Source organism: Columba livia, chromosome 5 (genome assembly GCF_036013475.1).
Source record: "Columba livia isolate bColLiv1 breed racing homer chromosome 5, bColLiv1.pat.W.v2, whole genome shotgun sequence".
Lineage (NCBI taxonomy): Eukaryota > Metazoa > Chordata > Aves > Columbiformes > Columbidae > Columba > Columba livia.
The window spans coordinates 30,756,228-30,828,316 of record NC_088606.1 but is presented as its reverse complement, the minus strand read 5'-3'; the positions used below and the strand labels follow the sequence as shown (position 1 = coordinate 30,828,316).

Below are 72,089 nucleotides of genomic sequence, written 5' to 3'. Positions count from 1 at the left end.
CAGTCTGCTATTTGGAATGTAGTTTTTTGTTTGACCCAGAGTTCCCACTTAAACATCACTGTTACTATCAATAATATCAAATTGTCCTTTACTGAGTTCCCACATAAAAACATACTGCTGAAAGTTTCTTTCTAAGATCCTTGAAAATCTATAGCTACTAGACCTGCCATCTCCCTTGTTGGAAAACCAGCAATATGTTTGGTGTATGGCCTTTTCCCAAACTGCACACTGCTGAAGTTTTCTTAACTGATGCAAAAACAAAAGACAGTTTTTCCCAGTACCTGCCTGATTGTAAGCAATTAAGTCTTTGCTGTTATATATGGGATGGAAAGTCCAAAGGAAACATCTGAAATGTAAATAGCAAGGAAATAAACATACGAAACAATGTTTCCAGGATAAATATACTTCAACTTAGCTTCAAAACCAATGATAACCTTGCATTTATAGGTTTCTTTCTCAAGTGTTCTTTCTTGGCAAGCAGCCAAATCATTTACATGGATCTAATGGATCTGAGAAGTAGTATTTTAATTATGTTACTGTCTAGAAGACCAGGCAGTTGTTGCTATGAACCAATGTGTTCCATTTGGCTATAAAGAGCTAAAAGTAGTTCTCTGTGCACATCTCACATTGCAGTTTTTCCCCAAGAAGATCTGATGATACAGAAGTCTAAAACTGTGACATCCAAAGTGTATACATTGATCATGAAAGTTCAAAGTATGTTCAGAAAGTTAAAAAAAAACAGTGAAAGATTGTAAAAAATCATGTTAGCTATTTTACTCCTGCTAATAACAGTTCCGTTTAGAAAGGAATCTGATTTGGTTTTGGCTTGTTTGGGGTTTTTTTGTGGTTTTTTGTTTTTTTTTTTTGTTTGTTTTTTTTTTTTGGTTGATTGATTTTTTTTTCATTTCCTTTTCCTAAGGGAAAATATATTAAAAACTACATATAAAACAAAAAATGTCATTTTCCAATTCAAACTAAGAACATTTCAAGAAAAATGGAAAAGTTTTGATTTTTTTCTGTGATAAAATTGAATCACAAACTTATTGTTCTGGCAACACATTTTTGCAATCAATACAAATTATTATTTAGCTATTTTTACTTCTATGAAAGAATTTGTGACTTCAGCTAGAGTATTAATAAAGATGGCATCTGTTTATGAATACCACAAGATAATCTTATGTTACTTGGTGCTACACACTCTGAAAATAAACACACTGAAAAAAAACACATTCTGAAATAAACAGTTTATTTCCTTCATTTTTTTAAGTACAAATACAAATAGAAAGCAGTAGTAGTCTTCTGTCTACTGGCAGAACAATTTCAAGGCTTTGCCTGTTACCTGATAACATGTATAGAATTCTCAAGCTGCGTAACAATTTCTATTATTACTTTTTAAAGTAGTTGTTGTATTAAATTTCAATCTCACTTTTCTCAGGACTGATATTTTTACAATATTAATTAATAAATTAAAAATTGTTCCAGGTAGCTCTTGTCTCTGTTGCTCTGAAGCAGGAATCACTTCTCTTTCATTATTATTTTTAAAGTTTTCTCATCCCCCAGCACATTCTCTGAACATATCTCTAGATATGGTAACTGAGAGTAGCCACAGACAATTCCACAACTATCCAATGAGAGCAGATACAGGGCTTGTCTACATATGAGAGTGAAAAGATTAAGCTGCTTTGAAGTAAAGCTATTTGTTCCTCATGAGTGCTTCCAGACTTCAATGCAATTTAGTTTGTATGTATTGACTTCACACCTTGACAGTCTGCATGCAGACCTGATCTCAGACAGGAATAACCATAAAATGTTAAACTACCAGTTCTGAGAACAGTGGTACTTTATGAAGCCCTTCTCCCAATGGATTTGTGTCTCAGCAGTGCTCCTGTGTGGATTTTTTTGTACTTGATAACAAAAGAATTTACCCCATTGCATTCACATCCTCACAAAGACATTTCTAAGTATCTTCTTCTATTTAGCCACTTATTCTCACAAAATATATAGAAACTCACTATTTTTTCAGGTACTTGATGTATTTGTCTGAAACTGTACATAAGGCTAAAATCTTTATTAAAGTTAAGAAGTAGACACAAGCCTACACATGTATATACAGAGATAATACGAGCTGTTAGTTTACTCCCTTAACAAAACAGGCTGAAAATGAGAGGAACATTTCAAAACCCTATAATGGACTAACAAAAGAGCCATTTCTCTTTGCTGCTAGACTCCTTGCACAACCAGCCTCTTTTCTTAATTCATTTACACCTCTTCAAAATAGACACAATATTTCCTTTATCCTACTCTTGGGATGATGCAAATATCTATTTCAAAACATAACCACACATGCAAACAAGATAAATAACGCATTGGTGAGGGGTGGAAATAATACATGCGCAGAAATGGATCTGAAACAAGTAATTGTATCTGGAGATTCATAGCTCATTAATATGTGGGCAAGCATTTGATTTTTTATGTCCTCAGCCTCCAAATAGGAAGAAATGGTAAAGATCAGACATGGATTTTACTTGAAATTAGCTATGCATCTATTTCTATGCAAAGTAAAAGTCTAGTAATCCTGGAAATTATCTGAAACATTGAGAAATAGGATGCAGCAGATAAAGACATTTTCTTTTTTTGTGCTGCATAGGCATTTAGGCTCGATAGAGAGGTTTCACTACAGACAGTTTTCTGTCATATCATATCTGGACAAGATCTAAGAACTGAACTTAATCATTATGGAAGAGAGGGAAATGTTGTAAATGTAGGCTTTAAAGACCACTTAGAAATAAAAAGTTGAATTCATTATTGTGTCCTAATCCCTCATCACTTTCAGGCAAGTAAATGTCTTTCAGTTTTTGCTACCAGAAAATTTCTCTATAAGATCTGACACAATGCAAGATGGGTTATGCAAAGAATGTGTGGGAACAGTAGCTATTATCAGCTTTAGAAACTGTAACTCTTATGGATTAAACAAAGTATAACTAACCACATTAAACTGAGGTTCCCACTTCTTACAAAATGGCAGGAATTTGGTAAATTTTAGTGTTCTTACAGTACTTATTTAGACATACAAGGAGAGGGCACTATCCTGGGGAGCAAGGACCTCCCAGAGATGCAGAGTGTATGTTTTATGTGCTGATTCACAAATGTGTACTAGGTTTGAGCCAGGTTACAAATACTTGATTCAGCAGTAATTGGAGATCAGAAACTAAAATTCTGCTAGAAGCAAATTTTCTCAAGACTGACTGTTTCCAGGCTGGGTAATATGGCATTTTGAAAGGACTGAAATTTTTCCTTTTTTTTCCACAAGTTCTGAAAAGAGGGTGACAATGCACTATACATTCTGACAACACAACACTGTAGGCTGCATCTAAATGGCAAGACATTATGACTCTGCCCTGCTCCCTGAAATACTGTCCCCCCAGGCATAAAGACAGAGGTTCATTGGTATATAGTATCACAATTTAGACATAGTCTCATTTCATCCCACTTGTCACCAAATTCTTTCAAAGCAACTTCACAACAGCACTAATCTAAGTCTTTTAAACAAAACAAAACAAAAAAAAAAATTGAAAAGGGATGGGCTTATTGGAATATGACCATCTGAAATCATCTGAAACAGTGTTTCTTAACTGTTTGGATTTCCTTTCCAGATAGCTAAGAATTTAAGTGTACCCAATACCATCTGAAAGCCACTAAACTGTATCTTGTCCTTATGGTTAAGTAAAAATGATTCTGAGAAAAACCGCTTGTATTTCTATTGATCTATTACTCTAGTTAAAAGAATACGGTTAATAACGGGATTGAAATGTTCTGTTACTTACACAGTGATAGAGCATGCTTTGTTGTCCTCTGTGGGCTTTGATTGTTAAAGAAATGACTGCAATTAATTTTCACCCAGAAGGGAAATGTTGTCAGTGCTGTGCTGCAAGCCCAACTTTTACAGGCTCTGTGGGTATCATTTGCATATTAGACAAAGTTAGCAATAGAGGGCATGCTCTTAGCTCTATTGCTTCTTCTGTGTCAAGTGTTATTGACATAATGTCTATAAAAAAATTTAAAATTCCTGAAGAATTAAATAGTGACAGTATAGGAGACTACCTTGAACTCCCTGCCCTCTCCTCCCCGTATTTCCTGATACTCCATGGCAATTAAGTTCAGAGCTAAGTTACTGGTGCCATATTACCAACACTGAAAAAGAGGGTCAAGGCAAACTGCTGTTTTGACTCTCACAGCTGGGAGCAACTCTTTTAATAGGCATGTACATCTGCTGCGCATAGAATGAAAATATCTTTGGCTGGTTGCATTCATGCCCATCTGTTGGGATGGCGTGCTGCCTGCTCACAGGTTGGTCATATCATTGCCACATGGCATAAATGCCATAATAGGGACAGCTTATTTGGCCAGCCTGCTTCTCAGAAAAAGTGAAGAAATCTTCTGCAGGACATGATCACAAATGCTAGCAGTACCGCTTTGATAACAAGGGCTATTCAATCTTGGTTGCTGCTCAATACATTTTCATACTGTAGCACCTAACCAATGGACATTTCCACACATTATTTGCACTCTCTTTTTAGCACAAAATACTTGTAAAAACAGTTAAATATTGTGTATGGGCATTCCATATTATTAACCTTTAACTACTACCAGAGATATTAAGCTGAACTTTCCAATTTGAAGCTCATTTACCGCCTTCTCAGACTCTGAAGAGCTATCTTACTTGACATTTACCAAAATAACACTTTCTCTTTCTGAACAGCAGAAACAGCTATTTTGCTACATTTCTCAAAACAGCAATATTCCTCTTTGATCTCTTATTATTGAGAAATGCTGGCTTTTTCTGACTGTAAATACAAATTATCTTATTTTGTTGACTTCATTTGAACCAGTATTTAGATGAATTAAAAGATCCTTTCCGAACAAACTTATGGCTCCTCTCATGGCATGACTTTTAAATTAAGTAGAAGTAACATCAAATTTCCCATTTTCAGGAAGTTCTGTAAAAAATAGAATTATTTCATGTACTAGTAAGCTAACTTATGTGTCTGGAGCACATATCATACTTAATGTTTAAGTTCCTTCTGATACTTCCTGAAAAAACTCATGTGCTTATGTACAAGCATATGGCTTCTACTGAGGATGAGGTATATATTAGTAGTAGTTGAAAATGGCAAAAATGAATGATTTACAATTATAAGAATCTTTTTATTAAGTTTCGATACAAAATAATGTGAATAAGGTCAAAATCATAACTTAGACTTGAAAAATATATTGTTTTAAAAAGCTTATAAAGATGGACTTTCTCAGGACCATGATGTTGTTATTCATCATAACAAATATAAGAAAATATATCTAGGACTTTCTAGGAAATTCTTCAGTGACCTTTGGAATAATTTTTATCAGAATTATGTGCATTTTTATATTACTTCTTTATCAACAATTGTTTGTTTTATGAAGCCTCATTTATTAAAATTCAAAAAAATAAAATAAAGGGCAAACTATTTATAGTCAGTACCAGAAAGCATAAATCTGCATTATTAGAGCCCTAAATATATGAATAACCAATCACACAGGATCACAAATGGTGTAGAGGGAGTTAGGTGAATAGACCAAAAGGGAAAAATTCTGCTTGAATTTAGAGGAAAACAGGAGGTTAAAAGGACCTTATACAGAGCTTTGTGATATCAGGAGTTTGGGGGCAGGGGCCAAGTTCTGGCTACCTCCACTGTCTCACTGGCTGATGAGTGGTTCATACTCCTATGTCACATATTATTGTTATGCTGTGAAGCATCTCCACAAAGGTTGTTCTCTGAAGCATCTCTGGCAGGTCGAGGGAGATGATTCTCCTGTTCTGCTGCTATAAGATCGCACCTGAAGTAACGCATCCAGGTCTAGGGCCCCCAGTGCAAGACAGACATGGACCTGTTAGAAGGGGCCTAGAGGGAGGACCATGAAAAATGATCAGAGGGATAGAACACCTCTCCTGTGAACAAAGGCTGAGAGTTGGAGTTTTTCAGCCTGGAAAAGAGAAGGTTCTGGGGAGACCTTATTGCAGCCTTTCAATACTTAAATGGAGCTTGTAAGAAAGATGGAGACTTTTTACCAAGGCCTGTAGTGACAGAACAAGGGGCAATGGTTTTAAACTGACTGAGAGTAGGGTTAGACTTGATGTAAGGAAGAAATTTGTCATGATGATGGTACTGAGACACTGGGACAGGTTGCCTAGAGAAACTGTGGATGTCCCATCATTGAAAGCATTCAAGGTCAGCCTGGATGGGGATTTCCTCTGATGTAGTGAAAGATTTTCTTGTCTCTATGTCTCCTATAACAGGGAGTGTTGGACTAAATGACCTTTAAAGGTCCCTTAAAAGATAAACCATTCCATGATTCTGTGATGATTCTATCATTCTATGAATCTATGAATATTGGGTCTGTGTCCTCTGATTGTAAGTTTCATTTTAATAATCACTGTATAAGCAAGTACTTTAAAATATCTTAAATATAATTTTATAATTCAGATTTATTTTTTTTTAAACTCATATATCACTTACTAGGAAGCAAAACCTGTAGGCTGAACAGGGCAAACTTCGCTAAAATAACTCAAATATTTACCTTTGCAAACCCATACATTTGCACTGGCAGTATGTGCAGTGTTATCTATTCAGTTTCTGCTGAAAATGAACGTCGTTATCAAATGTATTTCTATAAAATGAGAATACTATGACTATTGTGGTAAATGTTCTGAAGATAATTGAAGTTTGTTTGGGGCTTGTTTTTTCACACTAACTGCTTTCTTTCTGTTTAAAAAAAAAAATCAATAGAAATTTTAACGTCAGCCACTTTCTCAAGAAAGACACTGAAAGTTGAATCAGAATCCAGAACAGTGTTATGTTAACAGTGTTATTACACTGTGTTTTAGATATCAAATCAAATAATCTGTTGGGTCAAAATCTATACATCTCATTCCCAAACAATGTAGAAGCTAGTAGCACATCATAGGAAACATCAGCCTGGGTAAAGAGGGACTACTCCAACAGACAAGTGGTAGTATAGGAGACTGCAGAAAAAAAATACTATGAAACCACAGTATCTTTTCAAGTACTTTTATAATAGAAGCTTTCCTTGATTACAGCCAGCAACACATGACAAAAAAGAAATTCTCAAACTTTTATGTAGAAACTGTAATTGAAAATTATGATAAGATCATTTTTAGACACTTTTCCCCTAGGTAAACCTTCATTTTTTTTAATTTCTCTGCTGTTCATTTTTTTTTTTTAATAATTAGTGTTTTTATAAATATCATGACCTATTTGCAAATACACTCATCTCTACCAGTGGGCAGAGAAGAAGCAATTAGGAACTTTTCCTAATTGCAGGAAATTTTAATATGGCAAGAAATGTAACTTCTAAGATGAGTATGATGAGTTAAATAGAAATTTATTCTAAACCACACAATTAGCAGGATTCTGTAGTTTAATATTTCATTGTAAGAAACATTAAATTGTTAAGATTTGATTTTAAGGACAAATATTTATCAGTTTCATTAATAGTAAATAAGTTTATAGGGGATCACATGAAGGGACTTCACAGTTTTTTCAGAGCGAACTAGGACAGATAAAACATAAACCCTTCCAGTAATTAAAAACTAAATCGGTTACAAAATATCTCATGCCACTGTATATGAAAACTGAGCAAAATATGTTTACATAATACTGAAATAAGTGATAGAATTGTAACAACAGTAAATTAATTGAAAAAGCTTATTTCTGAGTTGTTCCATCTGTCTAATAAGAAAGATACTTCTTCAAGGATCTGTGTTATTCTGTGTTATGCAAGAGGTAGTAATAACAGATTGGAAGTAACATGCGCAAAGTTAGTGAAGAAACTTTGATATTACAAATAGATATCTCTGAGGTAGTACTGGAAAAATCTTGCTTGAAAATCAAGACAAGGTCAAAACATGCCATCTGTTGAAAATTAAAATGCACCAAACAAGTGAACTTTACTAATGCTTTCATTCATGACCATTTTTACAGTGAAAGTAACATAGTTATGCAGGTTTTCAAAAATACCTGTATAATTTTAATTCCACTAAAATCCTACAGAATCTGTGTTCCTAATGTTCATAAACCACAGAACCAAAATTTTGCTATAACGTTGCCTAAGAACATATAATTTTTATTCTGTCTCCACCTACATATAAGAGAAAGGCTACCAGTATTCATACATAGAATATATGACAAGTATAGAATGTGACAAAATGCTCACCTACGAATTTTCATAGGTAGGACAGTATGACTATCCAAGTGGGTTTTATACTCACAGTTTTCACTTGTACTGAAAAAACAAACAAACAAACTAGGGATGGTTCATCTCTCTATGACATCCATTTCTTTCCCAGTAATGAAATAATCTCCTCAAAGAGTCAAAATCTCACAGGTTTTTCTGGAGGGGGAAAAACATATTTCTAGCCATGGGCAGGGAATCAATAAGAAACAGAAAAGTAACACAGCAATTTTAGCCCATTATTGTGGTAAAATGGAGTACTTAATTTCTGAAAGTCAATGAAAAGACATTTTTCTGTAAGAAACAAAACTAAGGGCAGAATGATGACAAAGCAAGGGTGTCACTTCTAGCCAACAAGCTAAGTTGAGCAGAAGGAACATAATTATTTTGCATTGTATCCATTGTCTTTAAAATTCTATAGTAACACTTTGAAAGCGTGTATTAGAATTGGTTAAACGAGAAAACGAGACAGAAAGTCATGCAGAACAGCTGTTGTTACAATATTGCAGGATTTTACTTCAAAAATTTTTCTTCATTTTTTTGTATTGAATATCTCCATTAAAACTTAATCAAAATGCCTTGCTACAGTTGAAAAATTATTTGTCTTATTACTGTGAGATATTCCAACATTTACCTTATCCATTGAAATATTGTATTAATTCATTTTAGAAGTTTATAATTTCTGGAGATATTGAAATACAGTTTGTGCTGATAATTTCAACCAGTTATCACATAAATGCTGAAGCGAAATGTAATGATACTGCACAAGAACTAAAACCCCAAGACTAGCTCAGGTCATGATGTCTTCCTGAATGGGATAATTACTACTAATCGATATGAGTAGAAGTAACATGATTTAGACAAAGTCAGAGTCAGTATTAAAAACTAATGAAATTTTGTCTATGCTGGAAACATTTTTCACCTCTTAGAATTCTTCTTTCCTGGTCACCCTGGATAATGGAAGTGCAACACCGATCTACAGCAATGTCTCTCTGGCTTGGGGTATTACAAGGTTGTACATGTTCACTAGTCAACCATCAGGAAGATTTTATTTCCACCACAAGAGACTTTGTTAAAATCAGAGTTACTATTCTCACTTCCATCCCAGACACCTTTATTCCACTTGCTGGGTAAGATATATTCCTCCAGCAAGGCAGCCTCTGGTGATTTCACTGAGTCATGCTCACTCAGGTCTATGCCAAATTATCTCTGAAAACCCATTTCAGAAAATATACTGAAAATAAAGCAAGATCGAACTCAGAGAAACATGAGCTAGCACTTCCAGTGAAACTCAGGATTAAAAACAATTTCGTTGGTAAGAAAACAGTATTGATAAAAGGATGTTTAAAGTGTGACCAGGGAAAACAAATGAAGCTACAGAATGAAACACCAGATCTGAAATGGTGAGTGAAAGTTACCTATGGATATCAGAGCTCATGGATGGCAAGGTTTATTTCAGCCTGGATTAGTACTCCAGTCTGGACCACCATGACACATCACTAACATGCACAAATTAGCTGAAGAAGAAAAGACAAAAGCAAATACTGTTTGGTAATGGAAGAAACCGACTTCTGAAGAGAGCTTAAAGGAGATAAATTCATATAATTTTCTTAAGTGATTACTAAGGAATAAAGGTAAAATACAGTAACTATATATTGTAGGTGGATATAAGCACAGAGGAAAGAAAGGAAATATTTCAGGTGGCACAATAGACTGTAACTACCTGAAGAAGTAATAGCTGACATTAAGAAAAGGATAATTTTGGATGTATATTAGAAAATACTTTCTGATCCATTAGACTCTAATGTATTCTTCTGAGGAAAGTACTGAAAACTTAGTTATTTAAGAGATTTAACAATGAGACTGGAAGAAGTAGCAGACAATTTGCTGAGAGGAACAGTAGAGCACCTGGAAGAAAATTGAAAAAAGATTCTATTGGGTCATCTAATTCACCTTAGTTTCTATAAAAATTAATGTTTGCTCTTTTCCCTTGGTTTAAGTTTTGCTCATCCAGTCATGAAACCTCTTAAATCTCTGGTTCAAAAAATGTCTTCCATTCAGGCAGCAGTGCCTCAAAGCTATCCACGCTCATTAGCCGAGGTCATTTTGCATGAAGCACCTTAAACTCAGTGTGCCATTTTGTATATTTATCAAATTACTAATCAATATGCTATACCACATTTACTACTGGGCCTTGAGCTACACACAGAATGCTGCATGAATTCAAATTGTGCAAGCTGCTGTCTGCATAAATGAAATTAAAGTGTGATCATTATTCACAATACAAAAGAAATGAAGAAGTGGCCTAAATGCAGTACACACCACAAATTTGTATTTTAAGTAAATCTTAACTGTGTTGTTGGTTTCTTGTTTTTCTTTAACAAACCTTGTATTAAACTAGCTTCTATTTCATTTTCCTTCTCCAGTATATTACCTTCACTGTATTGGTAAAGTAATTTATTCCATCCTCTGTGGAGAGCCTGGATCTCATTTGCTAGCATATTTATCTTTCCTGCCACTGCACTGTCATTCATCTGCAATCTCCACAGAATACCAGACCTGTGCAGAATTTCAATTAGGATTGATTCAACTAAATCCAGGCCACAGAACTGAGGCTGACAGGGTGACTTCCTAAGAATTTAATATGCTGAATCTAAAATAATTTAAAAAAAAAAAAAAAGAACCAGAAAATGGCTCAAGTTTAATGCCATAATTCATTAAGTCCTCTACACAGTCAGTTTAATCTGGCTCACAATAGATTTTTTTCAGACTCTGTATTGTGTGGGTAAACTGCTTTACAATAGTTTCAATAACCACAGGAAAGAAATTACCATAAAAATCTCCACTCTTCCTTTGAGGTATAATCAACTTAACTCAGACAGCTTGTAATGAACAGAAAAATTATTCCCACAGAGGCTGAACTACCTTAAGCTTCCTATTCTGTATATATATATATACATCCAAAAATCAGTACTGTATAGGTATACAGATAAAATAATTCCTTTATTGGGTACTCGATTTGACAGACTTCCAGTGGTTTTCAGTGTAATCATTGACAGAATTCATCTGCTTGTCAGTTAAATGTCCTAAAATAATTTCTTAAATAGTTTGTAGTTAATAGAAAGGACTTGTGTATTTAAATGCAGCTACACTACAGAAGAACAATAATCTGAGAGATCTTTTTACCTTTGGTAAGTATGTACTATTCAAGTCCTAGTTTTATTTTAGCTGCTGTACATAATATGTGACTTGCTTTGATTACACAACAGATGTAAATAGATACTCAGTTTTACACTAAAGTATTACAGTAGGAATTTAATTAGGATTTTGCTGTTACTAAAGAATTCTCTTGAATACATTTTCCCTAAAGATCAAATTTTGACCACCAAAAAATATTTGCTATAAACTCTTATCTGATTTAACGTAAAAGGTGAGATAAGATCATGCATATAAAACATTTACCAAACATAAAACCAAGCACAAGGGTAAAAGAACACAAATGGAGTGAGAAAATATTGGCACACACACAAATTAATGTTAAATAAAACACAAGTCAGCTAGAACTGGATGAAATAATTAAGAGACATTGATTTGTTTGTGCACACAGATACCACATCAATTAGAGTGGCATAAGCAAAGAAATTAATTAATATTTGGGGTTTTTTCTTATTATTTTAATTTATCATGACTAAATAAGAAAATATTTCACATATGAAAAATATTTTGTGATCCTTAATCAGTCATAGCAAGAAATTCCTTACTGTATCATGATTATTCTGAAGAAGAGGCACAAATATAACCAATTAAAAATTAATATCTATATAGTGTCCAGAACAAACCTACTCTAAGGCAGATTCGTTTCTGAAATTTGGCCACAAGTTCTATACATAACCGCAGTAAAGAGGAAACTGTGTTAATACCTAGTTTATGACATTAGTACAATATATCTGTGTCTTCAGCCTATAAGCATAGTGTGCTACAGTGGGAGTACACAAGAAATCATGTTCCAAATGAGTTCTTCGATCATCACTTTTTTTTTCCATGATCCTTCTGAGGTACCAGTTTATGACTGTAATCTATTAGAATTTTCCTTCGGTACCACATTGTTTAGAAATACTACAATAAACGCATTCCAAAGCATAAATATTTTTCTTTGTTCTTTCTTCAGGGAGTGAATGAAGTAACACACGTGTGTTACTACACTGAAAATGGGTGTCATTGAGATATGACAGAGAATCGTACAGTATGAGAATTTAATAAGAAGAATCAAATTAAATTGAAGAGGAAAAAGGGGAATTTCACCATCATCCTTCCATCATTTGTCTAGATTTGATCTTGTGTTTCACTGACCATAAAACAGACTTTTCAATCTCTGAGCATTTATCTGAATAATATTCCTTAATTCCTCAGTTCATAAACTGAAACTAACATCAAGTTGTCCTATTCAGAGATTTATTCCAGTTTGTAAATATAGTATTATATTTAACAAATGTTTCCTATCAAGACGTCTCTGTATCATGACACTCTTTATGATATTACAAACCAATTATATTATATGATATTACCCACCATAAAAGGGAAAAGCCAATACAAATTCATCTAGGGAAACTATTTCCCTAGGAGAGTTACTATGTGTTGTAGTCAGAAGGAATAATAAACCAAAATATTGAACAGAAACTACAGCTTGTGGAAATTTTAGCAGCTCATCTACTGAGTCATTTTTCCTGTCTTGTGACATACTACCAGATATAAGAAGATTATGTTTATTTTCCCACTTGTGGTCAGCTCAGAATCAACCTGACCCAAAGTCCCATTACTGAAAGTCACCCTAGGTAGTGTCTCATACACTGCCTAATCATTTGTCTCCATGGAAGACCCAGACAACTACATTAGAAATAACCTGTTGTTCCTCAGATCCTACACTTACCCACCTTTAAAAACAAGTCATTTACTTGACATACTCTTGTTCTTAGATATCAACAGTTCCAGAATGCATATGGAAAAATACTTATAGTTCCAAAATTGCTTCATGTAATTTTTAAGTACTGTAGGTGGACTTCTATGAAACACTTATGATGGGAGTGTTTATCTTTTACTTTGATTTGACTTACCTACATTTTATTTAACCTACTCTTTTTCTGCTATACTTCCTATACCTTTCTAAAGTATCATTTTAAGAACAATGACCATGGATATTTTACAAATACTTAAGAAAAGGAACTGCATATATTTGTCTTCACTGTGTCATCCCCTATTTTCTTTTTGATGACTAGTGTATTTTGTTCTTTCAATTTATTTGTACAATTTTTCTTACTACTTTTTACTCCTCGAAATTACTTCTTGTAACTTATCCTCTCTGATCGGTCTATTACGCTTGTTCTACTACCTCATATTCAGATCTTTTTCATTCTTGTGTAATTTCTCTTTGTTTTTTCTAAGTCCTGAAGTGATCTGATATAGTCACATTGATCTTTTACTGCATTTTCTATTTGTACTTCTCACCAGGCAAGTTCACTGTTATGCTATTAATAAGGTTACTTACTTTGACTGACACCTCTACTGTACTATTTTACCCCTAGATCATGTTCCCAAGAGATGTTGTTTCATTTTCAGTGATTTTATTGAGGTTTTTTTTGTTTATAAATTCAGTGACATCGTTTTATTTAAAATATTCAGAAATTGCACTCCTATTTTTACAAATTGAGGTAAATAAGCAAAGACAGCAAAAGTGAGCCCATGCCTTTTTACCTGCATTTGTATAGACATACCTAATTTTGAAGAGCTTCATGTTATATTTCTGTTACTCTTGCTATTTTAATCAGCTTTTGATAACACATTTTATTTGCAACAAATGTCATTTATCTAAGTAATTTTTAGATCTTTTTTGCAGTCACTGTTTGCTTAGAATGGGATTCTCAAAGGCACGTTGACCCAGTTTACTTTTCCAATTGAAATTTGCTTTCTCTATTGCTGATTTTTTTTTTCTGTATTAAATATAATCTTTTCAATATAAGGGAAATCCTTCTCTTATTAATGTCCACGGCAATTTTATATTGACTTCAGTGGGCCCTGGATTAGATACCAGACATGGAGAAGTTATGAGCAGATAAGTATGAAACAAGGGTAATGGCTGAGGGTTTAAGATTTCTTAATATTTTGTCTGCTAAAAGTTTTGCTCAGTCTTCACTGTAATAATCCTATTAACGCAATACTGTTCTTTTGACATTTAAATAGGCAGAACAGTGATTCCACCAAACGTGCTAGTACACTTCCACAAATCCAGAATACACTGAATTATACATTTACTGCATTACAGTGTTCCTGGAATATATGTACAACACAAAGACAGTGTTTCCTATTTGAAGCCAGATAGATAGATAAACATGACTTAATTTTTGTCTTGTTGTATTTTTATAATTGCATACCTTGATTTAATTCTATAGTTTTACTTATCTACAACAATATATTTTTTTTTTAAGAAAAAAAGTAGGCACATTATTCTAGGATGTTTCCACTCCAACAATGAGAGTAATAGAGGGGAGAGAGGGGAGCCAGAAATGTTGCAATGAAAGACAAGGACATCAGATATCCACTGATTGGAACTAGGTTTCATTATTTCTGCAGTTGACTGAACATGTTGGTGGGCATTGCTTTTCATTGGAGTTACATTTCTAAAAGGACAACATAATTCCAGAAATACCTGTATGATGTCATGGCCCAATCAGTCCTTCATTCTATACCCAATACTGAAAACATCAGTTTCACCATTCCATGGTTTAGTAAGACTTTATTGCTCATAGACTGTATTCCAGAGTACAGATTGTTTATTTCCGCTGGAATGAAGATTCGCATATTATCATTTAGCAACCCCTTGCTGATGCAGCTGGCAATGGGGAAATTCAAAAATGTCCAAGATATCAATTAGACTAGATTATCAGGGGAATATCAGTTACCAGGGCTACACTGCACTTGTCACTGTATTCACACATAAGGAATCTATGTCCTCCTGTCTCAAATCCTTATAATCTTTATATATCTTAATAGACAGGAGGAGATGCTGCCTGAATTATAAAATCTATGAACAGTCAAAGTTCCTCATTAAATCTACATTCATTGCATGGTAAATCATACATAGATGTATCTGTAAAACACCTAGGTCAAGATGCATATTTGTAAAGGCTGTATGCTTCAGTAACACGTTGATTTTTTATTGGAGACTACCTACTAGTGTATATTGTGAGCTGAAATAATAAAATAATAAGAAAATAAAATAACACATCCATCCTAGTTAACTCCATATTCAGCTTCATTCTAATCATTCCTAGCTTGACAGTTGAACTACAGCATATGTCTAATGAAAACCAGCTATTTTGAGCAGTCAAAAAAACAAGAATATCTATGGTTTAAATTTAATACCTCTGTGAAACAAGCATATGTACTTTCTGGACTTTTTTCTCAGTCACATTACTCTAAATTAAGCTTTGGTATTAATTTACAGCACACTAACTACATTACAGTGATTTCCCATGTGGATATTAAGAATGTGTAATAAAAGAATAGTAAGAACAAATTGAACTGAGTCCTCTTTGGTAAAACAAAATTCAGTAGGAGTTGTCTTAGATAAGGGAAAAAACATGGACAAAGAAAAAAAATGTAGATTCATGTATTTACATAATATTATTTGAACTTCTAAAAAGTGCATTGAATAATACGTGTTCGTTAATAATGCATTTGACGATTCACTGGGAAAAATGATCTCATATATTATTCACAAATATTATTCAAACATGTCTAAAAAATATCCTGTGCAAAAGCTGTGGTTTCAAATCTCCCATGTGGTCTGCAGTATCACATTCATATCTCTGTGATTCCTTACTGTTGCTGCTCCATCAGCTTTTTAGGAGATGGAACTTGAGAGTCAGATGGATTCTAATTTGTGAGACTCCATTGCAATATTATATTCTGTTAAAAAAAATCAGTTTGGCCCTCTATTTTTCAGTGTTTTGTTATGCTTAACACATTTCAGACAGTTTAATCTTCATTTTTGTTGCAGAAGGTATACCAATTTTTTTTTTCCATAACAGCAATACCAAGGCAGAAGAAACTCCTTCAATAATTAGTAACAGTGGTCACATATTACTAAGAAGAAAACTTGATTTCAAATACTTTACACTTTTGTCAGAGCGCAAACACAAAATGCAGATTGTATACAAATATTTTCATGTTTATAGTTCACATTTCGTTTGATGCAAGTGGAACTCATACATTTAAACATGTTGATATCTCTTTAATCATTTATGTCCAGGCAAAGGTAGCTAAAACTTATGCTGTGTCAAGTATATTGCTCCTAAGCATACATTTTCATGGCTTATGTCAGCTCTAGGAAATGAGTTTCCTTGTTATAGCCAAGTGCACACACAGATTTTTGCTCTGTGGACTGCAGAGACTATTCTTCATATTTTTCTGACTTCAAACTCACAGGAAGACCTTCAAGGCTGCAGTGTAAAGTGAGATTGTGCATAAATTGTCCCATATACACACAGTCAGATAGAGATGCAATCTTTCACAAGCTCAAGTGAAACTTATAGTCCTGTTCAAGACAGCTGAAGCTGGTTCATCTTCTAACTAAAAATAACACATATTGGAAAATTCTTATGTCAAACTTTGTCAAACATGAATCAAACATGTCATTCATACATATATATATATATATAAAAATATATATAAAAGTATATATCTAGCCCAGAGAATGGTAAACTCTGCATATAAGAAGACAAGGCCTAGATTCAAAGGGTTTTTCTAATCTTGATCCTTGAAAGAACACCATGCGTGCCAGTTTTCCCAAATGGGAATAATGGCTTTATATTCCTTGGGATTATTCACATGCACTCACTTATTTTCAGGCAGAATATTTTAAAAATTTAGGTAAACCACAAGCAGATGGCAGATACAACAAGTATGTGAATAAACTAGCACTGACATTCAGCATAGATCTGATCCAGCTCTTCTGAACCCCATGGAAGTCAATGTCAGCTGAACTAAATACTTTTCCTTTTGAATGTCCATGTGGTGAAGAATGTTTAAATTCTTTTTCTCATTCTCATTTTAAGAACTTTCGTGGTAAAGCGCTAAGGAAGGAAAATAACAAGAAACTGAAGAAGCTGATGAAAATTAATTTTTGAATGATTGCATGATCAGAGAGAAGAAAAGACATAACCAGCATAATTAACAGTCTTGTCTTTAAAAACTTTTAAATAATAGTTGCATATGTTCTTCCTGAATATAGGAAATAAATATTAACAAGGCCCACAATATTCATTTATGAGCTATACAAGTGTAACATCACAATTTTCTCAGGAGGTATTCATTCACATCATGTGTGAATTTGTCCCCAGCAATGTAAGATGGTTTTGATGTTCCAAATATTTGTGCAAGAAAATACCTAATGAGTGATTCTGAGAAGCCAAAGATGACAATAACTATATTGCAGAAAGCTCAAACTTTCATAGAAAATGTTGGGAGTTTTTTTTCTTTGACTGACTGGATAGCTTCTACATGGATGAAATACATGTTAAATTACTTATAGATAATTACATCGCTGTGCTGTTGCTAAAATATTAAGACACCATTGTTCCATAGGAGAAATTGTGACAGACATTGGCACATCAGCTAATGAATAGCTGTGGGGTAATAGAAAAAAAGAGCTACCACAAGACCCTAGTATAAGGAAACAGAATGTCTGTAAGTAATCCACACTCAGAGAAAAATGTCACTTTCCTTCTCCTCCTCCCTCCTACTAATTACATATAGAACAAATGTTCAACATTTGGTAGATGTTGCTTGAAGGCAATTTTTTTCTGGAAATAGTCTCAAGGCCTCCTCTACTCCCTGTTCAATATGGGAAACTATGACCTAGAAATACTGAATAACCAAAAAATGCTTTTGAATCCACACAAAAAAATGGGCAACCATTTTGAAGAAAAGTTGCATCACTACCAACAGAAGGATACAGTTCTCGCATGCTTTTTGAAGTTAAAGAGGGTTGTTGTTTCACATCACAAACTGAAACAGTGAGAGGAACACCCCCAGGATATATAGCCAGTATAAGAGCATCACAGAATTGAACAGCAAGTCCACATTTTAAACAAATATTTGAACATTAAAACCAGCTATCATCTGCTAAATCTCACCTTTCATTTAAGTCTATTAAAAGAATGGTACCTGAAATATTTATGTTGAAAAAATACTTGGAAATTATTGAAAAGTACAGATTAGCAAGATCTGTTTTCTCAACCATTATTGTCTTTTTAAGAAAAGAAAAATTCCATTTAGCCTAGAACTATGTGATTGAACATAGTCCAAAGGTACCCCTGAAAATAGGTACCTATTTCCGTAAGACATACTGTGGTACCTGTAAGGGAAAAAATAACGTCATTTATAAAAAACTAATCCTCATAAACTCTGTAATTGTGCACAACCATGTATATTAGTGCTAATCCCAAAGATCCATATGGCATAATAGTATGTACACTCTCTGAATCTTCTCTGTCATTTTCTGACATGTCAGCCTACTAAAATGGAAGAAGTCCACAATCACAATGTAAATTTGATTACCAAAAATGTAGAGGAATAGTGAAATGTACCCTGATTTAATAAGTGTGAAAGACGAAAGAATATTCACAGGTAGGAACATGATCAGGATTCTTTCAACTGGGTGCTAAGAGATTTACTTGTCAGCATCACCAATAAAAAGGATCAATAATGATGCCTGAACTTAAGAGATAAAGGATACTGTTGTATGTTGTCAGTTTTCTTGGAATAAGATGCAATAATAGACTAGCCTAGCCTGAAGTTTCTACTTCCTTGAAATTCTTTCTAGCTATTGTCCTGCATGAAAATACACAGAATGTATGAGCAAAATAAATAGTATGCATTTTGGCAGAAAAAAATTGTGTCTAGCAGTAATTGTTTTTCTGCATTTGCGCTGATTTATCATAAAAATCTTACTCAACATGTTAATCTAGAGTACTTTATTATTCTTTCCGTATATCGTTAGATATTGTGCAGAATCAAGTACAAAACTCTCTCATAACTTTAGAAGACAATGGGTGTAGTATGTTAAGTTTTTGGTAGCATGGAGGCTGCAGGGATGGTCTCTTTGAGAGGAGGCCAGGGACTGCCATGCACCACTCACAGCCAGTTTCAAATGAAGGAAGTGAGTGATTGGCTGCACGGGAGTTTGTCAGCCAAGGCCAACTCACCACATTTAGCAACAAGCCATTGCAATGAGGTTATTTAAAATACAGACACAAAACCTTTTAAAAAAATAAGAAATAATAATTACTCCTTTAAAAATAGGAAAGGAGTTTTTCTCTTAAAAAAAAAATAAAATAAAAAAGCTTTTGTGGGTTAAGAAAAGCATAGTCCTACCATTTTCTAATTCTTCTAATATCATAGTTATATCTAGTTTTCCATGTTTCAGAGAAGTGACATTTGTAAAACATTTTTCCATTTTCCCAAATTCCTTTGCTTTTCAACATGTTACAGTAGTTATTAAATCAATATCTCAATTATACATGTAATGTCTTATTTCCAGAAGCATACCCCCAAAGTAATCAAAAGGGCTTCTTATTACATTTTTATTCATTTGTAATACTATTTCTAATTCTAATTCTTTTAAACAATGCTACAGTAAACAATTCATGTCCCAGCATATAGAAAGAATCAGTATCATGTTCATCTCAGCTCTTAATAATTTCTGAGATGTGTATGTGGACATACAGTCAGCTGCAGTTATCACAAGGGCTAGGTGGATGTAACATGGAAGCAAACCCCCCATTAGAAGTGCAGAGTACATGCAGTGCCAAGTGGTGGGGAGGGAGTTACTGGCCATGAACCTGCTCTCCTTCCCACTCCTCCCAGGCTGGCTGCATCTAATCCTTCCAAAAGCTGGCTTGATTTGTTTTCTTCCACTCTCTGCAGCACTAAACCACTGCAAAGTGAATACAATGTGTATGTGACGTTTAAACATAGCCAATAAAACTAGACAGCTGGGGACACTATGTGATGATCTTTGCATTGAATAAAGTAAAATAAGGTCTTGGGTTTGGCACTCATCTGACCAACAGGCAACATCAACATGGGTATGCCTCAGACATTTTAACAAGAAGTTTCATCCTTGGCATGAGATTCCAATTCCACCAACATTTTTAAAGAAATTATAATGTATAAATGAGGGAAAAAATCCACAAAACAAACTTTTCTAATGTCAATAGATTTTGTAAAAAAATGTAGTCCAGTTGTATCAGCTTGAGGAAGAATGAAAATTTGGTGATTTTCCTTAAAATCTGTACGTTAACATAAGCTTTCTGCTGATCTTTTATTATTGTCTTGTACTTCATTAACAAAATATTTTCCTGTCAAAAAAAATTATATATATATATATATATATATATATATATGCAAGAATCTTGATTGCTTTGAAAAAACAATCTTGTACTAGAGCAATTTCTTCAAAATATTAAAGACTGGGAATGAAAAGAAACAAAGATGAGAGACTAGAGTGTTTACTCAATGTTTATCCAGTGACGAAGCCTGTTTTCACTTCATAAATTCAAGATAATTTTTCATACAAATAATATAGTACATCTCCAATTTTTCTTTCATTATAATCAATAGGAACCATAATAATTTCAAGTACATGACAAGTGACTCTGTCAAACCACATTTGTTTTGATCAGCTGATATTCTAGGAGATTTCTTGATCCTGACCATTCTTTTGCAGGTAATAATCTTTTTTAATTTGCACATCACTGCTTTCATACTTGATGGGCTCTCAGTTAATACTAACTAAAACAGATAAATCAATTCTGCCACATTCCTCCAATGATGACAGTTTGTCCTTGTTCTACACACATGAGTATTTTGACTTGACTTGACTTGACTTGACTGATCCTGGGAACATTTGTACGGTCCAAACTTAGTTTGTACAGCACAGGTAAGACCAGCTGTTAGGGCAGAAACATGAGTGTAGGCAGAGCACACAAATGGGCACACCACACTGTCTGAGAAGTCATTTTTCCAATACTGATAAAGCTAAGGACTATCAGCTGGGTTAAACCATAACTGGGGAACTTCAAGGAGACTTCTAAAACAAAGAAGGAGTCAACTTCAAAACAAGCAGGAATACGAAAATTTGTAACAGTGGGAAGAGACCTTGGAGCAGAAACTGGAGGAATGGTGCAGCACTGCTCACAGTCACCCCACAGAACCAAATTGAGCAGTATCTCCTCGGGATGCTGGCAGCAGCCAGCGCCTGTCCAGGAAAGTATCAGAGCAGGGTCAGCATGCAGGGACCCATGGCCAGGTGTGCCTGTGGGACATTGCAGGAGTATTGGTGGGGAACAGAGAGCAGAAGCACCCACCTCTCCAACAGCCGTAGTGTGCAAGCCAGGGAAGGCACGCACTCTGGAAAGTGAGTGTGCTGGTAGCCCACCCTGTTGATGATGAAGGGAGGCAAGGGTGCTTAGAACTTCTGGGTGATAGTTTACAAGGTTGTGTGGAAATCTGTAATGTTTATTAATAGCTTGTAAGTATGTCGTATTTTCATGTATTTGCTGTATTGCTGATATTGAACCTGAATATATGGTTCACTGGTTGCTGCTTAATTACATCTCATTGATTAATCAATAAACCACTTTGATCATTATTCAATTTAAACCACATGAACTGAGTAGTGTTTTCCTGTAACAGCTGGTGTCTTCCTGTCTGTTTTGAACGAGCAAGGAGATGTTGATGGTAAGTCTTATTAAGCAGAATACTGATATTTAGAATTTGATATTTAAAATTTCAAAAGGTTTTCCATTCATTGCAATGATATAATGAATTTTATTTTAAGAAGAATACTGAAACACTAACAAGTGTACTTTTAACATCCTTACTAAAGGACAAAAGTAGAAGGAACTAATTAGATTAGTAATTTTGTCTTCAGTTGTGAAATATACTAATCCCATTTATAATCCCACACCAACTTCTGATCAGAGAATGATCCTCAAAGCCAGTAGCTTACAAGAAATTTACCCCATCAATGTTGCAAGTGAACGAAGTTCATGCTTTGGGGTTTTTGCACCAACCAGTGTTCAAATCAACACTCACAGGCTGTTATGGAAATTTCCTCAGCCTTCTGAAAGCTGAAGTGGCCAGTTTCTACTATCCTCCTTACACAGGCAGCCCTGGATGATGTAGGCTGCGCATGAACACACTGGATATATTTTGGAATCATATTGTGCAGAGAACTGATTTTTTTAATTTGACAGCCAGATAAAAATCAAGGGATTAATAATTTAGGTAGATTAGACACTTGTTTTGTCTTCTTCCAATAAAAACATTCACTTTGTTTCCATGCTAAACGTAAATAAAGAACTATAGGTTCATAATATCTGAGATTAAAAGCAGTATTTCACTTTTCTTACTTTAGGATAGGGGAGTAGTTACATTTATACAATCCTTCCAACCCAAACCATTCTATGATTCTATGATTGTACATGTTAAACAATTATTATTCATCCTTTTTGTTACCCAAAAAAATGGCTTTGTCTACCTCCTAAGGCTGTATTTCTTTTAGTAACTGACCACTGGTGGTTATTGTGGAACCTCTGTTATCAGCCTATGACCACACCTACAAGGCCTCTGCTGTCAACCCAAGCCTGTAGTCCTTCACACTGCATGGTACTTATACTGCAGAAATAATTCACTCTTACATAGCACAATTACTGGTTATGCCTACTAGCATCAAAATTATTAATGATAGAAATTATTCCACCCAGTTATATAAAGGTAAATAGAACTGCAACAAATTAGACAACAGCCACCTGGTAATTAAACAATTATTGTTACAGCTAAACCAAAACTCCAATAAAGCCAAAACAGACCAAACAAAGCAAGCCCGACAGCCACAGGCCTGCTGATGCCTGTGCTGTTGCCTTAATACTGAGCTAATGCTCTGATAATAGAAATGTATGTCAGTTCTGTATTTGCTGGGGTACAAGGATACTTGTTAGCCCTTGAAATTTTTTCCTGTGGGAAGTGAATTTTCTACAAGAGCATAAGAGCATTTTTTGCATCCTGCGTATCTGAATGTCTGTATCAGATATCTAGATCAACAAAGCCCCTTTTTCCAAAACTCTGTATTACCTTTCTTAACTCCTGTTTATGCAATCTTTCCAGCTGTAGACTAGTCCTTCACCATGGTCCAAGGTCCTTCATCTGCTCTGATAGTTGTCAAAGCTAATCCTTTCCATTCCTAAACATTTGGGAACCACTATAGCCACTATTTAAGTGAATATTGCCCATGAGTTGCAGAAAAAAAATCTGATAGATTTTTCAGCGATCTCCTTCACATTGGCCAGCACTACGTAGAAGGAAAAGCCCCTGACTTGTCCTTGGCCAAATTTGCTTCTCCAAGGAAAATCCCATTTTGATCTGGGATCTTGAAATACTGGCAAGTTAATGTTGCTCACAGTATGGGCTCCCACCTGCACAATATCCCTGTGTGCTTCCTACAGTCTTGAGACTAAAAGGCAGAAAATACTTTCAGCATTTCTGCTTCCTTGAGAAAACAGCAGATTTTCTAGTCTGTAGACAATAATGAAAGGATGTGGGATTTTGACTTTCTTCCTAAATTTAGATAGGTTAAACCCTGGGTTCTGGTGCAGACACAATATACAATGTGAACAAGGCACAGAACAGGCCAGAAAAAAGACCAATAGGTTCCACAAATTATCTGCTGTGGAGCCGTCTCCTGGGAACTAGCAGAATCTCACTGCTTTAAAAATTTAGGAAGTGGGCTTGTAAGACTATTTGGGAAGCGCATGAAAGCAACTGAATCCTGCTTAGGTAAAGATCTGGGCAGAATGTCCTGCATAACAGGGCTTTTCCATTACTAGTGTTTTCAAGTGATGACAAGAGCAACTTGCAAAATCAGAAATTCAATAACCTCCTCCATATGTCTGAACAGAATATAACTAGAACCAGAAGGAAATTAAAATTCATAGTGTTTCCTGTCCTTACTTCAATATATGCGACAAGAAAAGGGCATTACAAAACTTTTCCTACAGGCTGCTCTTGACAGCCACTAAGCTTACATGAAACTGTACAGGATGAGCCAAAAGACTGTAGATCGATAAGTTCAAGGAAGATGCTAAATGGCAGCCGCGTATTGTCATATTGAGCCTTTTTGCACAAATCTCTACATGCAGCAGGTTCATTGAGGGTAAATGACAGAAAGAATATGGGTCTATATGAAACTGTAATAAAAGTAGTGGTGGAAGTTGGAGCTATCAGCCTGGATGGTATATATATTACACTAGAGAGAAATACAAAACCATGAAAGAATAATTGATTTCCTGATAGCACAAAAGACTTAGCTGTAGTCTTTTTAATACAATGCCAAATAAAGAATGAATTTTAGTTAGTGAGGACAGGGACTTTTCCCTTCTCTTTAGAATTTAGACTAAGGTATGAAACAATTAGTGTACTTTTGGTAATCAAAGACAGAATAATACACACTGCCATTTTCTTACTGTTGCTATAGTTTGGTCATGTTTAGCAGAGTTGCCTGGTTTGTAAAATATCAGTAAAACCTTATCACATATATTTCCAATCTTGAATCATATTTTAAAAAATACATCAATGATTATCCACAAGTAAACACACTTCATATTATCATTAAAAAGGATGAATTTTGGAAAGTGGCCTCTAAATCAACTTCTCTCAGTCATACAAAAGGACACACATACCAGCCATAAATATATGTTTTCATAACAAAGGTATACCTTAAGGAAAAAATTACATGCAGCTATTTTTCATTAAATTATACCTAACATATACCTATATTAAAGGCATTGTAACACTATCTAAAGCCATGATTTAAGGTTCTTTATTAAAGAATAAAATAGAAAATAAACATAACTGACATGTTCAAAACCCTTTATTTGATCTAAGACTCGTGCCAACATTCTAATTAAACAGTTCTGAAGTTACTAATAATATCTAATTAAAATGATGCTATAAAAACTGAGTCTGCTGGGGATTAAGATACAGTTGGATTATGTATAATAACATTTTTCTGTCTGTTTGCCAAGGCTTTAGAAAAGATTTTGTAGTATTCATGAAGCAGGAAAACAAGTTGCTGTACTTGACGTTAAACAGATGTCATTGTTTTGTAACAGCACAAAAAGTTCAAGGTAAATCTTTCACAGTGATCACTTCCTTGATGACACTGATAAAAAAAAATGTTACTATATCTAAGAAGACTTCATAACATTTTCAAATCACTCGATATTAACAGAATCCTTGGGTTTTGCTCAGCTGCCTTGGAAGCAATCAATTCTCTCAGTTTCCTCAACTGAGACTTCTGGAAGATCATTAAGATGTTTAAATTCAAATTAAATTAGATTATTTCCTTTTTAAAAATCTCAGTTAAAAAAGGCACGTGCATCCCCATAGATTATTCTATTGGTTTCCTTCTCATTCTGCCCTTATTCTGAAATTTGAGGGCCTAGTTCAGGCACACTGTGTTCAACTGTGTTAGTATAAATATGGAAGATGTTTTTACTGATTATGAAGTCAACAAAACTACACCGATTTGGATAGTCTTAGGACATACTTCAAAGTAAACCACACATAAAGACTCAGCTGATTAAAAATATTGACTATTCATAAGAAATTCTGTGTTTCTCTTTTTTTAAAATACCATAAGTTTGGTATCTATTTTTATTCTAAACTGAAGTATTACAAAAAAACAAAAAACAAAACAAAACAAACACAAACAAACAGTCCTTTCCAAGTGAATAGAACAGTATACACATCTAATATAACAAGTTATTCCCTTTTTTTTTTTTTTTTAGTAACTGCTTATAGAGGGCAATAGGTGTTCAAGTTCCTTCACACATCAGTTAAATCACAGGTGAGTTAAAGAGAGCACAGCTCTATTACACAAGCTGGAGAAAGCATTCAATGTCTGTCGCCTTTGATATAAGGCATCAGAAATGCCCTTCAAAAATCAGTACATTCTCAGGCTGACAATTGGCTGAAACAGTACTTAAAATCAGAAAGAAATGCTTTATTTCACAGTAGTGGGACATAAATCCTAGTGGCTTGAACTTTTAACTGCGTCCTTTTAATAACCTCTTTCACTATTCTCCAGTCAGTTTTTAAATGAACTGAGAAAAATAATGTCAGGTTCAGCACTTAATTTAGAGATGTGGTTTAAGAATTGTTTTTCTTTAACCCTGAAATACAGTCTACCTAATTATTGTCATCATTGTGCTTTTTCCTTTAAAATAAAATATTAGCCCTTCCTGTGGCAGACAGTAGAAGAGCCTGGCTGCCTGTAGCTGCAGCTTTGCAGCACTTAGCATTCAAAGAACCACAGGTTAGAAATCACTGAGAAGGAAAAAAAAAGAGAGAAAAATTAAACATGAAAAGCTGAGATCTGCCCTGAATCTTGACAATGCGGTACTAACGCTGTGACCTGGAAGATTCAGCCACAGGTGATGGAAGCTAACCTTGGTCCCTGACAGTAGCTGGTTTATAATAGGGGTGATGCCCTCAATCTCTGAGGAAGGGACTTGTGTGGCATCACTCACCAGCACTCTCTGGGAATGAATGTACGGTACTACTCTGGTCTCAAAGAAAACTAAAAACTCCTGCAAAGATAAGACTAGGTTGAACAATACAGTTCAACAGATGTAGGAATATGACGCAGGATTAAATAAGAGAGAATGACAGCTCGGAATGCAGTGGTCAGGAAATGAATGATGCTAGGGAAATCAGTGAAATGCTCCATGCTTGAAAAGAAATTTGCCCAGATACACCTTCCAAGCTCCCCCCACTGCCAGAAACATCACTGTCAGAAAAAAAAACACAGAGACAGCAATACTTGCAAATGTGCTTCTCTGTTTCATTTCTTTTAATGTTGTCTATGCTCTGCTGGAGGCTTTTTCCAAATCAAGTTCACAGAGGAGAAAAACACACAGATATTAATTTAACTAAAGCAGATCTTGCATCTTCTTCCTTCCAAAACAGAGAAGTTTAAAGCATTCTGTTAGAGGAAAAGATTTCTGTGGTGGATCAAGAGTCCCTGCATTTTTCAGATGACTCTGCTTCTACTTTGTGGTGACCTCTTAGCCATTGCAGTATCTGCAGAAAATAAAGATGAAAGCCTAATGGTAAGAATATTAACAGACTTAGCCAGAGAGAAATTAAAATCTTTAAAGGGGAAACTGGTTCTAAAAATGTTTCTTTTTCCACAATGTACTTGTGGGTTTGAATGTTGCACAAAAGCAGGATTAACAGGCATGAATGCCAGGACTGCATTGTATAAGATTTCAGAATCAGTGCCACTTAATATATTCTTGCCTGTGGTTTTTTACCCTTTTTAGATCAGATCACAGTTCTTTCATTCACACATCGACCAATAAATATCTGTACAGTCACAAACAAAGATGTGATATTCCATACTATGGGAACAGGAATAACCAGAAGGATACAGTGGAACATAGTCTTAAGCTAATATTAGAGGTAATGGTTTTGTACAATGAAACCTATAAAGTCATGAAACCTAGGAGACAATTTACAACAGCACAGATTCTTCAGCTGATGTAAATCACTCTAGCCTCAGAGCTACCAAAGGCTTAAAATAATTTTTGCACCAGATTTTAAGCTGATAGACTTTATCTGATATATAAACTAACAGAGCTTATTTGAAGAACATAGTTTGATACAGCTGAATTCGGACAGAGGGTGGGAAAATACCACTGGACTGAGAGCTTGATGGCCTCTGATCTCCTCAAGTTTCAGTGTATGGCCAAAGACAGAACATACAGAAATATCTTGAAGTTATAACATTCTAAAATAAATTCTCCAACTCCTATTTTTTTAGAGAATTTGCATATAGAAAAAAAAAAAAGCAGAAGCCCTTTTTGGCAATTTTGATGATGTTATAAAACCAGAAGTAGCTTCATTTTTCGTTACAGTACAAAACAAGGACCAGAGCTGTCCTGTTTATTCCATGTCTATTCCTCCTTTCTGAATGTGTATTCAGATTGTTTTTAAGATTAATGCAAGGTTTTATTCAAATAAGTTTTTAAAAATAACAGCATATCCAAATTTTATATTCAGCTTTTGTCTTTTCAATCTCAGAATTTCTAATCCATTTTTACCATCTTCATTGGTTATACCTGCTTTACTTCAGAATAGGCTTTAATTAAATGCTCACAATATTTATTGTAAAAACATTCCATAATTTCTGTGGTGGCTAAAATAAGATCATAGTCATCCAACCTGTACTTCAGTGAAATGTTTAATTATCTCTCTGCAAAACAAATGAAATCATAAAACATACCTTCTAAAGGAGATAACAAGCTTTAATTCAGGATGTTTACAACCAAGGGGAATCATATTAACTGCAGATGTTAATTTACCATAACAAGACAGGTATACTGCTAACTACTCCTTCTTTTAAAAAGAAAAACATTTGAAATAATTATTTTAACTGCAGGTGTTGGTAACGGCTCAGCAGGAACAAAAGTATTTAAAACCCATCCTGTCTTTCTGCTGTGTTTACAACCACAGCTTTACTCATTATAACAATAGATAAAACGTCACTAAAAGCAGCTTGTTTAAGTACTTGTCAACAGCAGAAAAGCATCATTTGGGGGCCACAGTCCTGTAGTGTGTTTATTGTTCTGACTCAAAAACCTTTCAACTGTTCTGATTACAATGACCATAGCCAAAACCTATGGGCAGAGAAAAACGTTGTTTATTTGTCTGTTTCTGGGTTTTGTTTGTTTGTTTTTTCTTTTTCTGGTTCTTTATATTACCCATTCCTTTACACTGTGTTCTGAAAATAAAAATTATCAGTTCTAATCCATTGATTTTTATGCTGGTATTTGGGTTTTGTTTCATTCTGGTTAATGTAAAAATGAATTTGGTAGTCTTCCCATCTGAAAGCTAGCTGAAAATGCACAGAATCCAATCCAGATCATTACACCTGAAAGTTTCTTCTGAGAAGAGACAAAGAACTTTTTTTCAGTTCACATTTACTATCAGAAAAACAATATGAATCCTTAATAACAGTCTTAAAATGTTCTACTATAGAATGCTTACCATTGCTAACATAGAAATTAATTGTGACATTCACAAAATTTTTAATCTGGAAGGTATTGTCTGATTGGAAAATGTATTTCTGTGCATTTTCATATTGTCATGCCAATCAAAGCAGCAATCTATCACTACCTAATTGTTACATCCCAGTGAGGAAAGGATGCTTATAAATCTAAGTTTAAATGGTTAGGAAGGTTAGGAAATGTACTGTCAATATGAGCTGCATATTGCCTTACTTTATTTTCCCAATAAAACTGATTATTCCTTAAAGTAAGTCTCAAGATTCAAGAACTGTGCAATAATTATATAAAAGTTTGAGATTAAAAGCAATTTTTTTTTTAATCAGGTCATTCTTGATTATGACAGTCCTCAGAAAGTTCAGTTGACAATTTCTCATATGTGCATATCCCTACTGAGAAGGTATGTAGTTTATCTAGGCATACTACAAACCATTCTAAAATGTGGCCGCAACAGGACAAACTGAAATCCACAATCATAATGCAAAAACTATTAATTTGTTCCTGACTTCAATTTACCACAAAATTTCTAGAAAATTAAGAAAATTCTGCTTGAACTAGAAGATAAAAAGACTGCTCAAGCCAACCAATTCCAACAGAAGGTTATACTGTGATACTGACAGAATTCTACAAGCTAAAGACTGGCCTCTGATAAGATATTATTTATCAGCTATCAAGAGCAGAAGTACAAAAGTATTATCTCATGCTCAATAACATATTGAAAACTGACCAAAGAAATACATGTGAAAAGATCTGGGTTTTTGTAGCTCCAGTTAAAGAAAGATTATCATAGAGGATTTCTCTCATATACCTCCTTTCTTAGGGTACTTCCACATCCTGGTCTGACCTTTTTCTGTGCTCTGTTAGTCCCAAAGTAATAAATACAATAGATTAGAATGGAACAGTTGCTGTAACTTTGAGAACCCAGAGAATTACTTGTATTTCTGATCTTTCAGTGCTAGGTCTGCTGCAGTTGGACAGCATTTCAAAGTACTTTTCTCATAATGTATAAAAGTCTACAAGTCTTCTAAAGTTTGAGGATGTCTGGTGTTAGGGATGATTCATAGTTAGCTTCCTTTAACCATCCATAGATATAACATCAATTTTTGATATCTGTAAGCATCCAGATTTCACATGTCAGTCTGGACTTCTTCAGATAAACAGCATGCATCATAAATAGAAATCTTAATGAGAAAATATTTCAGTAGTAACAACAATGGAATTAAAAATAATACAGTCAACCCATGTCTTTTCTGCTTCACACCTCATTCATAAGAACCTAATTTGAAAACCCAAAAGTTGAACTAATCTGTAGTTTATTTTCCTGCACATTTATTGTCCCACAGTGTAAGATAGTACTAAAGGTATGAAGTAGTCAGGAGCACTCAGGTGATAAGATCTGGCAAAACAGAAGTGGTAAGAATCAACTTTTCTGAGCTATTATTTAGAAACAACAACAAATAAAGCAAATAATTCTTTTCTGAAGGAAATACAAACTCACCACAGCTGTCTCATTCTCTTTGCATTTTACTGCCTAAAATCTTACTTTGATCTGTGCCTCTTCTATGGAATGCTTCTGTTCTTTATTAAGAAATACATGGAAGCAGAAGTAATTTCCAATCCTGGCTGAACAAAATTCACATTAAAATGAACGTGATATGCTATGCATTGGGTATGCTTTTGGATGATTATTCTCACAGCTTATTGAAATGGCTCAAAGAGAAATTAATCAGTTACTAACATTGCTATGGTAGTTGAATCAATAATTTTGCTTGCTTTTCAGGATGTCAGATTTAAACAGAATTAATAAAGATTGTTGGAGTTCACTGTAATCTGCAGCCCCTGTGGAATCTCCTGTTCTCTTTTTCTGTCATCATTCTTGAAAAACAAGTATAATTTCTGCACTGTTTTCACATACTGTAGGACATTCATCCCCCCCTTCAGTGGTCCTGGGTGTACTATTCCATTTGCCTAATTCAAGTCATTGATTGCTTTGGGGAAAAGCGGAATGATACAGTAATCAGAATCTCTGCTGCCTCCTGCTAACCTGGATGCATTCCTAAATAGTTCCCATTATGGACTTCAGTCACATCTTGCATCCCCAGTGCTGATAGCCTGGTCTCTTAACAGGTGGACACATCTGTTCTACTCTGCCAAATTCAACTTACAGTGATTGTACTTTGAAATACTAGCATAGTTTGTTCCAAATACTATGCACATCTGTTCAGCTCTAATACCTTGAAGTTATGGTTTTGTTAAATAAAATGAAACGTTTGTATTTTTTTCAATGGTTATACAAATACACATGTTTTAAAATACCTTTAGAATACTTTAAAAGATCTTCACGTTTTATGACCTTTGGTTTTGCTATGGCCACTAAGTAGGTTATCTTCTTTATTTTAAGAAAATAGTAAGTACAGATAAAAATAATAACTGAGAAATAACCACCTGTTAACAAACATAAAAATCACTCAACATATGAGAAGGCTCACACATGAAAAGAGAATAGCTAGTATGCTTGCATATTGTAACTGCTAGAAAGCATAATTAAAAAAAAAAAAAAGCTATGTCTAACTTTTTTTGTCTCATATATTCTAATCCTTTTTGAAATCATGGAAGTACATCGTAGGTAAATAAACATGGCTGGATAAAGAAATAAAGGACAGACAGGAGTAGTACAGAAACAGTATAGAATATGAAGAATAGATTGGAGGGTTCCTATCACGGCCTTGGGTGAGAATAGACTTTTTTCTAGAAATGGTTTGAGAGATATAGCTGCACTTATTGTTTTCTGTTCCTTCCACCTGGGGAAGACTCAGCATTAGAGCAGTCTTTTGGAAATACCATACTTCTTGCCATCAAAAGATAGGAAAACCAGTTTCTAAAAAGAGTGTGAAAAGTCTGTGAAAACTTATATCTGTGGATCAATTAATACTTTGGAAATCAGACAGAATTAAATCCACAGGAAAAAAAAAAAAACACACACCAAAACAAACAAACAAACAAACAAACAATACTGCCAGGTTTGTTGTTGTTCTACTTCAAATGCACTTTAAAATCTCTGGGTACTTTAGTCTTCTGCAATGAAATTTAAATTTGAGTGCCTTCATTTTAACAATGTTGTATGTCTGCTACTTAAATTCTATTAAACCCTAGAAATTAAATATTTCTCCATTTATCTCATTACGAGGGCCTCATCTAAAGTAAATCTAGTAGATTGTGTCTGGTATAAAATGTCACATATTTTAGAAAGCTCATTGCTTTTAATCCAAAATTCTGAGGATTTATCTGAGGGACAAAGAGTCAATTCCTCTTCTTGAGACAATGCATGAAATAATGATAACAACATACCTATAGTATTACTATGTAACTATATCTGTAGTACAGTTATATAATAGTAACTATCATAGATAAATGTGTTACACTGAAGGAATATAGTAAGCATGAATCTGTACAACTCTTTATGCCAGGTGCAAGGACTCTTGTCTAGAAAGAACTACGTCCATATACTGACCTGTGCTTCAATGGATATGTGAACTTTGTTCTCCACATCATATGAAAGAGGTGTATGTTTTTTTCTCCTTAACTTGAGTGGGTTCAACTTCATGTTACAAATTCATGTTAGTGGTTGCTCCTGCTCTTTCTAATTATTCCATGCAAGAAGAGTCTGTAATCAAATAACTAAAAAATACTTTTAACTTTGAAGAATGTCAGAATCCATACATTCTCATCTCATATATCTCTAAGGAAACATCTCCTTACTAAATATCAGTGATAGAAAATAAACTATTTTTTAATAAGATCAGAGCCTTCTGATATAGCTGAGGTCAAATTCTACTTCCTGTTCTGAACTACTGAACCTTTGTATATAGAAATCAATTCAAACCATACCTGTGGGTCTGCAATAGCCACGAAAGCAGATTCATTCAAATGCAAATCTTTTTCATTCCTCAGTGCAACATGAATTACATAGGCCACAAAATTCTCAAGGTCCTCCTACTCCAACTTGGAAACCAAACTATCTGAAAAACAACATACCGGGAGAGGGCACGAAATCAGAATTTCTTGGTTTGGTTTAAAGCAAAATCACAGTCTTGAATCACATTTTTCATGGATCATGAGAAATTACTATCAAGATCAATATCCAGAAATGTTGAATTTTATTTACAGAGTAGTAAAGCAACATTCGACACTTTCTCAAATTCTTGGAAGAGATATAAAGCAGAATTCCAGGTAAATTTTTTACATTTTTTTTAAGGTAAATAGAAATCTTGGGAGGATGATGGAAGAGAAAAGAGAGGCTGATGGGACTCATTCCTCTTCTTCCTAGGTGTGAGAATCTTTGTTTTGTTTTTTGCCAAAGTCATTATGTTTCCTCTGAAAATTTTGGTATTCAGAATACTTCAGTCCTCTAAATCCGAAGCCTATTTAGAAGGGCTTGTATAACTTCAACAGTTCCCCGTAGATCTCTAGAAGTTTTCTAATGATTGCTTCCCACAGATACCTAGACATCTAACTTCAAATCTTCTATAGCATTCTCTTCAAGACACTTCAGCCAAGTTAATCCACTAAACTATCTATTTTAAAGACCTACATTCCAGAATTACAATTTTCTAATGAAAAAAATAGAGCCAAATGGATGTCTGCACAAATAGCAGGAATTGCAGCCAGGCTGCTGTGCTAGCACAAGAGCCCTTGGAAAGTTGTCTGGCTGAATCAATTGGCTCTAGGTGGCTCCAGAAGTGTGCCTGACTTCCCCACAGTCAGACGGTTTCATGTGCCAGTGCAAGGACCATAATTCTACATCCAGGCAGCCCTTTTCTCCTGTGTTGCAGCTCTGGCTGCTTGAAACCTCTTCTCAACCTCAACATGAAAATTCCATGCATTTACATACACATCAGGTAAGGAAATTACAAAAAACTGTTACCATAGATTTCATGACATATTGCAGGGAGATAACACAGCCTTTAAAAAGCAAAGTTTTTTAGAAATTAAACTGCATAAAAACAACATGCTGAAAAAGAGACTCTCAATAAAAAAAAAAAAAAAAAAAAAGATAAAATAATTTTAAAAATTAAATCTATGAATCAAACACTTTTCCTTCTAGGTCTGAAAAGCTGTATATAAAGCATGCTCAATTCTGAGTGAAAAGAAATAGAACAGATGGGTTCTTTACCAAAGTCCCAGTCTCATTTCACCCACAAGCCTTTCCACTTAGACAGAAAAATACAGATTGATAATAATGTCTGGAGAGAGCTACAGGAGCATTCACATATTCTAGATTTGTCCTGAATGTCTGTCAGTATGTAATATGTTATGAATAAATCACTACGAAGATTACTTGAGAAAGTATTTGAGGAATACGACATAAAATAAAATTCAGCATGTATTTAATTTTCCTTCTTTTTGGTACCTAGTGCATGTTGGTTTTATATCTAGATACATAATTATATACATTATATAGATACATAATTATATACCTTTACATACAATATACTAAACACATCCATGATTTCTTTGACTAGGTGGAATCATATCTTTAATATGCAATAATATTTTTTAAAGCTTCCAGATTACCAAACAAATAAATCAGGCTTCAGACACAAATGTTATCTTCCATGAAAACTATTTCCAATTACTCTTTTAAGACATGGCTTAAAACTAGAGCTGTGAAAATCCAGTGCACATTCACTATCACAGACCATTATTTGACAGTGATATATATCACTCTTATCTAATTCATGTCTTTAATTTTCTGAAAACCTAATAAATCTGAAACTGTTCCATCATATTGATAACATAATTCATTGATATAAGAAAGAAAGAGAAGGGAAAAGGGAAGGGAAGGGAAGGGAAGGGAAGGGAAGGGAAGGGAAGGGAAGGGAAGGGAAGGGAAGGGAAGGGAAGGGAAGGGAAGGGAAGGGAAGGGAAGGGAAGGGAAGGGAAGGGAAGGGAAGGGAAGGGAAGGGAAGGGAAGGGAAGGGAAGGGAAGGGAAGGGAAGGGAAGGGAAGGGAAGGGAAGGGAAGGGAAGGGAAGGGAAGGGAAGGGAAGGGAAGGGAAGGGAAGGGAAGGGAAGGGAAGGGAAGGGAAGGGAAGGGAAGGGAAGGGAAGGGAAGGGAAGGGAAAGCCTTCTTTTTCCTTTCTGGTTTCAGAAACTGACCTGAATTGTCCTCTCTACATTGTCCATCTGTATCAAGAAATTTTACAATATAAACTAAACTTGCTGACCAAAATCATGCCAAAGATTAGACAGTATGTTTCCATACATAAAATATAAAAGAATTAATGCATTTAAAATTTGGCTTACATCCAGCTTATAGAAAAAATAAAATCTTTTCTCTGTACACTTACTGTCTCAAACACACACACACCTGCCATCACAGGTACTAAATACATTCAGTAAGAGCTAAGTGACTCTTTTCTCTTTAGAAAACTCAACTTTTTAATGGACTGAGAAACTTTGTTGAAATCAATCCACACAGTTGTATTAACTCAAGTTTCCCATTGTATTTTATCACTCTAGCTTAATATCAAAAATATTGAACTCCCATTGACATTTCTGGCACAGAGTATGTGACACGTTTCATGTCATCAAACAGTTATAAAGGTTAGAAGAAAGTCCGTTACTTCCCTGTAGGCTCAGGCTCTCTGAAAACCAACAGAAGCCTCCAGTGTATCCACTGCATTTTGCATTGCCTGCCAACGTCAGATGTCCACTCTGCCTTAAATTCTCAAGAAATGCCTACAGCGGTGTTCAAAGCCTGAACTTCAGCAGCTCTGGAACCACAACACATCTTTTCCAACTGTAATTTCTGTAACAACTTACTTTGTTATGGGACCTCCTGCAGCCTGAAATGCATCAGATAAACTGAGAGAACTAGCTAACCTACATCTGTTAAGCATTTTCTACAAAATTTCAGGTGAAAGTAAAATATTAAAGGGAATTTATCATCTGATGCAAACACAATTACAGGTCTAATTCACCTCTCCACCTTTCCAGGCTTAAAATTTGTCATTCCATTGAATTCTTTCAAATAATGCTGAGATAGAGCTGGACTAATAATACACTGAGGGTGTTTGCATCAATGGGACCCCTCAGGAGCAGTGAAAGGAAGAAGGTAATTATTGTCTAGTTTCAGCTACTTGAAGGAAGGAGGGAAGCAGACAGATTATTTTGAATGAACCCACAATGCTGGAAATAAACTAGAAAAAGTTACATTCAGGTTTAATTTAAGGGAAAACATTATGAATGTGACCTTTTTGGTTTTTTTTACTGTGGCATACTCTATCAAGGGAAATTAAATTTTATCTCATGAGATCTAGCCAAAATTGCTACTGACTTTGTGTGTCCATCCAAATGAAGAATGAGGTTCACAGTGGAGATGAGCACGTCCATTTGCAGGCACTCTTTTAAACGCAGACTGAAGATTACTCAGTATTGTGAAGGCCTGGACTTTTCAGTAGCTGAATACTGTTTTCCAATTCAGAATCCCTAAATATTTGTTTTCTATTCAGCTGGGTACTAGACAACAAGTGAGCAGTACCAAAAGGGTTAGCTGACCAATGCTTACTCACACACATCTTCAGACCTTCCATCTCAAACACAGCAGGGAATAACCTCAAATCAGCAGAAACCTAAACTGACTCATTGTGCTGTATCTTTTCTATCTTTAATGTCTCAGAATCTTGGAATCTATTTGCTAATTTAATTTGTTGTGATTAATACATTGTTCCAGTGTTTCCTGCTGTTATAGTCTGCAGGAGAATTTAGTTATAATGATGGCTAAACTCAACAGCAAATTTTAACAACAGAAATTATAGCACCATTATGCAGAAATGTCTAGGAAATTATGCAATTGTATCTACCACAATATAAACCTCAAATATATTAAACCTCTCTTTGTTTCTTTGAAGCTGCTAGGCTGGGTGTCAGCCAAAATGTAAAATTCACAAAGGCAATTTAACTTTTTTTTTTTTTAATCCTATGGGCTTTTCAGAAGACTGTTAGTCAAAGCTCTAGGTCTGTATTAGCTCTGTTGACAGAAAAAATTGATTTGCTTACATGAACCGTATGTTTATTGCAGGTTATAAGTCACACCCCAAATATGACTCAAATGTCTTAGAAACCAGTACTAATAAGCATACATTTAAAAGTCATTTATAAATGCATAAAAATGCCAGGTTAGCACATCTAAGGACATTTGCAAAATGAGCAAAAGAAGTAGTAATTGCTCATCAGACACCGAATGGCAAAAACAGGGGTATTTTTTGCTCTAACAAATTTTCACTAGAAATGCACATGAATGCAAAAAGGCAAGAAAATAAAGGAGTTTGTGACTGTAATTTGAGAGCACTGCAAACATTTTATAGTGTCCTAAATAATTTGCCAAGCAAATGACGCATGTTGCAAATAGCAAGAGACAAACTTCAAAAGCTTTTCCAGCCTTCTGCATGCAAAGCAACCATGTCTTTAATCAACTCCCTTCTCCCCAATTTCCCTAATTCCCCGATCCTAAACTATTTCACACTTTACTAATCCCTACAGCTTGAACTCCCCAGGAGTTTTTTCAACCCCAAGTTCCTTCTACTGCCCTGTTCCCCTTTGAGATCCATCATTCCTTTCTTTTTTTTTAATATTCTTACTCTAGGTCTTTAGCAGACTCTGCAATGACATCTCATAGGCTCAGAGTGGTAGATGTTACAAAGTTATACTTTATGGGTTTCTCAGAGTGCCATCCTCAAAATACACTAGATGTCCCAGAGCATGAGAGAGAATGAGTCTGGAGGAAGAAAGAAAGGCTGCCTTCTTTCAATTAAATCCACTGTGTCAGCTTTTTTTTCCTCTTCTGCTTCATGTTGTATCACCATCTGCTGGCAGAACCTCAAAACACTGTTCTGAGACTTCTCCCTGGATCCTAAAGAGCTCTCTCAGCTCTGTGCATTGGTTGGGAAACCACCAATTGCATTCCATCCCTGTCTTACTTGTGTTTTTTATGCTGCTGGCATGTATTGCAGACACAAGCAATGTCACCTTCCAGAAGAACAGTCAACATCTAATTCTGTATTCTCTCTAACCTATCTAACTCCAGTGAGGACCAGTTCTCCTCTTTTCAAAACAAAGCAGAATTAGATGAATACAACAGGAGATGATATACCACAGTCTTCACTCTGCCCTCCCAAGTTTTCCAGATTTCCAGGGCATGTTTGATCATCTGTTGAACATGACTTGACTGCTTTATGGTCTCTTCCTCCAACCTAATCTTTATCAGTTACTCACAGTATAGAAAGATGTGCATACAGAGAGACAAAAGTGAGAAAAACAAAAGAAGGTATGTCCCATTTGTAGGAAAGGACAATTGTGATAGAAATATAATGGATATTGTTGAAAGGAGACATATGAAGAATAGGTAAGTTTTAAATATAAAGATAGGTTGAATATCTTGTTTTCATGGTTTTTGACAGACATGATGTGTGTGAGTAGCTGCTCAAATCATATATTTTTAAAAAGTGGTCTGTGTTTCAGAATTGTGTGCCTTTGATTTCAACCACATTTCGGGCAGATTTCCAATGTGGAGATCAAGGCAGGTTGCTAATTTCAGCTCACTTCTGTGATGGCATTCTGACAGAATGCTCCTGTGCTTGCATCAGCTAGAAAATAACGAGTACAACACCTCTCTGGATAGTTAATATTTAAACCTGTGAAACTATTTCTTCACAAATTTATGCATTCGAATTTTAGGGGAAAAAACAGCTGATGTTATTAATTTCTTCACTAAGTCACACATTAGTACTATCTCCAAGGACTCATTATGGGCTCTTGTGGGCATATGTTTGCTCTCAAAATAAAAACAAACACATTTTCTTACACATTTTCTTACAGAAATTCCATGCTTCTACAGTCTCCTGCAGAGACAATTATAAACTACCATAATGATTTATTCTTACAATTGTAATTTCTAATTTAGATTATAACTATTATAATTTATTATAAATATTATAGCAATTATAAAGATAATTCAAACTCCTAAACTGACAAAGATTCTGTTGCCTGAATTTATTAATTAAGACCAGTCATCAGAAGCAGCCTTATAGACATGGGGTTTTGTCTGTCTCTGTGTATCTGCCTTTTAAAGAACCTTAACTCTCTGCAAATGAACACGACTTGGCAACAGCTATACAAGTCATAGCATTCTCATTTCAAGAAACTTCTTTTAAATCTATATACAGAGTGTGCTAGACAATTTATAGCCTATCTGCAGCTATAAAGACTTGGTTCATGTCCCAGAGAGCTTCTGCTCTCACTTGAAGGCTTGATGAATTCAGTGAGTGGAGAGAATGCAGAATAAAGAAAACTGAGTTTTATAGGATAGCAACTATACAGTTAACAATACGATTAAAGAATAATATTTATTATAAATTTGGAAGATGATTTGAAAAGAAAATCCACATGACTCAACATGAAAATAACTCCTAATATGCTAGCCTGTATGTTGAATTAAAATTGAAACTTATGTAAGGTCTTGATTAGATGAGAGACTTATTAAAATTGTAATCCTCTGTTTTTTCTTGACTGTTCCTGGATTATTGTTTTCCTTCCAAAGCGGAGGCCATGTAATTATTGTTCGCGGCTTTTCATTGTCCCTTTGAGATTTCCTGGATATGAATAAGTTATTATTATTTAAAATTTCACATCATTGACACATAACTTCTGAGAAATCATATCAGCTCTTCACCTATTTTGAATTCTGACATTTATCATTTTTTTTAATTACAAAAATCAGCATTTATACTGCATTATTATTTATCTATTTTTATGTTTTAAGCAAAGGAAAATAAATATATTTCCTGAAGCAAGAAAAAAACAGTCCCGTTAGTTGGATTAATCTAGCACTTCCTGAAAACTGCTTAGAGACAATATAAAGACAGGAAAATAAAACAGTACAAAAGATCCAATGAGAAAACACAATTTCATATGATGTTGAAAAGCAAAGGCCTTCAAGCAGGAAAAGGTAAGATCACAATCTGTAAATATTTTCAAGGCTTTCGAAGTGAATGAAAATTCATTTATAGAGCTGGAAAAAATAATTCTCCCCACTGAAGGAATCACTGGATGGAATTCTATGATCTGTTTTACTCATGAGGTCAGACTAAAAGATTATCATAATGCCTCTCTGGCCTTAACCCTGTAGATCACACTACCCAAGGATGGCAATTCAAAGAGACAATTACACCTCAGGGAAAAAAAAAAAAAAAGTTTAATTGAGATATTAAAAAAAATTCTGAACAGTAAAATTCTGGATATCTATATTTTTAATGATCCCTAGCCTCCCTCTTTACCTGCATCCTTCTGCTTTCTTCACGAAGAAAATAGAAATATCCAAAAACAAGTACTGCTATCATTTAACATTGGGAGTAACACAGAATCTGATGACACCGTAAGAACTAGAAAAAATTATGGCAACTCCCTTTTACACCAGAGTGAGATTTGTTCTGTCACAAGCACCTTGTCATACCTATGCTACAACTACATCATTTTTCACGAGTCTTAATCAGTCCAGAAACTCTATAAGATTCCTCTACCAACAAAAAAAATACATCTGGGCATACTGCATCCAAAGTAGCACCTTCAGATTTTTACATTACATTGTAATGTTAATCAAAAGCAAACGTCAAAAGAAGGTTAGATTAAGAGGATGGCAAGTATGTGGTATGAGTAATACTGCAGAATGCAAAGGTCAGACTAGGTGACCCAAAGGACTTTTTTCTCTGCTTCTAATATCTGTGATTCACTGACCTGCTGGATGTTCCAAAGGCACCTGAACTCTTCTTACTTCTTTGCCTCCATACATGTAACCCAAAGAAAAAGCAGCGATGTGAGAGTCCAAAATATGAGGAGAAAATTCAGAAATATTGTACATGTAGAAAGTGATGATACACATTTCAGATATAAATCAGGGCACAAATTTGCAAAAGTATCTATCTGCCAAAAATGCAAATATATGCTTGCTGAGTTGTGCAAAAAAAATAGATAACTGGATACTATTGAAAGTCTGCATCTTAATGTCTATAAATATCCTTGTAAATTCAGCACTCAGAATTTGAGATTTTCACTGTATAAAGAACTGAGCCCCTCTGGATGGTTTTCAGGTAAAATCAAGTGAATATCAACTGGATGGATGGATGCATGCATGCATAAATAAACAACACTTTTGTTTTGAGGAAACAGCAATATAGTTAGATTATATAAATAACAGCTGTGCTCAAAGCATTATTTTCAGTTCACAGATGTAACAGTGACACTAAAGCAGGGAAACAAAATGTTGCTCTTGTTATGTATCATGCTTCACAGTACCCACTGAAACACATTCTAACCGATTATAGCACTAAGCAGTTTGCTGAAAGAGAAGAGAGGAGGGAGTCTGAGAAGGATGGAAAAGAATTTCAGTACTCAGCGTAGTTGTGCAAAAATGCTTCCTTCATTCCGAGAAGTACCAATGCACTGTAAAATACACCTGTTCATTTTTCAAGTGTTGCACACATTTGTAAATTTGTTGTCTCAGTCTGACAGTCCCACCTGAAGTACAAGGCAGTCATCTTTTTAGCTTTGCTTGAGTACTTCACATGTGAAGCAGAAGAAACAGAGATAGCCCCATATCTTCTCATTTTCAGCAGTGGAATCTTATGTTTATCAAGATGCTTTTTAAAGGCTTGTTTTTAAGTTTCCTAAAAACATTCTCTACCCTTCAAAGTTTCTTTTCAGCTTGATCTTCAGTCTGCATTTACCCTTTCCTGTGCTGCTCTCCCCAGCTGCCACTGCCATTTCCCCTCAAAATTAAGAGCTTAATGCATGAATTTCTGCCCAAGGGAACTGTATGTGCTTCACTTTGGGTAACCTGCAATGCAATGGGGCACACTGTACTTTCTCTACTGGAACAGATTAGTTTACTCTAATTCTTTTCTTTTGCTTCATGTAGCTCTACTCATAGCAGGGAATAAAAATTGCCAGGAGGTATTTAGTTTGGTATTTTACTTTTGCTTGGCTGCTTGTAAAAATCTGTCTCTGTTATCACTATGTGATACAGCGAAGCCTTGTTAAGGTTACCATGTGTTTTGCATAGTGGGATATAATACTTCATTATGTAAACTCAGTCCTCTTTGAGACTTCAGTCTTTAAAAAACTGCTCAATTACTGCAAAACATTCATGTTATGTTGAGGTTAAATTTCTTTAGACACCAAAAACTACACCTCTAGCTGGGAGCAAAACTGCTATAATTTGAACAGCACACAAAAGTCCACCCAAAGATCAGTAACTTGGTTTTTTTCAGCTAAGTTCTCTAAAAGGTCTAATCTCATACGCATTCCAAAAGCTTTCCTAACAAATACTAACTCTAGACAAAATGCAATTATCAGTTTATTTGGGATTTTGTTTAAAACAGAGCCGTGAATGAGATCAACTTTTACAAAATAATAATGTTGTAGAGATTGTTGTAGGGAGATTTTTTAGAAAGCGGGAAAATAACTACATTGCTCTCAAGCCATAGAGAAAAAAAGGACCAAACAAACACATTTCTCACTTTCCATGGGAAGGCTCATTCTCTAGGTTATAGAGTTCACCTTTGCCAAAACACTGACAATCCCCTAGCCCTCTTGGCTGAAGCTGTAACACAAAACAGATAAAAATTGTGTGCGTCACGGTGATGGAAATAAATGAGAGGAACACAGAGAGAATGCATGTTTCTGCAATGTGATGTTTAGCATACTGACCAGTGATGGGAGAATAAGAACTAAGGTCTCGAGGTATATTTCCCATGTAATATAAAATAGCTGTGCTAGAAGCAAGAATCAGAATAAAGGTGTCTCTGCTCCAGCATAGGCAAGTCTTAGCTTATAGAGCCCTGACTCTCCCTTTCTCGCTTTCTGCTGCAGCTTTCTCTTCCCAAAGTGCAAAGGTAACATATGACCTTGTTATGCTTCCCCACAGATCCTGAGCTGAGAGTAAGTAAGCTGATCATGAGGATCAGACTTTACGAAACACAGATTAAAAATCAAAATGCTGCCAAATCAAAACAATAAGCATATCCTTTGTCCCAATACCTGTGAGTATCCAGTGTAAGTTAAACTGCAGAGAATTACTGGTCACTGCAGTTGATCTTTAGTCCCCCAAGTGGAATATTACAGCTTTAATTTTAATATTTTCCCTTGTGATTGAGTAGCCATAGATGACTTCTACCACACCTTCTGTGGCAATCTCTTCCCTGTCACAGAACAGGAAAACACCACCCAGCTGTCCCGTGGAGTGTGAACGTGCTGTGTGGAGACATCTTTTATCACTGTCATTCTGCCACAACATTATTTCCTGTATTATTTGAGTGTATCAGGTCATCAGCTGTGGAGTCTTTTGTCAGAAACTTGGCTTTAACTAATCAAACACAAAAGATTACAGCCTCAATATTAAGGAATATCAGTGTAGGGAATCTGCTCCTGCTACCTGTTTTCCTACAACCATGTAGCTCTGTAACACGCTATTACCATTCCTAGTAGCAAGCTATAAGCTTTGTACTGAATTTTCACAGCCTAAGGACTGAAGTTTTCCAGGTCTGCTCTCTCTGAGCTTTTCTGACCTGCCTGCAGCTTTGTTTTACTTGGTTTAGCTATTACACCAATATTTGTAATTGTCTATCACTAATTTATTTCATTATTTATCTTTGTATGGTATCACCATAATTTTACAAAGTTAGCATAGTAATGCAGCACAGAATATACAAGCCTGACATGTAAATAGAGGTCTTAGGAGATGAAGGCAGAGGATGTGGTGTGGAAAAGTACAGGCATGCAATGACAAAAAGTGGAGCACAGACTGGCTCTGGAGACCCCATAGCTGCAAACAGCCCCTCAGCAGTCCGTTAAAGAGATGCAGACCTGGAGATGCCCAAAACTGAGCTCAGTGGTGACAAAGAGTACAAAGAAATGCTATCTGAATTACCACATATAGTAAACTGTGATAAACATGGGGACCTGCATACCAACAAAGAAAGAACCAAGATATACAAGCATGCTAGCTAACATATAAAAAGATCCAAGTGGACTCTACAGTGAAGAAGAAATCACCAACATGAGCATCACATCCCCTCTCATCGAAGGACACCAGGTGCTGACAACTCCATGTAATGCTCCTCACTTCCCTCCACCAGAATGAGAACACTGAAATTAGGATCCAGAGAAGCAGAGAAAATATGAGTATAACATCAGGAATAGAGGTAGAAACTGTGTGCGTGTATAACATTTTTAACTGTCTTCTTTCTGTTTTTGCTGTAGTAACCAGATCTGGATTAACAATTATTAAATTCTTAAATTTCAGTTATCTAATAATACATTTTCGGCTTTATATATATTTATGCATTATGTATACCTCAGATGTGCTTACTTTTTGCCCATTAAACAAAATTTTGTGCTTAATGTGCTGGGTTCTGAGAGTTGGGGTCTCTCTGGAAGCAGCTCCATGGGTTATACTAGATCTCTGCTGCTAAGGGCAGGAATTCAAGTAAGAAGAAGGACTTCAAGTAAAAGCAAGAAAACAAAACAAAGAAATAAAAATAATTTCCTACTGCATAAATGCCAAATTCAGATAAATATTAAAATTCAGGCACCCCATTCCAACATTACTGAATTTGCATGGTAGCTATTTTACTTGCTATACTTTATTAAGATCATTTATTTCACTTTTCAGCAGATATTTAAGTTTATAAAAATTCTGCAGTAAAGCAATGCCACCTAACCAGCTTAGCTTATTTTCCTGCACCAGAACATCCATAACTGGCTGGTGATCCCCTAAAATGTGTTTTGATATAGAACCAAGAGGAACTGCAGTTCTGAGAATTCTTCTGCAAGTGTCAATGATAATACAGTTGGAAATACTTTATTCTGGGCCTAATGTTCTAGCAAAGAGAACCCCCTCAAAAGTACTCTGCTAACATTTATGTCACAGCATGCGTGGCAGGGCTGATGGAATGAAACAATCCATGGACTAGTTTTATCCTGCTGGGCAAATTTTTATCACTGTGAGCTGAAATCCAAAAGTGATTAGCGTACCAGAAAGACACGTGGTGCCATCCCTAGTTCTTTGTTAAAAAAGACAAGCTTCGTTTTAGGTAGCATTTAAAAAATTTTGGAACAAGGAAGGCTGATGAAAACCCTTGCAGCAGTGAAGCACAATGTCAGCCCTGAAACCAGTAGGGGAGCCTCGGATTTCTCAGTCACTGCTTACCAGAGGAGAGAAAGAGAGCACAAATCACTGCTTTAACAAAATTCACAGTTGTAGAAGAAAATAAGCCAACATTTTTTGTTAGTCTTTGCACCTTCTATAGTCATTTGCATGAACATAACGTGGTGCAAAATCACCCTGACAGCTGAGGAAAAAGAGAATTTTAAATTGTAGCCTTCTTTACTGTTTTTTAATAAAATAAAAGTATATCACTGTCTCTGGAGAAAAGGTCAAATGCTTCAAAAGAACACACATTCAGATACATAGTGAGGTGCTACCTAAAAACTTTAAGCCTCTAACTTTGGCCTCAGAGGCATGCAGGTTCCTCATACAACCAGAGCGGGAGGGAAGTGCTCCTGAAGAGTCATTCAGAACACTTAAATTAAACCTAGGCTTATTTGGGTACCTTTAATCACTCACTAGATATATCCCTGTCCTCCATAGAGGACACATGGAACTGAGGTGTCAAATGCAGACACCTTAACAGGCTTCAACTGTAGGCAATGAAAATACAGGGTGTTTCAAAAAGATGGATCCAATTACTTAATACTGCTTTGAAATTGGGTCCACCTTTTCCAAACACCCTGCACTTCTCTCTTTCTGCCACCATAGTGTAAACACACATTCATCCCACTCTGAATGAGAAGAAATTGCATGCAGCACTTGCATCTTTTTTTGTCCTTTAACCACACAAGCTGGAGATGGAAAAAGTTTATAAATTCCCATTTTACAATATGTAATTAATGTTTAGCTGTTTCAATCAGTGGTAGTGTATTCTTTCCTTTGGAAGTTGTTTTACAGCACAATGGTTCTTACCAAAAAAAAAGGAGATTTTCATCTCTGTTTTCTTTATTTAATGTAATTGCAAAACACATTCCTTTCCATCATGGAAGATAATTCCAGCAGTTTCTGATGTGCTCATAAGCATAACCTACATTTTCAGAAACATATTCGCATGTAGTCAATCACTTGTATCAGTTATAATTTAGAAAATTTAAGTTTTTTATAATTTCTCCTTCTACCTACCAAAGAAGTATATTTCTTTTCACCCATCACTTACCATTTGCTCAAAACACAGTGTTACTATGAGCACTGCTTGAATTCCTCCCCCTTTAGTTTCCTTACATAGAGAAATGTTGAATGCCTGTAAAATGGAGGAGTACCTGTAAACTGGAGTAGGTTATATACGGTATAGTGTCTGGTTATAGTCAATGTTTCTCATAAAGCCTTTCTGTACAACCATTTACAGATCATACCATATCTACATAATCAGGTGAAAATCTTCTCAATAGAGTAATCTAAAGTGCAAGAATCAGCTTTTCCCCTAATACTCACTTTAAGCCACCTACCCCTATCTCAGCTACCTTTACATGTGTGCCCATGTGAACCTCCAGGTCTCCTGCTCCATGCTGAGAGCATTGGTTTCAATTCCAAACGTTCAGGGTTTGCACAGCTAGTGTAATAGTTCCCCCCTTCATCTTTTATCCTATAGGACAAGGCACTGATCCAGTTGACATTTAATTTCTCTCTCTAATGAAAGCTACTCTTTATGAATAGCATTCATAAAGTATGTCTATGCATAGCATTCATAGTATGTTTATGCTACTCAGATAAGCACTAATATGTAACATAAAGGATACATCAGGACTGCAATCTACTGTTAGAGAGTACCAGACAAACAGCATATCAAGAATTACATTTAAGGATAGTACAGAAAATCCTACATTCCCAGAGAAACCTTCTTATATTGTTACCAGTGTCAGTATATCCAGGATATTGTTTTAGCCTTCTTTTCCATCATTCCATCATTATGTGATGGATGATCAAATGCCTGCAGTATGATACTGCATGAAATTATGCAGACTCATTTAAGACAATATGGTGATAATAGTGACATAATTATTTCCAACACAGGATAGGAATATTCCTTTCTCTGCTATTAATATTTGCTTTTTTAAAAATCCAGGTCCTTTATCAGCTCAGAGTTTTCACATAACTGAAATTAGCAGCATGAATCTTCTATTCTGCAATAAAACATGTATAAAAATTACACAGCACTAGCCTTAATACCATCCATTTTCCAATTCAAATGCTAAACTGGACTCTTACACTGCTGCTTGGACACATTAGTCTAGCATGGCAGAACTGTCACTATAGCAGGAAAATGCTTTTCTTTTGTGCCTTGACTCCTTTTTTAAGTCAGCTGAAGATCATGTTATTTCTTCACATTTTAAACACTTTAAAAAATGTGGGGTATGGGAAAAACAGCCATTTTCTTTTTTCTAAAGAGTGCATTAAAAGATTAGCAGCACACAGGAGGAAAAGCACAACAACGCTGTAAAATAACCCAGTGTCCTGTATTTAAAAATGAAGAAGATTAATACAAATTCATTCCATTAGGTTAGCTTGCTTTTCTTTTCACAGATACTGGCAGACAGGATTTGCATAAAGTAGAACTTCAGTTTTGCTTTACCATTTTCTGACATTCTGAGCCTAACAAAGGCTGCCTACGATTTCCAGGTCTTTCTGCCCTTCAAGTAAACTGTAATAAGCAAAGAGAAGCTGCACACAAGGGCGTCTGCATTAAAACACTGCTCTTCCTGCAACAGGAGGAGATTGCCATCTACTGGTCTCTGACCCCTACATGAAGCCAGGTAAAGGGTATTGAGTGAGGATCTCTGCAGTAACTTCCTTTAAAGCAGATGATATTTTTCTTCTCACCATTCTTCAGAAGCATATTCAAAGCATAGATTTGCATAAATAAGTATTTATTTGAAAATAAAGCCAGGCTATGTGGTCACTTGTTCCAATCTAGCTGTGCAGGGAGTTGATGATGGCAAATAGCATCTGTACGATGTAAAGTTCTGTCATTTCAAAGATATGGCTAAAAGACAGCAGTATAATAGTATAGTGATTCTGATATATGTATGGACCACATCGTACATTTCTGCTGAAAAGTGATCCTTCTGAATGGTGAATTTCTGAAAAGTGATCCTTTCTGTTTTGGCAGAAAAGTGTAAGTGGTGAAGCAGAACTGTGCCAACAACCTGAGGACGTGCTGTGTCTGCATGGTAGCACATGGAGGTCTTGCAAGTTTCTGCATTGCTTTGGTACCCTCCCTACAGCACTGTGGCTTTTGGCACAGGGCATCATGTGTGCTGCAGAATAAACTCAGCCCCACCACTGTGCCTGCCAGGTAACGTCCCATTCTTGGGCAGTGTTGCGTAAAAACACCCATGACATTATGCTTCTGCATGAGATATTCCTCACGACTGCTCAGCTCATCCCTCTTTTGGGCATTGTCTTTCTTGCAATGCTGACAGAAAGGCATGGATGCCCATTCACTTTCTACTAGGTTAAATTGCCCGTGTAAATTAGGACAGTGCTAAAATACTGCACTGTGAACACAAGCAGCTGACACAAGCACATACTCCCTCTCACTAGCTCTGCTCAGACCCACTACTTCTCACAAGGAAGACAGTAGAGCAGCACTTAAATTGCAACATGGCAATTGGCCATGGGATGTTTTTCAGAGTCCTGGGAGAGAAGTGTGCAACAGTACTGTGGTCCTGCTTTGTTCCCGCAGAGCTGCACAGAGGCTGCACAAAAAGGCTAACACACACGCTGCCCTGCACTGATACATCGCACTTCTCTGTCAGTTTTCCAGTCCAACAGAAAAAAAGGCCTTGAGATGGCACATAAAGCTTTCAAACAAGAATATAGGCATAATGTAGGTATAGATGGTATAAAACCATGAAAAAAAATATTTTGCGTGATAAATGTCTAAGGGAGCAAGGCACATGAATGGCTATACGCACACAGCAGCCCTTGACCACATTCTGCTGTACTACCAATAAATACAAGTCTTGAAATGCCTAATATTCAGGAGTAGCCCATTACTCCAAGGTGTCCGAGAGCTTAACTCTGCATCCTCTGCCACCCAGTCTCCTTTTCTGGTGTCTGTGATCTCCCTGAAGAAGCTGCCAGGCAGAGAAGCAAGCTGAGAGAACTGAAAACCAGAAATGATTTCTTGACCATTCTGGTAGCTAATTCAGATGTAAAGCAGTTAATCACTAAATGCAGTACTCTCTACATTACCTCTCAGTTTCATAGAAGCATGAGCCTAAAATAGTGTGTGTGTGCACAGACGTGCATCTGTATAGCTTGGAATTTCTGGTTTAGCATTTGTTTTCTGTCTAGAGCAGTACATTTTGAGAAAGCAGACTCTCAAGAAACAGGCATTTCCATGCAAAAGTTAAAGGAAATATTTCACTGATACAAAAAATGTTTTGAGTAATTATTTTCCTTATTTTTCAACCACTGAGGCAAAAATCCAGGAAACCAAAATCCTGTTTTAATATAAATTTCAATCCAGAAGGCAATGCTGCCTTCTCTTCCTTAATACATTGTTCAAAATTCTTAATGCCACAGTGAACTAAAATTCATGTTTGCAGTCATTTCTCTGAAACTATTCCATCTCGTTCCTAATCAGTATGCTGCATGACTGCATATTTAGACATATCCCTTAGACTGATTCCTTCCTCCCAGATGAATTGTTTAACATTTTTCTACATTAAAATGCATTTGCTACCTGATAGTTCAGTTACTTAAATAATCCAGAATCTTCTGTGTTTTGGTTGGGTTTTTCTTTCCTTTAGAAAAGAAAAAATACATAAATAAATATAACAAAAACAACAATAAATATTACAAAAATCAATTTTTAGAAAGGTTTACAATAGCTTCTGTTTGTTATCCATTATTTTCTCTTGGATAAGGTCAGAATGCTCTTTTTCATTAGAAACTAAAATTAATACTTTGAATTAAATGTGGCTGTAATAATATCAAAGACAATTCTAAAATAATGTAGTCAGATACAAATTGAGCAGATGCACTTCTCTCAGTTTTGCAAGTGTGCATTTACTATCTGTAAGTAAAGAGTAAGATCATCAAGGACCCATCTTTATGCAAATGATTTGCAGTTTTGGAATTGGCTTAGAAGAGCAACATAACACTATCTTCTAAATGTGCATCTAACCAGAACTTACATATTACAGTGAAATACCTTTGTTATCAAACAGATAAAGACACAATAAATCCAAGTCCTGCCCTATGTTGATCCTATATGAGGTATATTTAAAACATGTTTTCACAGACATGTTTATTCTAGAGGAAAGCAATTTATATTGTGGTGCCCTGTTATCTGATTAGGCTGAGATTTTATTAACCCATCTAATGCACTGCTTCTCTACCTGACTTTTCATTTGCAGCCGTGCAAGTCTTGTTTCCACTGCCTTCTCAATTTATAACAATAAGAAAGCTTTCCTTTACTTAGAATTTATTAAAGGGCAGAAACAGAGAAAATTATATCAGTCACCCAACAAATTAAGTAGTAAATTGCTTTATGGAACATGTGTAGCTCCACCAACCAGACCAAGACCTCTGCTGCCCTGTTTTCAAATGGCTCTCCAAATTCATGTTCACCTGACTGTTTTGCAGCTTTTTTCAAGGTGAGTGACATTAACTTCTGTGCACCAAAGGGGTTATTGGCCTTCTTAAGACTTAATACAAATATTACGCAAATATTCTGGTCATCCCAGTGCCCCTAAAAAGCCTGGAGCATGTTTTAATGAACAAATTTCCTTCATGCCTTTACAAAGGTGCTGGGTTTTCTTTGAATCTTGCTGTTCTGATTTCTTATCACAAAGCCTTCCCTATGACATGTTATCACTGGCAAGTGTTGCAGGATGGAGCAAGTTGTATTTTCTTATATTTATACTCTCAGCTTTAATCAGAATGGCATTTATATAAACCCCTCCCTCTAGAATTTATCCTGCCTTTCCAGAGCTATCAGATCTATAAGCTGAATCATTCTTTAATACGTGTGTGCTGCACACTCCCCTTCCTCCAATACAGCCTTGCAGAAAGATCGTGGTATGAATACATGCCCCCTCTGTGTTCAGTGTAACCAGAGGGGAGCCTGCTGTGTACAGAAGTCCAACCATACATTATCCTTCCTTCATACAGCAGTTCAGCAACCGAACAGTTTGCAGATTGCTGTTGCCCAGTCAGCTGCGTTTTTCAGTTCATGCTAGTTCACAGCAGCATTACTGGATGCCCCTCTCTGAATATCGTCAGGGTTTTTGAGATGTTACCTACCAGTCTATTATACTGCAGCTCCTCTTATTGCAGTATCTCAGTATTTACTGGCTTTAGACCCACGCTCCTTTAAGACTGGAAAATAAAAGGGGAAGAGTGTGGGCACAAAGAGAGAAATAATCGCACTGCCACTCAGAGGTCTCGGGCAGAACAAAGCAGGAGTCGAGGTATCCAGCATTTTAAATTAGCATCCATCTCACTTCATCGTATTTCTCAGTACTGTTTGCAGCACAAATCACGTAGTTCTACAAAGGACACACAAGGATTAGAAAAACAGAGGGAAATATATGCCTCTGTGTGAATGACATGGAGATTAGGAGCTGACTTGTGTCTGAAGGGACAGAGCTTCAGCTGGTATAAACTGGCCTGATTTTATTGACATCAGTGAAGCTACGTTATTTACACCAGCTTAGGATCTCGCTCAGAGGCTTCAACAACTGAACATTACCAGCAAATAAAAACGAGGCTGCCAGAAGTCTTGTTTACGGCTTAAAAATAATGAGCAGAATCCCACAAGGATCTAGGTACCAATTTGTTAAACTATGAGGGCAAGACCTACGGGCAAATGTAGGTCTGAAAAACATTTCCATCCAAAGACTGCTACCACACCAAATAAGCTACCTAGCAACACAAACAGACTCCCTGGTGCTAATTAATTTAAACATAGCATAGATACATTACCACCTATGGCTCCTTCCCTTCCAATCACCCAGATGAGCTCCAACTCAATAAAATGAATACAACAAATGTTTCTGAATCTGAAGCTGCATCTAGTGTTCAGTGTTTTGTCATTTTTACACTGGAGTTAATTCCAGACTGTGACTCACTTAGACAATTTTTTCTCTCAGAACAGGATCGTCTTGTCAGTCTTTTCACCTCGTTCCTGCTCTGCATCACCAGCTTTGACATGCAGTAGCATGTTGGTAGAAAGAGAAAAAAGAGGAGGCCTAACAAGAAATCACTTCTCTTTTGACCTGAGATTGTAAAACTTAGGGATCATTCTGGTACTGTGTAAGGCTAATATTACAGCAAACAGCACATCACAGCAGCAAGTAAAAAGAACTGTCTTTTTTTCTGCCTGTGCACTGAGTGGGCTGAGAGTTTTTATTTCATACTCCATTTACACCTTGCTGAGTGATGCCATAGAAATGGCAGAAGTTTCACCTCCTCCCACTTCTGCAGTAGCACAATATGTATAACAGCAGCAGCTCCCACACCACTCACTGGAAGCTCAGGCCTGATGCCAATCACAGGTTCATATCTACTTTTCCTATGTGACATTCTGAGATACTAGAAAACGTATTTTCTCATTAAAGCTTGTTGCAGAACTAACAGCTGAGTGAAAAGCAGCTTGAGAATTTTAATCATGTAAACTAAAAACACTGAAGTTTTCCTCAAAAGCTCTTCATAAGGAAAAATGGGCGAGCGAATTAATGTAAAATCTGTTTAGGAAGATGCCTAAATGAAGAGGACAAGCATTTGGATGTAAGACAGAGAGTCTCAAGCAAACAGAAAGGGCTGAAATTGTATATCCTTTGTTTATCAGTATCGGTTCACTGATGTAATGGATGAGTGATTTAGGGTTCTACTTTGCCACAGAGCAATGTCTAGATCACTCAAAGAAAAAGTGCAACTTAACAGAGTTCGATGGCAAAGTTCACTCTATGACTTACTGCACAGAGGAAATATGCCAAGCAGAATTGGGTGAGAACTGTTTTAGAGTGATTTCTATGGGGACAGGAGATGTGAAAGTGTAGAGGAAGGCCCTCCAGTTGAGTCATGAGGTTCAGAATAGATCCCCTTGCTTTCTAAACTCCTTCTCACAGAGGAGCCTAGGTGCAGCTGAATCCAAACATAGCCCCAGACTTGATCAATGGTTTAAGTCTAAGAGACAGAGAGGGTAAAGGAAAACAGGTGAAAGATTATATGTATTTATGGCCAAAGGGTTATATATGTTCACCCAGCAATGTATATTGCTTGGCTAGGATTTCAAAGTGTCATTATTCTGCATCTCAACCTCCTTACCTCCCCTCCAGGGGCCTGGTGTCAGGTTGCTCCAAAGTCAGGATCCTAGGTCTCTCTAAACAAACTCTCAGGCATCAGAGTTTGTAGAAATAAATAATTTAATGGAGTAGTACAGTAGCAGGGTTGGCTTGTGCTGGGTGCCTTCAGAGTGGTGCCAGCCAAGGACAGAAATCCCTGGGGTTTTATACCCTTACAGACTCTTTACCTGCCCCTCACACCTTGATTCAGCCCAAAAGCAATATTTGAGTCTGGGGTCTTCTTGCTTCTCATTGGATCTTTTTCACTGAGCTCAGATGAGCCTTCATTTTGTTTAACTGTAGATATTGTCTATAGTTCATAGCCTTGAAGGTGTCCTATTTCTTCACAGCAAAGTGCAGAACAGGTTTTATCTTGCAGATGTCCGTAATGTCTTCATGTTAGCTTGGAAGTCATTTTCTCCCCAGTCAATTCTGTTCTTCCCAGCAAAGTGCAAACCAGGCCTTATTTCACAGATGTTCACTGTAGTCATTTTGTTTACATTAAGTAGATGCAAGTTTGGTAAATATGATCAGAACTTTACAGCATACAGCTTAAGATTTCAGCAAATTCATCTTACTAGGTAACATGAAACAGACAGTATATTAAAAATCACACAATCTTATAATTTTAAGTGATTCATTCTACTTAGTACACATTTACTTAAGCTACATTATGAATATCAATCTCAAATTCGGCTCATCCACTGATCTGTGAGAAGTAAAAGATCATTGCCACACAACCAGCTTGTTTAGCAGAAAGAGCTCAAAGTAGGCTCACCCAGGCTGTCATATTTATAGAATAAAGTGGTTGGCTCATAGTCAAATTGCATACAGTGGGAAAAGTATGCACAAGACTCCTTGCACCCATAACTTACCCGTATTCAGTGTGCTGCTCTGCTTCCTTGTGAGTTTCCTAAAAGGAGTTCTTGGCCCGGCTGCAGCTCAGGCCTTTACCTCCTTTGGATTCTGTACCAAACTGCTGCTGCTTTGGCTGGGGGTGGGGGGTGAGCGCATCAGACAACTGAAAAGGTAGCGAACACCACTTGTGTAAAACTAGAAACTTTCCAGAGGACACAGAGAAAACTCTTGGTAAACAAGGTCAGAGGGCTGTTGGGAACAGCCAGTGCCACTCACAAAAAGTAAACTTAAGAGGACTGAGTCCTGAGCAAGCCCAAGAGTTCTGCAAGGTGCTCAAGGCCATTGCTTTAGCTGACAGTTTCAAAGGCAGCTAATCAATCAAACAGAGGTAATGAAAGGACACTGCTCGTAGGCCAAACTGTTCTTCACTTTGAAACCTTCAAAAAGCAGGCAAGATGCCCCATAACATTAGTAGTGAGCTCAGAACTCTTGTCACTTGGGATAATCAGTTTGAAACTGGTTGATGTTGGTAGTGACTGAGTACTGCTACTTCTGCCAGATACAAGGTGTTCCAGATTTCTTCCTGGTGCAGTTTTTCCATCAGCACAGATTAATTACGTACAAGTTACCAGAGTAAACTTTGCTAATTAACACTCAACTAGCAGTTGCACTGAAGTAACCAAGAGCTGAAGCAGTGAATCATTTGAATAACTCTTACTCCCATACCCTATCTATGTGAAATATTTTTTCAGGAAAACTTTCATACTACTTTTCTACTGTGGCAGAGGGAAGCATAACAGGATCACCATTTCAGACATGTTTGTCAGTGAACCTTGTCTGTTACAAGCAGGAGGGCTGACATATCAGTCTGTGTACATTACAGTGAAATAGTGTTTGTAGAGATAAGTAGCAGAGATTAGAGCTCTGAACATTTGAGGGATTCTAAAGAAGTGTGACTGTCATGAATAGAATGACAATAAAAACCTCAGTGTTTGCATGAGCAGATTATCTATCCACATAAGAAGTATTCTCTAGGTAAAATGGTTGCATTTTAGTTCTTTTTTTTTTTTTTTAAAACTTTTATTAAATCTAAAATTTAGAAAAATTAGTTTTGAAATAAAAAAAACTAAAATTTCCTCAGTTAAAAAATGGCAGATATTTTGACTAAAAGCTTTTTTCTAACAATTCCTTATGTTGGGGAATCCATCAAAACTGGACATTAAGACCTGATTCCAACAAATAGTAATTTGATGCAAAAACCAACCATTTGTCAAAATATTACCAGCTCAGTATAGATATTAGCCACATAAGTAAATGTTGTTGCCCTGACAAATTATAATTGAAGTACATTTGCAAGCTATTGCAAATGAGCATATCTAGTAAACAACAAAATGAAGAAGGTACAGAGAATTCGTTACCAGGAAAATATGCTGCAGATTTAGGAGTTCTACATGTCGTAGAACTTTACGATGTCATAAAGGAGCCCTAAGTTTAGTTTTCAGAACAAAGCATTCTAAGGCCTATGATTCCATATTGTTAATATCACTATTTTTTCAGTATATAACTATATAGTTTGTTTGTAGCATCCTTTCTTGCAGAGCATCAGGACTCACACAGTGCTCTCACCCTCAGCATGCTGCAGGGGCAGCCACCTTTCTTTCATGTCTGCAGTAAGAGGTATCTTATGGATCTCATTACTGTGGTCCAAAAAAGCCCAGGAGCTGCTTTGATGTACAGAGCTTGAGTGTCTTGCCTTTAAAAGAGCCCTGCTGCTCCTTAAGCCACATGCATGAAAATGCCTTGAAACTTGGACTGCCTAAATCAAAGCCAGACAGCTGGCAAATCTAGCACAGAACCAGTAAAAGTGGATTGCATATTAGTGACAATGTGAGAGGCTGTTATGTCCACATCTGGATTACTCTAGCTCTAAAGCCTAAAACGAGTCATCAGAATTCGCAGGGTGCAAACAGAGACATCCTATCAATAACCCATATCAATAACCCACAGATTTGGAAGCATAAGCTGCTACTCAGATAACAGGGTCTTTGCCTCCAGGACAGTTAGGGATTCCACATCACTCACTCATTGCCCCACCAAATCCCACCTGCAATGTCTCTCACATGAGCACACAGACCATCTGACAGCTGAAGAAACAACTGCCCTGTAAGAGTAAATGGCAGCTGGTCACATTCCTACTGCCAGAACAGACTGGGAAAGGAATTGCACAGCAACTCACCAGACTGAAGAACTCAAAGAGGTGCCAGATGAGGAAACTGGCAAGGACAGTAAACTTAGGCCACTAAGTGAATCAAAACCGAAAAACACATTTAAAATGGTAAAGGGAAAAATATCTACAGAGAACACCAAAAAAACATTTACATGGTTAGCCAATGTGGAAAATCACTGTTATACTCCTATGACTTTTCAGTCTTTCTGGGAATACTGATCACAGACAGCCTTTTGGAGTTTGATATTTTTATGCAAAGAGAATTCACAAAAACCTTGAAAAATAAAGGCTTAATCATCCTGAATTAGATGCATTGAATATACAGTCCTGCAACTCTGTCAGATTCTAAGGGAATAGTCAAAAGCGGAGTTGAATGGTCAGAGGTTTAGGCTACTGAATTTACACAAAAATTGAAAGTGAGCCTGCCAAAATTGCTTTAACTTTCAAATCCTCCCATATCCATTAGTTGTTTAGAAGAACTTGCTTGACTTTTTGGATGTTTTCACACTACTGCAAATGTATTTGGAAAGGCATTGGTTGATATTCTTGATGTTCTGAGATTCAAAGCCCTCCAGAACTATTTTCGTTTCAATAAAAGATCAATGGCAATACAGAGTATAGGTTTGCCTTATAACATACATTAAAGTTAACAGCCACCAATTAATTTATTAGGCGAGATGGCATGGAAGGGTGCTGCAAAGTCACTTGAAGGGTTGATACGATTTGACAAACTAAGAGCAAATACCTTGGGCAAGAGGGATTAGCTGAATTAGAATTTATCACAACGTGTGAGCTTTGACATCAGTTCCAACATCTGACCTTATGATTTATTTCATTTGTAATCTCTTCTGTTTTCCCTGTGTGTTTATACCATTTCCACTGTAAATGGTCTTTATTCAAAAAACAGAAGTAGCAAAACTCTGCTTAACTCCAACTAATTTGGGGAGCATAGGATACATCTGATTTTCTTATGTTCTTTCCTAAACTAAGCTCAGTGATCAAGGCAAGGAATACCATGTAAATAGACTGAAACACAAAGGTTCTTTTAGTAGCAGAGTAGAGAATGCTACAAATGTGCTTCCTGTGCATTCAAAATCCATTGAAAATGTCATAGAAAAATAAAATATCTGTATGGAAATGCTGAATTGACACAACAATATCTAAGAACTGTGCAAATATAGGTGCTCTGTGCTTTTAGATGCTGTTGCTTTTTACAAATTTTCCAGGTAATGACTCCTGTCTTGCATGTGTGACATTCTCTTATCCTTAAACTGTATAAACACAAAACCAAAAGAAATACATAGCACTGGAAACATCAATTATATAATTGCATGTACAGCTGACTTAACAAACAAACAAACAAACAACAACAACAACAAATTGAAAAAAAAAGCCCTGATAGAAACAGGCATTTTCCTATTAAAATCTTCAGTTTATTCCAAAGCCACTTTTATCATCAATGACAACAAAGTTTAAACAAGATGTTGTGAACAGCCAGTTTTGTCTTAGCTAATCATCACCTCTTCCCATACTCAGAAACAGCCAGAAATTGATGGAAAGGACATCTGAAGTTATGATGTTACCATCTGTGCCAGAAAAAAATTGTTTGGGAATGTATTAACCAGAACTGCAATAGTTGTAAATGATTTGTAGGCTTATAATTTCTCTGTAGGATTTCATAATTTTTAAATTAAAAGCATGTACTTAAAAAAAGAATATGCACATACTGGCTGAATGGCACATACACACACACAGATAGTTCTTGTTTCTCCTGTCTTATTCATCCTGCTAATATGTTCGAAGCCAGAAAATACACAGAGTAATAACGCGGTAAAAGTGAGCACTATGACCTGCATTGTATTTACAAAAGAATAGCATGCTACAGTTTTTGCAAATCAATTACTTTCTTTTCTCACGGTGAAAGTTTCTTTTTCCTATATAATACGTATTTAATCTCAAAAGAGATACTCATTACTTCTACGGCATAAATGACTTGAAAACACGACTAAATCCCTGGACTACAATTTTAAGGTCACTGGCATAAAACATTTCTTCCATCTTCATAACAGTAACTTTCCGAAAGCTATTACTAAAATGAGAACAATTATATACAGTTTTAAAGCATTTGTATCTAAGAAAACTGCTTATCAGTATCTAGATACCATCTTCCATAAAGTTCATGGATCAACATGTTGCCTCCAAATGCTGGGTGTAGCCTTCACATCTTTGATTTAGCTGACAGATGTGCATAATCTCAGACCATTGGTTAGCTCCCTTGTAGCTAAATAGTGCTTCAAATATGTGTAGCAAAACTATTTCAGCCATGGGAGGAGATTCAGTTCACTACATTTCCTCCAGATCTGTATGTTTTAGGTGACAGCTTAGCAAGGATAAAAACTCTTCCTCTACTCCAACTTTATTCCTCTTGCTTGATCCAGATTCTGGTTCTGTTTTGTTCCAGGGGCCATCAATGTCACAAATGTTTGAGTTTAGGCTTACAATTCTGAGGGCTTTAGAGTTTAGCCCATAATATTTACCTTTTCTTCTTGGAACAACTGTTAGGCTGGATAAATAACTATTTTGAAGTAATATAATCAATGAAGTATAACAGAGTAAATGATGCAAAGCAACAGTTATATGGAAGAGCTACATAGTGGGAGATGACAAGGTACTTCGTTCTATGACAATCAGATTAAAATAACTGAAGACTGTAAAGGTTTATTTTGTTCCCTGCTCAGGTTCACATTTCAGAAACATAAACTCACAGAGAAGAGTTTTTGTTGAAAGCAAATTCTGTACAAAAAAAAAATCAAGCACCTCCATTGTCAGATCTTGAAGTGCAGCTTAATATTACCAGTCAGAAACCCAGCAAAGGCTTCTTTTTTGAGGCAATGATGTTTACATTAAATCTAAGAAAACTGATGATTACAAATAAATTGAATTTCAGTTGTAACACAAAGGCTTGATCTTCACTAGTGATGACTGAAGTCATATTAAGAGCAGATTAAGTCTCTCAATAGGTGACTAGCTCTATGATTAAACTTCTACTGGTTTTGCTTGAGACTTCTAGTGCCAACACGCAACAAGCAGGTTCCTACAGTGGTACAGGTGCATGAAATGAAATGCTTTCAGTTCACCTGCTTCTTTGTCCAACAGAGGGAAGACCCTTCCCAACACTAGGTGCAACCTTATACCTTTTGCTTCCAGGGCAGCAGCCACAGCACTGGTTTCACTTGAGGGTACCAGTGGGTGGCCTGACCCTACTCCACTCTCTCCCCTTGCAGAGGTAGCCTGGCCTCTTGTGGCAGAGGCGCAAGAGCAAGCCAGACAGCACACAGGGGAGCGATCTGAGCGGCGTGGGCAGTAAGACAGTTCATTACCTGCTGTTGCAAAGAAGGCTGAACACTGCTTGTGGTGAAGGCAGCTGGGGACTGACTGTGATCCTACCGCATCAAAAGATGCTGGGATTGGGCCTCCAGCTGCAGTTCCTCCTGCTGCAGGGCTGAAGGCAAGAGGGATGACTATGCTGGCGCACACACCTCAGATTAGGTGCCCAGTTCTCTGCCATTGCCCCAGGGCACCTGGAAGATGCTTAAGGGGAATGAAAAGAGAATGCAAATCTGATCAATGATGACTGAGACTGAACACCTATGGAATCTGAACAAAAAGCTGCCTTTTCATATAAACATCCTAATTTCAGTTTAGCAGACAGGTACAGCTTCTTCACAAGCCTGATGTAGATCTGATTATTGCTGATAACTCCAGCTCTGAGGCAGCAGAGAGCAGGCTTCTTCACCCCCCCTGCACATTACCACCTGACAACTTTACTCCTCTCGATGGCTCAGGGAAAATTCAAGGAATCATTTTGTCTCTGTCTCGCAAGTCAGGGCACAGATCTAGACTCACCTCAAGTCTTTGGAATTTGTGACTGTTGAATTCAGGAAACCTTGTTCCAGCAATTACAGATATTAATATAATAAGGAAACAAAAATGCCTTTTCCGGCAGTGGCATGGTTCTTATTAAGGTCTTTCCTCCAAAATCTTTCACTACTTCCATTCACTTTCTATCATGCATATGTACTCATTGAAAAAAGTACATTCAAATCTTGGAATTTTGTAAATCTCCGAAACAAATCCAGCCCTACCAAGTCTCCTCTACTCTGCTGTCAGCTCAACAACAACTCTCTTCTAATCAGTGGTGGACCCAAGGTTGCACAAACCTCCCACTATAAGCAGCACATTGAAATAAATATTTATCATTTTAAGAGAGAAAATAAATTACTTCAAAATGTTTTTCACCAGCCAGGCTCAGTGTGTCATCCAACTCATATAAAAATGGATGTTTCTACACAATTATTTGTACTTTGGACTCAGCTGCTTCATCTAATAATTGATGCCTCCCACTCACACGTTTGCATAGGTTCTTTAGCCTCTTCTACTAGTTAGATGGTAAAAACTACATGTGTGGATATGTAGGAGTTGACATACACATATACATCCAGGACAAGAATGTTTATTCAGAATAAATGATTTGTCTCTAAAGGAAATGAACTAGCTGGGTTGATAATTCATCATTCAAATAACTCTAGAACTCCTGAGAAAAACAACATCAGAGATAATACATGGAGTGAAATGCTTTTTTTCAAGCATTATTTCTCAGTATTCATATAGCCTGCTTAACCAGAAAAGAACAAAATGTCTCAGCCATATTTCACTTAATCCACTGAAAAGGCTCATACGATAAAAAGTAGTGGTTTTATTTTCCAAGCAGCTCAACTTAATATCATTTTGGAAAGTCACATCTTCTAAAAAATCCAAGATCTGGAAATCTGAGGGCACAAAAGGGATTTTCATAGTAAGAACAGCTTTTCCCTACATCATCCTTGATAGGACTTTCATTTACATCAGTATATTAAGCCCTCAATGAGACATTTTTCACTCTGGATTGAGGTACTGCAACATTACATAAGCACTCACCCCATTGCCAGAACATGGGTAAACAGCTTGCTTGTAGACACAGTCCATTTAAAAGACAGCTGAAAGTGCCAAGTGAAATTATTAAATTCCTGTTCCACAAGTTTAATATTCAAAGAACACAGTCAATAGCCATGATCAAAAAAATGCATAAAACTAATCATTTTAATTTAGTTTTGCCCATTGGTCTTAGTTATCACTATTACTGAATATTTTAAATATAAAGCAGTAAGTGTGCCAGACATTGTGTAAATATTTTGCAGATATATTCATTAGCAGCCAGCTTCTATCCTGAACAGCACCTATATGCTGCAACAGCCAAGGCAGACAAAAGGCAGTATCAGTGCAAGAGCACGAGGTGAGGAAATTATGCCTGAAGGTTAAATTTCCCAATGCAGGAATGCTACTTTAGGAACTGAATTCAGTGCCTTCATCCCTATTGACGATTACCCAGCTGTTTTCACTGAGGACTTGTTTCCATGTGTTCATAGATGGTGATAGGGCAAAGCACTTACTCAAAGACAAATTACAAATTTGCTGTTGTACCCGGGTGAATCACCAGGCCTGACGAGGGCGCTGACAAGACTTTAGTCCGCTCACTGCCACACTCACGTGCACAGCCATGCTCTGACATGAGTGTTGACACTCAGATTTTAGCATGGTTACGGTTAGACCTGTGAGACTGAAAGGTTCCAGGTTTTGCAGTTGTCCCAAAAGGGACCACAAAGCAGAGGCGAAGCCCACCGAATTCTGGAGGAGTGCTTTGCTGCCTGGGGTGCGGGAGGGTTCAGGCACTGCCCTTGGCGGGGCACGGAGCGTTCCTGCCCCGCGGCGCCCGCCGGTGGCGGCGCTCGGCACCCCCGGGGACGGACACTGGCGGGTCACAGAGCCAGAACGGGCCGGTGTGTTTCCGTGCACCCTCCTCCCGCCACCGGCACCCAGTACCTGTTGGCACGGTCCATACTGTACCTCAGCTAAACGGTGGCAAAATATTATTCATCCAACCGAAGGAAACTATATTATTTTATCTTGTTTCGGCTCCTCGGTGCCTGAGTTTTGGCAGTGCCGGCGGACGGGGAGCAACGAGCCCTGTCCGGGGGCGGGGGCGGGGGCGGGGGCGGGGGCGGGGGCCGGGGCCGGGGCCGGGACCCGGTTGGCGGGCGCGGTACGAGGGGTCACAGCGCCATCTCGTGGGCGTTGCAGAAACTGCAGCCTCGCCCCGCGCGGGTGGGCGCGGGCCCGAGTGCCGCGGGAGCCAGCGCGTGGCAAGTACCACCCCCTCGCAACCTGTATTTTAGAGCTGAACTTGAGAGCTGGGGAGTTCTCACTCCGAGCTGTCCTGCGAACCTTCTTTGTGACGCTTCAAATGCTAAGACTGCACTTGCAGAAATGTACTCGTAATACGTAATTCTGAAGTTCCTGGAGGGTTTTCCTCCATTTCTGAGCAAACCTAATCTGTTTCCCGTTTTTTTGTTTTGTTTTGGTTTGGTTTTTTAATTTATTTTTAACTATGTTGTAATTTTATGAATATATTTTGCTTTTCTATTCTAAGTAAACACAAGCTTTTGAGTTCTCTAAGTGAAGCCAACATGCACTAAGCTATAAAACACATACAGATGAAAAACATCAGTCTGTGTTGTCAAAAGTTTCCTTTCTCTTTGATGGAAAGATGTTCTTATTATCCAAGATTGCTTATTCGCAGCCAACATCTTTCTAAGGAAGACAATTTTGCATATATTTCTTCTATGTTAGAGAAAAGGAGTGAGTTACTACAATCAAGTGATTTCTGAATTACAAGAGCTGCTTGTAATTTTTATCAAACAATGTGTATCTTAATTTTCAAACTAAATTACCAATGGTAATACCTGTTTAGGTAAGGAAAAAAAAACTTCTTTTAAAGCCCCAGAACAAGTAAATAGCATTAGGTTTATATACCAGCAATGGTTAATCACCTTGTGACTATGATTTTGAAATTGGATCAGCAAGGACTTACAGGCCTGGAACAAGGAGAAGAATCACTTCTTGAATGCTGGGGAATTACTTGGGGATAAGGGTAACACAGTAAGGCCACTTTTAATGTGGACTGGAACATTTTTTGATGCATGACATGATATATCTTCAAGGTGCAGTCTTTGCTGCTTCTGTCACCTCAGACTTCTTTATAGTTTGTGAGTTCAGAAGATGTGGGATCCTGCCAGCGAACCTGGTTTTGGGTACTACACACTTATATGCAGAGTAAACATGACTGAGTCAGGACAAAGCAGAGGTTGGCAGTGTCCAGTGTAACTCCTTCCCATTATTGCCCTTCTGCTATAGAGAGTGCCCCAGGCCCAGCCTCACTTCAGGGAATATAGCTCTTCATAGAGCCATAGAGCTAAGACCAGTTCTGTTAAAGCACCAAAGATGCAGACAAGGTGAGGCAGGGCACTAGGCTCTAGGGCATAGTCAGCATCACGGGCCACACTGCTGGCTGGTGGGAAAGGATTACATTCACACAAGTATCATGTAATCCTGCATTTTTTTTTTCAAGAAACATTGTTAAAACTTCACTTGACAGAAAACTAGGAAAAATCATGGTACCTGCTTACTTGAACCAACACTACCATTGAGAGACTGATCTGTTTCCAGCTCCTCAGGAGGTGTCCAGGCTGCCAATGACCTGCACAAAGACCTACTCAGTGACTTACCAGAGCAGTTCTTTTGCTGCCCAATAGCCATGCTCATTCAAGATCAGTCAGTGGGAGAAAAAAAGGTTGGCTGTCTTAGAGGAAATGATAAAATATAAGGAACTGGAGGTTTTGATAAAGTATTGAAAGGCTCACATGGAAGGAAAAAAAATAAGTTTTGACTCAGAACTTCCCTGCATATTCCCTAGGCAATGAACCTTGGCATATTTGAAACTACTAACCCCTGAGCACCAGGAGCACCTACTATCTCAGAGACAGGTTTGTCAGATTGCTCAGACAACAAGCATTGAGGTGTACATAATTGCTAACGAGATGGACAAACTGGACTCAGCATGGGAAGGCAGGCAGCCTGGAGTGTACCAGCTGTATAATCACAGGACTGCAAAAAACAAAATGTGGCCTGTAATGTACATACTGCCTCAGCTGGTGTTAAGGCATTCATGAGGTAAAAACCCTTTTGATCCCTCTTCACTAGGAAACAGAACTTTACCCCAACCAAAAATTAAGATTCATCAGATTCGTTGAGTAAAAAAGAGGAATTCTCATGGAAATTTCTACCTGGGAAATTCCCCCTTCTTCACTGAAATATTTTGAATATAGAGACAGAGAAGGACTATGCAAGATACCATTAGTATTGATGTTTTGCATTAGTTGAAGGAGAGAACTGATAATTTGGTAAAATAAAAACTTTCTCACCAGTAAGTCTACATATGTATACATAAAAGTATATACATACATGCACAGTAGACAGACATGCATATATGTAATTCATTTATATTTGTGTAATTTAGGTATTGTAGTTGTGTAAGTCTGTCACTGGCATCCTTGATTCACTTTGACAGCAAAGACTGCAAGAACAGCACAGTATGGTTAACATGCTCATTCAGCTGCAAGGAGTCTCGAGTTCCCAGTCTTTCTCCTCACATGTTGTTGTGTACTAAGCAGTGTGAAATGTATGATATTGTATGAAATTTGATATCACACTCTCAGTCAGATGCAGAATACAACTTTTTTTGTTTCTAAGAGTTCAGCACAGTGTTCCCAGTGCTGAGTTTTGAGAACTGAGAGCACAAACTGCTACAGTCTGGGCTAAAGAACTAGTATTGCTAGTTTAAAGACTAGAACAAACTTGCACCCTCAGTGGATAGATAGAGAGGTGATCACGTAAGGCACCCTGTCAAAGAAGTTTCACAGACAAGTTATTTGTAGATGATTTTCAAAGACAAATTTGAGGATATAGCAATCTACTCCTTGGCAGTTCACAAGTGAAAGACACAAAAATAACGAGCTAAATTTGTTGACTATGCTATTTGTGGGTCTTATTATCCCTGTAGTAATGTCATTCGTTTACAGAGATGTACTCTCTCTATATATATATGTATATGCAGATCACATATATGTGCATTTGCATTCTTTCCTACACTTTTGTATCCCAAAATACTCTGAGATCACTGCACCTATCCTTTTTTACCAATATGATATCTTTATAGGAAATGTAGGCATCTCCCTATAGTCCTTTATCTCACTGAATAGATACATGTCTGAAAACTTTTCAGGATTAGGGCCAATATGCCATTTTAGCAGCAATGTGCAATCACACATGGCAAGCAGATCAGCAACTGAATGCTATAATGGCCTTTTGAGCAAGGGGCTGACTCAGCCTGTCGTACAGGGTTTCCAGTCCAACTCCATATCCCCCGTTCTGGTGCACCGTTCCAGTGGTGACAGGTTTCTGGGTGACTGTTCTGTGGCTCATGATCAGCTGGAGGCTGGCAGAAGGAACTGCAAAGAAGCTCTGTTCTGCAAATAACAGGCTGCAAAGAGAAGCCAACGTGAACAGAGAGTGTAAATAAGATGGGGAGGAGGATAGTGTCTGCCAAAAACAACATGAGGCTTTAAAGGCTTGGTTTCACTGCTAAGAAGCCCAAGCCCTAGCTTTTCCACCTCTAAGTGAATCAAAGACACAGCTGATCCCTCTTACTCCATTTTTTCCCACACATCGATCTCTAAGAAAGGTTATCTCACTTCTTTGTGAAGCTTTTAACAGAGTAGTGAATGCGATTTGAAGCAAGCTGAGAAACACTGTGTTCCAAATACCAATGCCACTTTCATTTCCAGCATTCAGGACATCACCTGTGGTTAGTAGCATCTTGCTAGAAGGAAGCATGGACAAGCCAACAATGTTACCTGGAATAATTAAGACACTCAGCTTTTGCTCTCTTGTGAAATGCCCTGAAAATTCTGCTTTTGTTTATTTTTTGAAGGGGATGCGCAGTGTTTATGCAACCAGAGAAGAACTTGATCCTGGAAACAGACACAAGGAGAACATGACATATGCAGCAGAATTTGCTCTAGTACCCTACCAAGATCTGGAACATCAGTACGAATTGTGGCAGATCCCATTTACTTCCCTTAGTAGACTTTTCATGTAGTAGGGATCCTAACTGTTCCAATTAGCTCTAGGTGAGATTTTGGCACACCATCTGTGTGACTGAGAAGGTCTTCTAATTTGTTTGGGTAGTCCTCAGGCTTCCAAAAAAGCTCCTGCATATATGTTTATGAAACACCAAGAAACAGAAATATTGCATACACTGCGTTTACTTCCCTTTGCAGACATCTAGAGGATACCAGCTGTCCAGCAAATAAGGGCTGAAAAAAGAGCACTACAACTTCAGCCTGAAGTGCTGAAGAGAAGCATGGAGCACCCAGTGCAACTGTGATTGTGAGAGGAGCTGGTGCAGAGAAACCTGCCGGCATGGAAGAAAGTGAGTTGGAAACAACAAAACCTTGAAAGTTTCGGTGGAAAGGGATGCCATGGAGCAAGGTACCAATTTTTTTCATAATGCCAACAAGCATATCTGAAGTCCAGAAACAAGAACATGTGCTGGTTACAATGGAGGAACTAGCAGGTATCACTACCTTTTAACACGTTGAAGCTTCCCTGACTACCCAATTTAGTATTAAGGCTTCTTTCTATCATTTTTTCCTCAAATTATTCTGGTAAGCTATTAAAGACTGCAGTCCTAGGTAGTCACCCCTTTTGCTATGCCTGGATTGCTCTGCGTCTACATGGAGACTTAGAAAGGGAAAGGAGAACAAGAGGGGAAATGAGGACTTGGATATTGTAACTATTGATGTGGTCTGCCACTTTCTCCACTGTTTTAGTAATTTTATATTTCTGCCTATTTTAGTGTTTTTCTGCACTTTTGACTTTGACTGCTTGAAAACTGTTTGTGTTAAATGAAACACCATTTTTATGGAAATCTGCTTATGTTTTGGTTTGGGATTTTTTATTGTGACTATTTTTATTTGACAACAGATGTCGTGCCTAATTTTAATAGCTTTTGTGGACTATGAGGGTCATATCACCTACTGGGAAGCTTTCTGTTTTTGCAGATTGATAAAACAGTTCATCAATATCCCCAATCTACTTCAAGAAGCTTTGGAGAACACAGAGGCAACAGGCAGTGGTACAGTGTTTTTCAAGACTGATAGCTAAATAATTTTTAGTGTTCTTTGGTCTTCACTCTTTCAGATAAGCTCTTCATTCTCATTCCTCAATAACCACAAGTATAAATGAGTGCTCTGGTAAGCCATATTTTGGTTGTCCAGAAATTATTTCATCAGCCACAGCAGAAGATAGCTCAGTCCTTCAAAATAAACTGTGACTAATCACAGCTAATGTAGGCTATTAGAAGGAAATAGATTTGTAACCAATGAAGAAGGTAACTGCTTCATCTCAGGGCTACAGAGTAAAAGAAAACATGCCACTGTTTGGATCAAGTTGAGATTCATGAAGATAGGATTCAAGCAACATGGACAAAAGTCCAGAAAACATGATGGAAGATGGAAAGCAGGGCTTGACACACAGGGTGAATGTGAGTATGGATCAGGCTTGCACAGTCTGAGTTCACAGGGTAAGCCGCAAAGTACAGCGACCCTTGTTACTATAGATAGAGTAACCATCTGAAACATTTGGCAAAACACTTCCAGAATACTTAAAAGAAAGCTGAAATTTTTGAAAGTTTCCTCATCATAGTGCTTGTTTCTTGTAGACTTGTTTTTCAACTAAGGGATATTTTCTTCTGGGAGTTTTGTTGATTTTCCTCCCTCATAAAGGTGACATTACCTTAAAAACCACTGTGGTTCTCCTACTTTTGCATATTCTGTCTGCTGAATCTCCATTAAATACAGCAGGATATAATGAAGCCTATTACCATTTAGAGACAATATTGTGCAGATGAGCAAAAGGTGACAAGTTATCTTTGTTGAAGCGCTATATTACTCACTCATGCCAATTAGTCTTTACTGGATTCATTTGGTGCAATAATACAAAGTGCATGGCATGGAACACATGAAGACTATCTTAGACACAGTTCAGGAAGTCCTTATTATTTTACTAATAACATTTCAGATAATGTCATGAACACTGTGAGCATCATTATTAGTAGCATCTCAGAGATGGAGCATATAAATGACTTTGCTTTGAATCCTATGCAGTTATTCCTAAATTCCTTTTATTTTGAAGAAAGATGGATTTAGGAAATGAGGAATGCTATACTGAGTTGATTGCAAGGTGATAGAGTGTTCACGAATACCACCCATTGTGTCAAATGACTCACACATCTGTCAGGTGTGCTGCATTAGCCCACAGAAAACCTTTCATACATGTTGTGTCCCATTTAAAAAAAAAAAAAATAAAGCTTTGTCTCGGTGTCAGTCATGCTGATGGATGGGCCCAAGGTGTTAATGAGTAAGCTTTAAAAATATTTATGCTCTGCCAAATCTCTGCATCACGTCAGTAGGCACTAAGCTAGGCAGTTGGAAGTAACAGAATATTTAGAAAGGACAGCTCTTCTTCTGACTCATTAAAAAAAAAAAAAAAAAAAAAAAAAAAAAAAGGCATGTTTTTTAAGCTCTCTCTACCACTTCTCTTAAGCCCTTTGTGGTTTTTTATAAACATAATTTAACAACATTGTATCAGTTTACCTAAAACAGATTAACTCCAAGTGACTTTGATACTTCTTCAGTTACACTTGCCTTTACATTTTGCTAAGTGTAAAGTCTAAAATCAATGAGCCAAATTCTTGAGTTACTCCAGATTTTTTTCTGGGTAACTAAGACAGACATCTTAACACATTCTGTTTAGTACGTGTCATGCAACACTTTTAATTTTATTCTGCCATGGAAATAATATAACACAAGAGTCTCCAACTGTGAGATACAATAATTGTCGTTTGGGGGGAATCAAGTGTGACTTGCAGTTTCTCAGAATCAAACCCAGAAGATAGTGCTTTGACTGCCCTGTTGGATTTCCTCCAGAGCAGAGCCCAGCACGCTTCCCACATTTCTCTCTACCTACAGCATACCTTCAAAAGTGTACTGTCTTGCTTTCAGGTTTGCAGATTGTGCTGCACTTGCTCAATAACTTCATAGAATAGTTTGGGTTGGAAGGGACCTTCAAAAGCCAACTAGTCCAACCCCCCTGCAAGGAGCAGGGACATCTTCAGCTAGATCAGGTTTCTCAGAGCCCCATCCAGCCTGGCCTTGAATGTCTCCAGGGATCAGGCATCTACCACCTCTCTGGGCAACCTGTGCCAATGTTTTACCACCCTCATTGTAAAAAATTCCTTCCTCATGTCTAGCCTAAATCTCCCCTCCTTTAGTTTAAAACCACTGCTGCTTGTTCTGATGATTATTGACTCTGACTAAAAACAGTTTTCTCAGTGTTAATCCATTGAACTAAAATTCTAGAGATCGGATGATTTAGGCCTTTGTTTGTTCCTCTAAAAAGGATCTAATCACAATGGAGTAAATGGAAATGAGTAAAGTGATGGTAATTTTTGAGTTTGTGTGAAATGTCTCTTTTTCAGTATAGAATTTCAAATTAATTCATTTTTACCAATTCTACAGTATAGGAATATTTTTCTTACAAGTTTTCAGGAAATAAAGTACTCTTAAAATATAACCTATTTCAATAATTTTCTTCCAACTGTGAAACTATTGAAATTGATAATGAAACAGTCACTTTTTTCATTAACTCTGCACTACACTTAATTTTTTAAAAATCCTGCTCTGTGGATAAACTAAGCATCTGTGCCACAAAGCATACACTGAATAAAGATTCTGATTAGCTTCAATATGTTTTTTTTACCACACTAAGTTTCTGTAGAACCTATGACTGAAATAGTATCTCAGCTAAGCCCAGTACTGGCATTCTTGCAGTTTTCTTATTAGTGAAACAATGAAATATATATGGTCATGCTGAGTCATATGTGTCATAACATACAGTATTGTTCAGTACAGATGTAATGAGAAATAAATCATTATTTCAAAAATGCTTAGAGCTTAAAGCAAATAAATCACTGCCAGTATTTTTAAAATATATAATTACAGAAAAAAAGTATTTATAAATAACGTATTTTTCATTCTGGTGTCTACAACATTTGTTATCTAGGCAATTGGACAATAGATATTCCTTTTCAGCCTTAAAAATTATAAAGAGACTGATTAGAACTGGGAACCAAATATTTCTTCCAGTCCTGGAAGAAAATTGATATCTAGAGAAAATTTCTTAGCCTGACTCTGGATGAAAAAAGTCAAAGCCCTGAAAACATCCAAAGAACAGTGAACTGAAACCAAACTCATCATAAGTGCATGATTGTTTTATTTGTATTTCAGCTAGTTTTCTCTCTTATTATATTCAACTTAGAATTATAAATAAAACAGCTCTTGAAATTGGAAATTAAATTTTAATTTAAAAAATTAACATAGAACACTTCACTAATATTAAACTCATTCCCGGAAGCTGAAAATGAAAAATGTTTCTTTTGGTTTTTTTAATCAGTAATGTATTGTTTCAGTGAATCATGGGGCTAAAAAAAAAAAAAAAAAAAAAAAAAAGCCTAAATACATTTTTCACCCTCTCTTCTACATGCTTCCAAAAAAAAAAAAGTTCAGGATTTCAGTCTCTTTTTTGTAATATTAATGATTTTAATATGTTACCAAATTGAGTAGATTAGTTTTTCCTCTAAAGAGCATATGTTAGTGCCAAGCCCTGGGTTGATTGACAGCAATGATGATCAAAGATGCCACCTAAATTGCTTTTCTATTCCTATTGCTAGTGTGTTTCCCAAAGGACTCAAACGAAAGACTCAAGCTACACATCAGCATTAGCAAGACTGAAAGAAGCACTGAAAATGTTTCTGAGCAGATCCTCAACTAGTGAAACCTGGCACTGCTCCACTGACTTCTTGTTTTCACTCCTTCTCCTTCTGTCTTGCTTGTGCTTATGTGTGGGTTGCTGCCCTGCCTTAGATATTTTTTGAGGAACAGACTCACAGCATGCAAAGCAGATAGATTAAATAGGTAGAAACTTTTGAACAACCTACGAGATATTGAACAACAAACTAAA

The 72,089-nt window shown here is 36.5% G+C and overlaps 1 long non-coding RNA gene across 3 annotated transcripts; it reads right to left on the bottom strand.

Moving 5' to 3' along the window:
* Positions 1-26,117: 26,117 nt before the first annotated feature.
* On the bottom strand, positions 26,118-66,991 carry LOC110358669 (uncharacterized). Of its 3 annotated transcripts, XR_010472922.1 has the most exons (7): positions 62,958-66,991; positions 61,992-62,050; positions 51,888-51,962; positions 50,323-50,383; positions 33,360-33,490; positions 32,983-33,149; positions 26,118-27,486 (listed from the first exon to the last, which is right to left on the bottom strand). It is a non-coding gene; the product is annotated as an uncharacterized LOC110358669 (long non-coding RNA). The 3 variants fall into 3 exon arrangements; XR_010472921.1 differs by lacking the exon at positions 32,983-33,149 and having other exon boundaries at positions 62,958-66,976; XR_010472923.1 differs by lacking the exons at positions 32,983-33,149; positions 50,323-50,383; positions 51,888-51,962 and having other exon boundaries at positions 62,958-66,956.
* Positions 66,992-72,089: the final 5,098 nt, after the last annotated feature.